Source organism: Suillus fuscotomentosus, assembly GCF_016647785.1.
Source record: "Suillus fuscotomentosus strain FC203 chromosome Unknown F5891scaffold_83, whole genome shotgun sequence".
Lineage (NCBI taxonomy): Eukaryota > Fungi > Basidiomycota > Agaricomycetes > Boletales > Suillaceae > Suillus > Suillus fuscotomentosus.
This window is the reverse complement of record NW_024539595.1, coordinates 101,225-171,826: the sequence shown is the minus strand read 5'-3', so window position 1 is coordinate 171,826 and position 70,602 is coordinate 101,225. Positions and strand designations below refer to the sequence as shown.

The 70,602-nt window shown below is 45.7% G+C and overlaps 14 protein-coding genes across 14 annotated transcripts in view; 8 read left to right on the top strand and 6 right to left on the bottom strand.

Annotated features, from left to right (window-relative positions):
* F5891DRAFT_1195511 (uncharacterized protein) overlaps positions 1-1,808 on the bottom strand; it is a gene marked incomplete at both ends in the record, with an annotated part of 2,419 nt that extends 611 nt beyond the window's left edge. The window contains 6 exons of the mRNA XM_041368142.1: positions 1-124; positions 177-245; positions 297-325; positions 376-1,296; positions 1,339-1,390; positions 1,443-1,808. The exon at positions 1-124 is cut by the window's left edge and continues 611 nt beyond it. Coding sequence (XP_041219803.1) covers positions 1-124; positions 177-245; positions 297-325; positions 376-1,296; positions 1,339-1,390; positions 1,443-1,808 — 1,561 coding nt within the window. The remainder of the gene's footprint in view (positions 125-176; positions 246-296; positions 326-375; positions 1,297-1,338; positions 1,391-1,442) is intronic.
* A 5,012-nt stretch (positions 1,809-6,820) lies between these two features.
* On the bottom strand, positions 6,821-8,710 carry F5891DRAFT_1195508 (uncharacterized protein; the record flags this gene model as incomplete). The annotated part of the gene is made up of 7 exons (XM_041368141.1): positions 6,821-6,982; positions 7,036-7,899; positions 8,094-8,267; positions 8,316-8,384; positions 8,433-8,516; positions 8,565-8,603; positions 8,660-8,710. The coding sequence occupies 7 exons, from the start codon at positions 8,708-8,710 to the stop codon at positions 6,821-6,823; spliced, it is 1,443 nt and encodes a 480-aa protein (XP_041219802.1).
* A 551-nt stretch (positions 8,711-9,261) lies between these two features.
* F5891DRAFT_1195507 (uncharacterized protein) lies at positions 9,262-9,959 on the top strand (the record flags this gene model as incomplete). Its single annotated transcript, XM_041368140.1, has 4 exons — positions 9,262-9,342; positions 9,393-9,683; positions 9,738-9,864; positions 9,916-9,959. 4 exons carry the CDS (start codon positions 9,262-9,264, stop codon positions 9,957-9,959), a joined length of 543 nt encoding a protein of 180 aa, XP_041219801.1.
* Positions 9,960-10,765: 806 nt separating this feature from the next.
* F5891DRAFT_929485 (uncharacterized protein) lies at positions 10,766-11,351 on the bottom strand (the record flags this gene model as incomplete). The annotated part of the gene is made up of 2 exons (XM_041373927.1): positions 10,766-10,876; positions 10,926-11,351. Coding segments are annotated over 2 exons (537 nt in total), but the record flags the coding sequence as incomplete, so codon positions are not given.
* Positions 11,352-13,467: 2,116 nt separating this feature from the next.
* On the top strand, positions 13,468-14,870 carry F5891DRAFT_1195505 (WD40-repeat-containing domain protein; the record flags this gene model as incomplete). The annotated part of the gene is made up of 6 exons (XM_041368139.1): positions 13,468-13,588; positions 13,637-14,096; positions 14,147-14,206; positions 14,261-14,525; positions 14,571-14,771; positions 14,820-14,870. The coding sequence occupies 6 exons, from the start codon at positions 13,468-13,470 to the stop codon at positions 14,868-14,870; spliced, it is 1,158 nt and encodes a 385-aa protein (XP_041219799.1).
* Positions 14,871-15,889: 1,019 nt separating this feature from the next.
* Positions 15,890-19,558, top strand: F5891DRAFT_985223 (uncharacterized protein; the record flags this gene model as incomplete). Its single annotated transcript, XM_041377560.1, has 11 exons — positions 15,890-15,959; positions 16,007-16,314; positions 16,363-16,526; positions 16,560-16,648; positions 16,696-16,961; positions 17,085-17,451; positions 17,503-17,573; positions 17,620-18,054; positions 18,100-18,255; positions 18,890-19,070; positions 19,119-19,558. The coding sequence occupies 11 exons, from the start codon at positions 15,890-15,892 to the stop codon at positions 19,556-19,558; spliced, it is 2,547 nt and encodes an 848-aa protein (XP_041219798.1).
* Positions 19,559-31,815: 12,257 nt separating this feature from the next.
* Positions 31,816-32,447, top strand: F5891DRAFT_961837 (uncharacterized protein; the record flags this gene model as incomplete). The annotated part of the gene is made up of 2 exons (XM_041375849.1): positions 31,816-32,302; positions 32,350-32,447. Coding segments are annotated over 2 exons (585 nt in total), but the record flags the coding sequence as incomplete, so codon positions are not given.
* Positions 32,448-32,786: 339 nt separating this feature from the next.
* On the top strand, positions 32,787-33,600 carry F5891DRAFT_1195499 (uncharacterized protein; the record flags this gene model as incomplete). Its single annotated transcript, XM_041368138.1, has 4 exons — positions 32,787-33,002; positions 33,057-33,103; positions 33,169-33,352; positions 33,400-33,600. The coding sequence occupies 4 exons, from the start codon at positions 32,787-32,789 to the stop codon at positions 33,598-33,600; spliced, it is 648 nt and encodes a 215-aa protein (XP_041219796.1).
* Positions 33,601-39,104: 5,504 nt separating this feature from the next.
* Positions 39,105-39,552, bottom strand: F5891DRAFT_961870 (uncharacterized protein; the record flags this gene model as incomplete). Its single annotated transcript, XM_041375852.1, has 3 exons — positions 39,105-39,186; positions 39,244-39,362; positions 39,415-39,552. 3 exons carry the CDS (start codon positions 39,550-39,552, stop codon positions 39,105-39,107), a joined length of 339 nt encoding a protein of 112 aa, XP_041219795.1.
* A 1,572-nt stretch (positions 39,553-41,124) lies between these two features.
* F5891DRAFT_961900 (uncharacterized protein) lies at positions 41,125-41,499 on the bottom strand (the record flags this gene model as incomplete). Its single annotated transcript, XM_041375856.1, has 1 exon — positions 41,125-41,499. A coding segment is annotated over one exon (375 nt), but the record flags the coding sequence as incomplete, so codon positions are not given.
* A 913-nt stretch (positions 41,500-42,412) lies between these two features.
* Positions 42,413-46,647, top strand: F5891DRAFT_1131025 (uncharacterized protein; the record flags this gene model as incomplete). The annotated part of the gene is made up of 18 exons (XM_041364611.1): positions 42,413-42,701; positions 42,745-42,836; positions 42,885-42,977; positions 43,011-43,118; positions 43,168-43,467; positions 43,521-43,629; positions 43,682-43,782; positions 43,920-43,948; positions 44,000-44,216; positions 44,266-44,364; positions 44,399-44,555; positions 44,602-44,660; positions 44,681-44,776; positions 45,339-45,420; positions 45,471-45,682; positions 46,060-46,191; positions 46,228-46,384; positions 46,436-46,647. The coding sequence occupies 18 exons, from the start codon at positions 42,413-42,415 to the stop codon at positions 46,645-46,647; spliced, it is 2,544 nt and encodes an 847-aa protein (XP_041219793.1).
* A 913-nt stretch (positions 46,648-47,560) lies between these two features.
* On the top strand, positions 47,561-48,855 carry F5891DRAFT_1195493 (uncharacterized protein; the record flags this gene model as incomplete). Its single annotated transcript, XM_041368137.1, has 6 exons — positions 47,561-47,758; positions 47,811-47,930; positions 47,988-48,071; positions 48,122-48,253; positions 48,302-48,409; positions 48,466-48,855. The coding sequence occupies 6 exons, from the start codon at positions 47,561-47,563 to the stop codon at positions 48,853-48,855; spliced, it is 1,032 nt and encodes a 343-aa protein (XP_041219792.1).
* Positions 48,856-49,668: 813 nt separating this feature from the next.
* Positions 49,669-51,890, bottom strand: F5891DRAFT_985214 (uncharacterized protein; the record flags this gene model as incomplete). The annotated part of the gene is made up of 4 exons (XM_041377559.1): positions 49,669-49,831; positions 50,028-50,289; positions 50,608-51,451; positions 51,777-51,890. The coding sequence occupies 4 exons, from the start codon at positions 51,888-51,890 to the stop codon at positions 49,669-49,671; spliced, it is 1,383 nt and encodes a 460-aa protein (XP_041219791.1).
* A 16,043-nt stretch (positions 51,891-67,933) lies between these two features.
* F5891DRAFT_1195487 (uncharacterized protein) lies at positions 67,934-69,034 on the top strand (the record flags this gene model as incomplete). Its single annotated transcript, XM_041368136.1, has 1 exon — positions 67,934-69,034. One exon carries the CDS (start codon positions 67,934-67,936, stop codon positions 69,032-69,034), a length of 1,101 nt encoding a protein of 366 aa, XP_041219790.1.
* Between the last annotated feature and the right edge of the window lie 1,568 nt (positions 69,035-70,602).

The window sequence follows — 70,602 nt, the reverse complement described above, 5'->3', positions numbered from 1 at the left end:
ACGTCTCCTTGTACATAAGAGCCATCCACAGAACAACATAAAAGCTTGACTCAAGATCATCCTTGACTGAGTGTATCGCATATTTATGTTCAATGAGGTATGCAGACATGAATTGCCAGGTTCCCTAAGTAATAGCAAAATTAGCACATTATATAAAGTGCATGGAATAAATATACTGTGCGTGTTGTTTGCTGGGGACCCTGAATATTGATTAACTTTGCCAAGTCCCAATCGATGAGGTAGCCCTGCCCTTTGTAGATGACAACATTTCTGACACTGAGGTCTCAATGTAGCACCTTTGCAAGTTCGAATGCTTCCTTGTGAGCTGTGTTGATAGATTATGAATAAGACATGTGCGAAGTGAAAAACACGTACCAATCAGTGCATCACGCACAGCCAGAATAAGTTGACGAGAACTCTCAAAGTCAGTCAGTTTTTCGCCCACGATATTGAGAGCCAGACGGTGGAGAATGTGCGGAGTGAGAGGCAAGTGGGGAGTTGCCCACTTAGTGCATCCGAACTTGGCAGTTTGAGTAGATTGCTGAGCGATAGAGGGGGGTATGTCATGATATGCGATGCAGTTTGTGATATTGGAAACATTGTGCGAATGCAATAATTTATAGGTCTCGCCTTCTGATAAAACATTGGGTAACGATACCTGCCAAGAGTCCTTGAACATTATGACCTTCTTGTTGAGAAGGTCGAATGCTGGACACGCACGGGTCCAGCAGCCAACAGGCGAGTAAGATCTTGTAAGAGGTTGAGGAATGATTAATGTAAGTGAGCCGGGGCCCTCGACACTAGGGATATCAAGTTTGAACATACGAGTGGTACTGGGAATATTAAGCTGTGACCTTGCGAGGTCAGCCTCCTCGTCGCCAGCAAGTGTTACAGAAGTGTCGACACCACACATTTCAGGTGATGCTTGTGCGTAACGATGAAAGAAGTCAGCCAAATATGGCTCGTTATTGTAGTCGATGGTGCTGGTGACAATAGCGCCCTCCCTATCCCATCTGATGATGCGAGCGTGATCATGTACGATCAGGAGAGAGAATGTGTGGGTACGGAACTGGGTGCCGAGCTGAGCTGCAGCATAGCTAGTTATTTGTCCCAGAGTGTCCATACCCCGATTCATCTTGGATACAATGCTATCAACCCCAGAAGGGTTGCAAAATGCATCGTGGGAGTAAGACCATTTGAATTTGACAATAATTTCTGTTGTAGAAACATTGCAATTGTGCGATGAAGGTGCACATCCATCAGGATACACGCAGATGTCTGGCTTGATATTGAATACTGTTGAATTTATTTTTGAGCAGTTTCATATGTCTGGGTGACTGTGGGTGTCGACAAACGACAATTGAGGCGCGAAAGGTTTAATGGCGTTAATCTAGGGTTAGGTTGTCAATAATCTCACTATCGTATACGAGAGATATACTCACAAAAGGTATATAGGCATGTTCCTCATTTCTAACAGAGAGCATATCGCTGAATGCTCCAACAGCAGAAGTGAGGGACGAGGGATCATAATCGGGAATTTGACAAGTAGGAAGGAATTCCTGGAGAAAGTCTTCAACTGGCATTGGGCCAACAAAATAACCTTTCATCTCTTTACCCATGGCCTGAATAGTTTCGTGCCGGCATCGTGTAAGAGTCGTAAAGGGTAGCATGGTGGAGCTCTCCCGTTTGATAGGAGTATTGATGACATCATCGGGAACTAGATAGGGGCCTTCCGCAATGGGAAGCGCTGCTGTTTCTGCGGTAGGGGTGCATTTGGCAGGCACTGCAAGGTCGGGCACAATGTTCATGATGAAAATGCTGTGTACAGGGTATGTATATGACGTCGATATGTATATGACGTTGGTATAATTGATAAGTATTGTGGGTATGTGGGTATATGTACAGACAGACACTAACGGCAAAACCCGGACCGTGGTGATATATTCGGAGAAGAGAGAGAAGGGAAAAAGAAAACACATGATCACAGTTGGTGCCTTTTATAGTGAATGAGACTCAGTCTGGATTTTCCCGGACCCAGAACACCGCGAGTATCAGGCCACCGACACCTTCTGCATTTTGAATAAAGATTGATAGTATCTGGTTCAGTCCTATTAATTCATTGTGAGACATGACATGTGAAAAAAGGGTAAGGGACATACCGAAGACAAAGACACAGCAACAATGTGCTGTGGAGAAAAATTCCATCATGCAAAATGCATCACTACCCACTCAGGCTTGACAGTTTCGAGGCGTTCAGCAAGCATTGAGGAATATAAATGAGACGGGAAGTAAGGATAGTGACGGAAAGGGTCAGAATGAGAGTGCAGAGGGAGGTAATGCTGTACAGCGAAGCCCACTACTCGCTCCATCTCAAAAATGTACTTGATGATACCTGGTGTTGGTTGCATGTTCCTGATACCACCAGGATAATAGAGGATGAGACTATTGCCCACATGGGTGGAGTCATGGGTATAGATAGATCCCTCGTGAAGCGTGCGAGTATGCAAGACTGCCCGCCGAGCTTGAATGAGTTGGCGGAGGTCGGCTGGGATAACTTGTGGTGTAGGGGAGTGATCTTTAGAAACAGAAATAGGATTAGCATCGACTAAGGGAGATACGACGGCGGACTGGTGGGGGTACGCCTCACACCAGGGCATCCGCGCGCCCAGAGATGCGATAGGGGACACTGGGGGTCCCCTCGACTAGCTAGTATTGTCCTCCTTAGAGTACTTCTCTCCATAGGACATTAAATCTAAATTAAAAAAAAAAAAAAAAAAAGGGAGATACGAATCTGTCGAATAGAGACTTCACCTCCCTAAACACGGGAGGACAAGAAGGTCGAGTGAGCCAATATTTGAGTTTCACAGCCTTGATGTATGAGTGAAGGAGAATCGATTCTTGCTGACCTGTATAAGCCAGCGTAAGGAGTCCATTATTAACAAAAGTGAGAACTGTACCAAAAATGTGATTGTTGGGCAACTGCTGCAGCTGCCCAATAAGACGCTCATATGGGAAGCACCACCATGACCTCACAGGACCGAAGAGCTGCAGATAGTCCCAGACATGCAACGCCATATTGCCATTCGTGCAATGGGGTGCATGTGGAAGTAATACCTGCAAGTCTCTCATCCAGTCGACAATGTAACCTCGGTATGCTTCTGCTCGAGCTGTTGTCATAGACCATTGACACACAATGTGAATGGCAGATACAAGTGCCATCATATGATCGAGGATGGCACGACGATTGACTGCAATTTCTGAGGTGCGGTGAGTAGATCCCTCGCCCCACAAGCTGACCAGAGCTATGGGTAAATATAATGTCATTAGTGTGCGCCATTCATCAGCCTTCAGGGTTCCAGCTTTGGTTTCTCCGAAGTTATATGGAACTGATCTTAAGGAGGATGGCGTGTCCATCGTCCTAATGACATCAGTGATACGTCGCATGACTTCTGGGGTAGTGATGCGCAATTTTGATAGCTCAGGAGCGAAAGGTTGGGTCCGACGCTACACAGGGATGACTTAAGAGGGTACAATAACACCAGTAAAGTAAAATACCTACCCAACTGATAAGCGATCTGACCCAATGGGGTTTGAAGACCTTTTTGCCAGGGTGTACAGTGGCTCAAAAAAATGTCCCAATGTTTGTAGGTTTTCATGTAATTGTGTTATTGCGAGCCAGGGTGTGAGAATCTGACTAGAATTATAGAGATTATGTATAATTGATTCAAACTCAAAAAAGTGTCCCAATGAGTCACCTAATTAAAATAGCCATATCTTCGCACGGCGTCAATGGATTTTCACGCTATAGGGGACATAATTGTAGCCGAGAAGCGGAGCGTTTTGGGACCTCCCTTTGACTTAGTCAGATTCTCACACCCTGGCTCGCAATAACACAATTACATGAAAACCTACAAACATTGGGACACTTTTTTGAGCCACTGTAAGACGTCTGGCGTGATGCCCAATCCTATTGACATAAACTGAAGTGATGCGACCGTCTTGTTCAGCAGCTTTCTCTCTAACTGTGTGAGGTGATCCTCGATAAGCTGTAGGTCATTGCCCTCAAGGTTGGGGACCGCCTCAGTAATGAGACTCTGAATTTATTTCACAACTCTGATGTCCTTTTCTTGGAATTCTTGAGGTTTGTTGAGGTCAACGTCAAGGAAAGGATAAGTGAAAGCAGGGATAACATCAGGCTTGCGATGTGCGGAATCAGATGTGAGACCTAAAAATTCACGAAAATGAGCATGCACGAGACCCTCCAGCAGGCAATGCATGGCGTCAACGACGATTTGACGAGAGGGATCCCAGTATGACAACCTCCAGAGTGTCGACCAGCGCACCCTGTGTGATGCGAACAACTTGTTGCGCTCAGCTGAAGTTCCGGCATTCTTCCAAAGCTCAGCATAGTGGCACAGGTCACATACTAGACAGGCTATGGCACTACGTGTAACTCGGCCGTGAGCGTTGAGTGCTGTGCGGGAATATTGTATCCTGTGCTCCCAACTTTTAACCATGTCATCAACTACAGGATCGAGGAAGAAATTCAACTTGTCTCCTGAAGGTTCTGAGGGTCCAGGAATGATACCAGCTAAGTACATATTCTCGTGTTTGTACCAGATATCAAGGGGGAGGTTCAAACATGCGCATGAGATGATGCTGGTAGATGTTGATGCATTTCGCTGACGATTGCCTTCAACGTTGAAAAAATCAACATTGAGCATGAAAGTGTATCGGCCTTCATCGCCTCTGTCGATAAATAGGGACTGGCCGGACGGACTCTTGAAAGTGCGAAAGAAGCTTGCATCCCAAACATCTTTGACGATATGAGGTGTAGTCCCGATGGATGCTAGTAAATCATCACAAGGCTTATCCATTAAGGCCTCTAGGTCAGGACGAGATAGCAATCCAGTGAGGTAGTCATGAAAGTGATGGTAAATGAATGTTTTTATTGGCGCGAACTGGCTGTCGGCAGAGCGATGCAATAACGGTTCGCCACAAGTATCACCTTCTGGTATGGGTTTGTTGAGACAATTCATAGGATATCACGGGTGATTTGAGCCGAGGTCAGCTGTCGGTTTGTAAGTACAATTGCATGCTGTACAGACTGCATAAGTAGTGGTCTGGCCGTCGAGTTTGAAGTGTGAAAGTGCGGCTTCCATAGATCGCAGGATCTGTGCAAGAGTGTTTTGACGACGAGACTCAGAATGAGGATTCTGTGTCTCCATCACTAGACTCAAAATCAAGGAGAGAACTCCCATGAAGAACTCCCTGTGTCTGCGCCCGACGCCAAAAATGACAACAGAGACTGCCCCCAGAAAGAGGGATAGTTGAGCAATCTCGTCACAATAGTCGACTTGCAAATCGTAATGATGAGCTTCATAGAACATTAGTCAGAGAAACATATGGAGGAATGAATGGCACTCACCAGAATCAAACTCGAACGGTTGAGATGATACAGGAAATTCATCTTCCTTGTTGACGATGAGCCTATGCATTTCATCACATGAAGCTTCTAGCCGACTTCTGCGAGAAACGATGGAGGAGACCTTATGCTTGACTTTTCTGAGGGTCATAGTTATCTCAGCTAGCTCATCTCGTATGAGACGTAGCACATCACAAGAAGTTGTGGAGAAAATTTGAGTGCGAGCTCTAGCCATCTGTGACTCGACAATGTTCAAAGTTACTTGAGCCCTCAACTGGCGCCGCATTTCAGCAGCCTGGAGAGCACGAGCAATGTGTCTAAGAAACAACCACATTAGAAAGCTTGAAGTAATGCGATATATGATACAATGCTTACTGCGTATCCTGCAGAGTGAGTCCAGGTTCCAGATTGGTCGTAGCATCCAGAGAGTAGCCTTTTCCCTTGGCCCGTTGAACTTCTGATTGGGAAACCCAAAGTTTGCTATGACTATCTGGATCGGCCTCATTGTCGCTCAGGGTGATCGCGAATAGTTCAGCGGCAAGGTCATCCACCGGTGTCGATGTTGTGCGTAAATGTGCTGGGTGAGCCAAATGTTGAGAGGAAGAAGCTTCACAGGATGAGGAAGCGATGTTGGCAGCTTGCAACAGATGTACATGCTTCATCGTGATGGGGAGTTCTTTGCCGCCAGGATTACTAGGCACTCCATCATCTCCAACCTCACAGCATCGGGTACATTTGCAAAGGAATATTCAGCTAGGCATCTAACAAACTTCAGAACAGGACAACTGGCTTCATAGATTCTGACCTTATGAGATTTATGAGAATGACGATAGGAAAAGTAGTTAGCACTGATCGTTAAGTCGGCGGAGGCACTTACAGGGGAGCCGAATCTGAAATTTGAATTGTGGCACACTGCTCGCACATAACAGACTAACTTTCATTTTTAAAATACTGTGTTGGGCGTGTTGGCAAGCACCAAATCTCTGATGGAAATCTCTAATGTAATGAAATGCTCAACGTAAATTACATAGTAAGTAAGTAGTTACAAAAGTGTATGAGCTTGTAACTTGGTACTATCTGGAACATAAGGGAAAGAAAAGAAGTCAGTAATGAAAGAACATGCCTGATATAGCAAATGACTACATAATCAAGCTCTACCAGAATTTGGCACCCAGCGCCCGCTGGGAATTTTTTGGCGGGCACTGCCGGCCAGTGTAGCATTGGTCAATTGCAAAGTAGATTCAAGACGGTGCGCGGATGCAATTGACATGTGGATGGAATAGGGCATACATCGGTATACATCTTTGTAAGTATCGTACACTGCGCAAATACAGCCTTCGGGTATTTTATTCTGAGAGGATGGACAAATTAGATAGGCGCATAACAAACCATGAATTAGAGGGAAACTTCGGGACACAGTTTCACAGACAATTCGACATCAGCAGCAGTAAATCTGCACATAATGTGAATAAGATGCTCAGCAGTGAGGTTGGAGCAACCTCGCATACTGACATGTTTGACTAGTGGAAAGGCTTCAATCCATGAAGCAGATAGCTCCTGAGCTGCGATCAGTATTGAGGTGTTGAAATAGTGCTTTAACAAACACATACCAATGCATCTCCTACCAAAGCGGGGCACGAGCCTGCAGCGTCCGAGGAGATTGCCAAGTGTTCAACATGAACTACTGACTGAGTACCTGGGCAAATCATTGCCGAATAAGAAAAACCCTGCACAGGCAGGGAAAGATTGAGGTATCCAATGCTATTGCAATAGCTGACACATTGTAAGATGGTGGTAAGATAGTCAAGTGAAGCGTCCTGAGACTGCAATGAGAGACCGAGGTAGGTGAGGGTGGGTGGTTTAAGGTGACTCTGAAGGACTGCGAGGACATGGGACAAAGGCCCATCTAGCATAGATACCGACAATAATGTCAAAGAAGCGGTGATTCGATGGGCCCTCCAGAGACAACCAGGTCGTGGAATGATACCAAGGCTGTCAACGCCAGGATGACGTGCCAGAAAATGAATGAGAGTGGATGGTGCGCAATTGGCGTCAACTTGGAGTTTGACGAGCATTGGGATGACCAAGTGCCGCAGCAGTTTGTCCCAGTGTGAAGGACTGAGTTTGATAGAACTGAGTCGGAGTTTTTCTAAATAAGAAGAGCGGATGGTCTGGATTGTGAAAGGAAGAAGCTTGGGGGAGAAAAATGCCTGTGATGATCCATAAAAGGTTTTGAGGTGGCTCTCGCTCACATGCCCCTGAATTCGGGTGAGTCCAGTGACAGACAATGAGCCAACGCGACTGTAGAATCCCATGCACATCAGATCTTCACAGCCGAAGGCACGGATGGTCTCGAGGACTGAAGCAATATGAGGGAAAATTGAGCAAGTAAGAATGTCAAAATTCCAGAAAAGTGTTATGTATCGTATGGATTTATGAGGGACAGACTGGAGAAAGTGCGAAAATGCAGAGAGCTGCGTCATACATCAGGATCTAACCAACATAACATCATACGCGGAGGACGAAAGGTATCCATACATATCCAAGTAAGCAAAACGTCAAAGTTGTGCGAGTCTACACAAATGTGAAACATGTCCTGCGGTGACGTTGGGAAGCTCCGATTGATGAAGAAGAGGGGACCAGCGATTTATTTGAACAGAGAACACACTTGAGTAACACATCGCAGATCTTGCACTCCTAGAAGAGCGACGATGGCAATGAGGATTTCAGCGGGTAGGGACCATATGAATACTGGGGCTCTACAAGGCTCATAAAGTTTGACATGTTTGATTGAAAAGGGATCTAGTATAGCATCCGCTTTATGCTTCAAGAAAATATCAGACTAGGGTCGAGATCAGGAGAGCCAAATATATATGAGGTCTTTGCGTACCACCTCCCTGTACAAGCGCTTGGCTGATAGGCTCATAAAGTCAGTGTTGCGCCAAATTATCGCTTTGGGCTAAAACTTGGTCAAATACCGATGCATATATTAGAAATTGTGATGTACCATAGTAGCAACAACTTGGCTTATGTCGCCAGTAGAATAAGATTGCAGGATATGTTTCAGCGGTGCCTTTGCTAGAGTGATGTCCTACAAATTGGCAGTTAGTGGGTGCCTATGCGAATATGGAGGCCTCACCATGCCAGAGAGGGTGGTTGTCGACAAAGTGTCCCAGGACTGTACATGAGAAATATGTAAGTCACAACCAAACAGAATGAATATACAGAGCGGACCTCATGGAAATCAGATTTCCTACCAGAGATGTGACTTGTCGAGTTTCCCATTGTAAAATAGGCTAGACGGATTTGAGACGACTTGCTTTAAGTTGCTCAAAGTGATTGTTCTGAGGAAGCTTATTGTTTGGTTGCGACTATTGTGATACACGAGTTTTAAGATTGATCACTTAATTACGGAGGGGAAAAACCAGAGGGATAAACCAGAGTTTCTCACCCGCAGAGGGGATGAACCAGAAACGCTTCATCCTAAGGGAATACAAAGCTATGAGATGAAATTCTAGATGGCCCAGATGCAAATCATGGGACCTGATTTAAGACTTACATAAATTTCTCAATCCCACAACTCACTCATGCCCAGGAAATCTACTAAGGTCCGTAGCAAACACCTCAAACCATATGTTCGGCCCTTGCCACATGTTGAGGGGTCAAGCAATGAAATGGATACAATCACAGCACCTCTGATGAGGAGGTTTGCAATCTATCTCAATGAGTATGATGTTCATCTGGAACAGGTAATGAAAACAGCGTGTTCATAATGAAGCAACTACTCAACTGATGCTCCCCAGTGAAACACACAGATCATGTGGATGGGGTCTGCCATGTCCATTGATGAACCCAGCGAGACATTTGGAAGTGCGCAAGATGTTTCAATCCAAAGCCTTGTCGTAGCGGGCGACGAGGTTAGCAACATAATCCCGGAGACAAGCTCCCAGACTTACCTGTATTCAAGGCATTTCAAATGCAGATCTCAATGGCCAACGTTGCCAATGATATCAATAGCAGCAGTCAGGCTGTAGGGCATTTGTCTTCGAAGAAAACAGAACTTATTCGCGGCCTACAGAAGGCAACAAACAAATTTCTCCATCGTCATTGTAAAGGGGGGCATCCAACTACTGACCTATTACGCGAGCGCATCCATGCAGCACTCGAGAGTGCATTATTGGGCATGGAAGTGGACGACATCATGTCGAAACAGCACTCTAAGGGTGCAGAGAACCTCAAAACAAACGACATACAAGATGTACGGTGGTGAATTCATTTCACAGTAATCTATATTGATCATGTTCATCATAAGCTTCGCACCGACAACAAATTCATCTCACCTGTAGCACAACAGATTTGGAACAGCATGAAATGCAGATCATTTTCCCCCGGAACTGTTCCAAGCATGGAACTAGAACCTCTGTTAATTTGTGGGCAAGGTGCGTTCATGAACCTAACATAGTGTGATGGTCTAACAATGAACCATACAGAAGGCACCCTTGCTAGAATGCCAGGAGGATATCCAACAAAGTGAGACATTGACAAATTGATATCTGAGAATAGAATGTACTAGATTTTACGAGAGTGTATGTCCCATCCAGAATGAGTTCACAGATTACGATGCCGAGCAAGGGCACAATTGAACTACCTCTCATTTTTGTTATACACTCTTCTGATATTCAATCAATATCCAATCTATCTACAACATTCAAATTCAAATCAGAAAGAAATGTAGGAGATGAAAGGACATGCCTAATATAGTGAATGACTACAAAATCAGACTCCGCTGATCGCATCAGCACCCGCTTGTCGTAATTGTGGACTTGCCGAATCAAGCTGTCAGTGATGTGAGCGTCAAAAAATACCATGGAGGCAATGCGGGGTACTGTACAGAATTGTATACAAGTAGAAGTACAAAGGGATACAAGGGGATACATACAAGGAGGGGGTACATACAAGGAGGCATACAAGGAGGCACCATAACACACTACAAAGTACAAGGGGGCGTGACCATTAGCAGGAAACGATGATTTCCATCCTCTGTAGCTTCTTGTCAGATACTGTGAACGAAGGAGGTTGGTCATTCAACCATGATGAATTGTATAATGCCCTTGGTAAGCCTTGGATTGGTGGGTGAGAAGACTCCCGGAGTGTAGTGTGAAAATGCTTTGCAGGTTTGCTTCCACGAGGAGTGGAGTTCGCAGCACCCACTAACCGCTGTTGATTGATGATACACATCTCATTATCAATGTCTGCCCTCCACAGCATCTTCTTCAGCCAAAATACCTGAACTTCGCCTTCTTCATGCTCACTCTCATCAGAGCTCATGCCATCTTTGCCGAGAGTCTCCACAAGAGATTGTAGATATGCCCATACCACCTGGTCGTCCTTTCCAGTTGCTATCCTGTCACTCAGCAGGGCGGACATGACTTTCTTGCGAGTTTCAAACTTCTGAAAAGCAGCTCAACATCCTTCAAGGCACAACAAAGATATGACTAACCGTTGCCCTGCAAGTGAGGACCCTAGTGAGCTGCAATCGCTCATTGGTCTGATCCACGAGTCGATCCTCTACTTCCTGCATAGTCTCACGAGTGCCATCACTGAGCATACGAGGCTGGGCCTTTCTCCAGGAATGGTGGCACTGATTAAATTTCTTTGTGATATCGTTTATGATGGACTGATGAGACCTTGAGGCCAAATGGTCCTTCTCAAACATGCCAGTGTACTGGGAACAGAGAATATCAATTACTTTGTGGTTCCACTGGGAGATGTGTGTCGTCGTCATATCCCAGTGCAATTCAAGAGGATCAGGCCCCGGGCCCAGTCCATGCGTGAAAGACGATATGGCTTCACACAACGCAGTCACATGAAGCATGTACTCATCATCTTTCACAATATGGAATGCTGTGTAAAATAGCTCCCTAACATTGGCCTGGCCTTTCATCAGCAATGTCAATTATGTCAGGAAATAATGTACCTTATTATTTCAGCGCTGGGTATCAGTGAAATACTCGACAGGGGGCTTATGGGTTTTGCGCTTCAATTGAGCTGCCTTCAGAGACGTTGTCTGCGATGGAATCTGCAGAACCTTTGTGAAAGCCTCAACAAGCATGCCGACGGTGGCATCCTGAATCGGTACATCAGCTAATAGTGAAGTCAAGGGAGGTGCAGCATCACCCCCAATGCTAGTCTAAGGTCCCTCGTTTCCATCAGAATCTAAACTTGGGTCAGGAATCTGAGTCATGGGTGATGTTAGACAATAAACAGAGATGCATAGAGACATGAGCTTACTGTCAAAAACCCGACAATATTCGTACATGTGGCGACAGGTCTTTTACCTACAAGATGGCGCCATGAAGGGCGAGAGGGGGGGGATCTTGTGATGTTTGCTTGTCGCATTTGGCTCTGTAGATATATCAGGAAAATTCCCCATATGAATATGTTGATACGCACATCCAATGAAGCTATCTTGCTGCTGTACTCAAAAGAGAAGCGGGCTAACTTGGCTTCTTTCTCGGCCAACAACTTCTCTCTAGCCACCCTAGCCTCGTATTGGAGAAAAACATCTTTTTCAGCTAATAATGTGTCTCGTTCTGTGCACACCTCCTGTTGTGCCTCATGTAGACCCAACACCATCCGATTCTGTCACACAAAGTCAGAATGTCTGCATCATCGGGACAGAACCCTACCTGGAGTTCGGCAAGTTCTTTATGATGATTTTCATTCAGTATTATGAGGGCATTGGCTTTGTCACGCTCAAGAAATCCCTGGTGTTCTCGATACTGGGTTATGGTGGATTGCAAATCCAATTCTTGCGAGTTAGCATTGATCTGAAAGTTGGTCAAGTAAAAACACGTGAGATGTTTGATGAGTGTACCTGGATTTGTCGCATTCAGAGCAAAAGATTGTGCTTGGAGAACTGTAACTCACACACAAACTACTGGTTGGTTGTTACAACTCTATTAATAATGCACAATAAGAATATTCAAGTCATATTACAGGTTGCAACACTTTAGTAATTCATTAGCATGTATCAGCCAATTCGAATCGTTCTTCAATTATCGCCAAACAAGTTACATCATGTGTTCGTATTTTTATTTCACATGCTTTTGTTGTTGCTTCGCAGACATATTTTTCAGCTGCATCTGAATTACATCTCCAATTGGCCAACAGCCTTCATAGTCATTGAGCTCTGAGAAGTGAGATAGGGCCTCAAACGAAGTTAGCATCAAACAGATGTAAAAAATGCTAGATATACCTCTGTCTGAATTGCAATCATCGCGGCAGGAGTTTGAGATGCCTTGCTCTTGCTAGTGTCACAATGTTTCTGAATCGAAACGTGAACGCACTCCTAATGACATTATTTCAAAGGGATCTCATTACTCGAATGCCATCTTACCTTGACTGCCTTGAAGCGGCCGGCATCCCACTTTAGTGCATTTTCCAGATTGTATCCACCACAGCCAGGACACCCTGCTTCACTGTCTGGTTTGGGAATTTTGAATTCACAGAAAGCTATGGATGACAGGGAAGAACCTATTGTCAGCTGGCTGATCTGCTCTGCAGAAAATGAGACAGCCTTGGTGACTTTTGGGGTAGGCGGGCTAGAAGGGATGGATGTTACCGCATGAGATGATGTGGTAGCGAACACACACGAAGGAGTTAGAGTCCGCCCTGTGAGTTTAAGTTTACGAGGGAATGATACAATCTCTTCTTGCAAAGATATCGAGATTAACGTTGTCACTGGACAAAACATTTCTGTGTGGTACATCAATAATGGGAGGGCCTGAGGGGGGCCTTCAGGCTCAAAAAAGGAGCGACAGGCACGGAAGATGAAGGCATAACTGACTTTATACCCAACCTAAGCAACAAGACATTTTTAAATGAGTGGTTTAGCGTGGGTGTAGACTGGATGCCTACAGGATAACGTTGTTAGGCAGAATGTCGTGATTGATTGTCGTCCAGGTTTTCATGGACCTTATTGTGTAAGTCAATAATATTAAAGTACTTCAAGACATCTACGACTTACATTGACACCCCCAATGTTTTTATTCCCCACCAACCATTCGAATGATTATTGCCTCGAAGGGCGCCTTGTCGGACACAAGAACGCCATCAATTGCTTGGTGGTCTCTCGCAATGGCAGTATGCTGGCAAGCGAGGGTGAGTTCAATATGATGATGAAATGCAACTTGACTCATCAAGCACCAGGCTGCGACGGAATGAGGATTTGGGACCTCAAAAGGCGAATTCAGCTCCTGATTCCACCTCAAACCCCAGCAGTTCGAAATCCAGCTGATTCGGTGACTTGCGCATGTTGGATTACCCGCCATGAGGCAATGTGCGAGACATTATGTTATGGGATGGGACTTGGTTTCATAGGCATTTGGCAGCAGCAGGGGGAAGGTTTGCACGACTTTGATGCAAAAGTGTTGAGGAGGATCAGAACGGGTAAGGAGATAATGTGTCTTACATATGACCATACTGGGGAGGATACTCGAATTGCAAGCGGAACGCGCGACCGATGTGTTCAAGTGTGGACGTTTGACTTCAAAGGACCGTTGATACCAATTTTCAGCGTTGAGCTCGCTACTACCATCCCGTGCACGATTAATTTTAACTGTGCTGCCAATAGAAACATATTAGTCTTTGGCATGTATGACGGTGAGATGTAGGGATTTATATGCACCTGATTACTCTGAATCTAATATCCTATTCCAGACACACACTCAGGGGCACAGATGGGGTCATCATCGCTACAAACAACGCTGGGCCATTGATGTGAGCGATATTTACATCAATCATCGATGTTCACTTACCATATTACTATAGCAGGTATGCTTCTGTGGATACAGCTCAAACATTGTTCCTGATGGACAACATCATGAATAGATTCAGCTTACATCGCTTAGATGATGCAGTGTGCATCCGTACCTATAATACCAACCCAGTCAAGACATTCCCGAAGCAAGTCGCTTTTGGGGGAAAGGCTACCCTGGTAGTTGGGGGTAGTGACACAGGAGTTGTTTATATTTTTGACAAAAATGAAGGAACATTGAAACAAGTCTTGCAACATGCCAACATGGGCCAAGTACAAACTGTAACGGTGCGCTATTTACATTAAACAAATAATCTGATCTGACAGGCAGACTGTAAGACATATGACGGTACACACCACAGCCTAATCTTCGGGGCAATGTCTATGAACAACATGGAACCGACCATCTCCATTTGGAGTCGCAAACAGGACACTGTTGCAAAGTCGGCTGACCATCCTCTATCAGCGCTTAAGAACTTTGTGCGGGGAATAGCCCAGCTAGCTATCGCAATGGCACTGATAGCATATGTTAGCATCATCATAAAGCACAAGATAAGCTGACCTACTAAACTGCAGGTCCTCGGGCAATACAACACATTCTCATTGGCAACGCTGGAAAATGCCTAGCAAGAATATTCTAAGTTCGGGGATCGACCGCAGGACTTGACGGATGATGTTCATTTTTTACTAGAGAAATATATTGAGGATCAGAGAAGGGGCGAAGGCCATGAGAGGGCGTGAAGCTCGGTAAAGACCAGCAAACATGACGAACACGTAAAGTCCATCATATTAGGGAGCGAGAAGTTGCAGGAGGACATGCAGGCTGTGATTCTTCTCGGAAGTTAGATAGATTCTATAGTGATAAAACTATGTACATGATTCATGGAATGGATCCATTCACATCAATAACGATAGTCATCGATTGGTGAACACCAAAGATCAAGTCTCAGCATCTGTGCATGCAACAGGTATGCCCTTGCTATTATAATTAACAGTACTGTATGTGAATATTCTATCAGTCAAAGTTAAAGTCAAAGCTTATTCTAAATTTAGCAGTGCTCAAGGCGCAGGTCATCCGTCAAGTCATCCTGATAGTCACAGTACAACAAATGCAAGTCAGAAAGAGGCGCAAATGTTGAAAGACATGGGTTGATATACAGAATGACTATGAAATTCAATCTCAGCCTGAATTCACACTCAGTGCCACAGCCGGCTGTAGCCAGGCTGGGTTTGAATCTGTAGTCGTTCTGTATATCAAGGCATTCTGTTCTAACAAAATTTCCTTTCTGGACTTGACTGTGACCATTCGAATCAATAATGTATTAATTCTATAAATTACTGTAACATATCGTGTACGCTATTACGGGCATGTAGGGTTGACAGGACTTTTGTTGTTCGAGGGTCTTAGCATGAAATTGAAACATTGAAGGTCCACATTGAATATTATCTCCACCGCATATTTGATAAGCATTCCAAAAAGTCATTCACTATAAATACGGTTCCTGCGCATTAACATCTCTTCTTTCCGACGTCCCCACTACTCTGGTAGATAGATAGATATTATAGTCATTAGTATACTGAATAGAGTGTATTATGTAAGTGTTTCCATTGCAACAGAACTTCAATTAATTAATGTCAACTACAGAATGTCCAAATGCATGGCATCTGAGTCTCATGATGATGAGCCTGCCCCGAAACACGTCAGGAATCAGAAAGGTGAGTCGTTGCATCATATTGTCTGTTTTATCTTACACAGATCACAGGAGCAAGACCGCCATCACCACTGGCAGATCACGGCGCATGGCGCATTCTGGAACAGTATCTGACCACCACAGACATGACCTGCCCTCAGATGGAGGCAGCCTTTGCTTCATACTTGGGCGATCGATACAATGCGGACGATTGGCAAGAAGTTCGTGATGCATTGTTCTCCGGCAATGGTGATGACAGCGTTGCCTTGGCAAATCTTGTTGCCTTGAAGGCCAGGCATGTATCCCAGGGCGCCTCCAGTCCATCTGCACCCATGTCTGCCACAAAGGCAGCCGCTCGTTTGAGCGCACACATCCGAAGGGTACGAAATATATTCATTTTTGACTTCTATATTAAATAATAAATGTAGCCCAAAAATCCTTTTATCGACGATGAAGCAGATGATGATGATGATGACGACAACGACGAGGAGCAGCAGGAAGAGGAGGAAAACTCTCAGGAGGAGGATGGGGATGGCTCTTCTGTGGGGTCATTAAACGTTGCACGCTTGCCAAGACCTTCGGCCAAGGATAAGTTATCTGTAGCGATTGATCGCATCTTCGACAGGTACGACAGGAAAGCGCCAAACACATGTCGTCGAGCAGCCTCATCCTCCGGCACGGTCCAAAGCAGGATGTACCTTCTCCATGTTCACAGTAAGTGTATATTTCAATAAACTAGCATGTCACTGAATGTATTGCAGGATCTGCCACACAACGTGTCGCTGAACATCTCAGGAGCAAGGGATTCACTGTTACCATATCACCTTGGATCCCAAGTCAACTCTACGCTATTTCAGATAGCCCTAAAATGATTGCAACATCGCTTGAATTGCTCTCTTCCTCTGTGAAAGATTATACTTACATCTCGGAGGAAGAACAAGCAGCGGTTGAATGTTCGCGCTTCACACTTCCCAATCCCAGGTGGGTGAAAATCACTCAGGGGAAGTATAAGGGCGACATTGGTTATGTCTTTGATTCCAAACAATTGAATGACTTTGTCACATTGTTAATTCCCCCACATGACTTCCCTTATGATATGCCTGACAGATCCGTGGCGCTTCTTGACTGAGCTCGCCTCCCGAATGACAAGACAGTGTCCGATATCCTTCAGGATGACAAAGTTGTAGGATGGTCTTATAAAGGAGAGCGGTACTACATGGGGCTTTTACTGAAAAACTTTCGTTGCGACAGCCTAGAGCTAGTCGCCTCCCCTCATACTAACAATATTCGACTACATCTGCAATCTGGGTGGGATGTACCTTTCTTCAAGAAAACACTGGTGGCCTTTTCACTCCAATTCCTGCGTGCAGGTGACTCAGCCAGGCCTATCACAGGAGAAGTCCGTTCAGAAATTGGCACTGTCGTCTCAACAGACCATGTATCTGGCTCCGCATGCTTAGAGTTCACCCTGGATGAACACCGACAAGAACTGGAATTTCGACTCCAGGACATCGAGCGTGTCTTTTGGGTCGGCGACACGGTTTGAGTCGTAGTGGGCGCTTACACAGGTCTGGAAGGGTACATCATTAAAAAGTCTGAGGACTTGTTTCACATGTGTCAAGAGGCCACCAATGAAGAGGTACGAGTAAATAGAACATCCTGTAAACCTGTCTGACATTGCATAGGTGGAAGTATTGAAGTACTACTTAGATCGACATCCCTTAACTCACGTGCTTCAATCCCGGCTGCTGACGCAGCCAGATTTCAACCCTCTCCCCCAGCCAGAATCTCTTCAAATTGGAGACAAAATAGAAGTGTGTGTGGGAGATAACATGGGGAAATGCGGGATTGTAGTGTGGTTTCCTATGGGAGCAACCACATTGTGGTTCCGGGCTGGAGGCAATATCAAGGACCAGCTGATCAACGTCCCTGCAGCCCTTGTACGGCGGATTTGTCCCCCCAAGACTCTCCAATTTACCAAGGAAAAGGGTTACGATGTTAAGCCTGGAGATGTTGTGACTGTCACCTGTGGGCCAGAGTTCCGGACAAAAGGGGTTGTGCAAACCGTGGACTTTCCAAACGCATGCCTAACTCTGATATCCGAGGGCGATTACTCACTCGTAAGTGTCATTCCCCTCAAATGGAACGTCTCTGAGTTATGACAGGTCAACGTCCCTATCGAATTCATCATGAAAGTATCGAATGCGAACCTGGATTCGTTCAACAACATCATCGGGCAAGAAGTCTTCATTATTGGAGGTTCACGAAAAGGTTATCGAGCCACACTATACCAACTTTCTCAGGATACTTGCTCCATTTCGGTGCATGGGCAAGCACGTATCTGTCACGAGTTCCAAATACAAACCACTATTCATTCCTTAATTCTACTAAGAATATGTTTACCATTGAAGAAGTTCCTATTATTGCGTCTATTGTAGAATTACCAGAGTCACGTGATCTATCAGACAATGCCGAAGATGTTGACGTCATGCCTCGCGACACTCTTGGAATGTTCCAGAGTCTTACTGCGGTTGCGACACATGTTATGACATCATAGTTCTATATAGAATCGTACGATACCTTTAATTATTCCAATTGGTTAGTTAGTTCATACTCAGTTTCGATCTCAGTTTCAATATGTGTATATAGGTAGCTCATCGTAGTCAGTAGTTCTTTAGTTCAAACCTCTTGTATCTCCAAGTGAGCAATACCAAGACGTACCTGCTGCCTACCTCCTCTGCGTGATTATTCTTTGTTTGAGTCCTAGTCTCTGCCCAGCGTTAATTCGTTATTGGGTTGTGACAGTATCACAGTCAAACACGAGGAGGTTGTTACTAGGTAACTACACTGCATATTGATTTTTTGATCTTTATTCATGACTGTTTAAGGTACGGAATGAGGTTAAATGGTTTGATACTTGAAGGACCGGACATGATCTCTTTCTGCGATGTGCAGAGGAGATCGTACCTAATGCCGCCATGTCGAAGCAAGACCCCTCCACCTGACCCCGTAGTCCCATCCAATTCCAGTATGGACCCCGTCTGGCCCAACTGGACGTACAACCCCTGGGTTGCTAACAATGCAGAAGATATCGAGGATGCCATTGCAGACAGAGAGGAGAAGTCCCGCAACAACAGTGAGTTTCCAATGCAGAATTCTTACCGTTTGGCTTATTTTATTATAGGCCCGTTACCTTGGTTGATGAAGAAAGAGTTTGCGTTAAAGTTGACTCAGTACCATGTGGTGCTTAAAGTATCACCGAGTTTCATGGGAGGCAGACTGCATAATCGCTTTGTATCGACAACTTGTCCTGACCCGTTCCACGGTGATAACAGACCCGCACCTGATGGCTGCGTCGTGGTATTTTGCACCTCCAACAGTGCCGGAGCTGCGCTTCAGTACTACCATATTCCTGTCAATGATCTGAGTCCAGCTCCACCGCGCAAAAAAAAAACAAAAAATAACAAAAAGTGTCTCATCCTCGACAGCGATTCTCATGGTGAGATCCTAACTGTTGCAAAGTGCAACATGAAGAAGAATACTGTTGAGATTGCGATAACTGCTAGGACTAGCTTCGCTTTGCAATTCGATCAGATATGCCTTGTGGAGGAAAGTAGATTCTGATAGATATATATACCTCGTACTCACAAACTCCTGTACTCTAAACTTGTACTCTACAAGATTATATCCTATACCCAACATGAATGCCCAACAAGTGCCCACGTCATTTTTCCCGTACTAAAAGTCCACATTTTACTTTCCCATTTTGTCTTGCTGAAAAATTTGTTTGTGCCGCAATTGGAAAATGACCAACATTGCATGTTATTTTTGGATGCATTTTCCCGCGCTGAAAACTTCATAATCTACGTCGCTCAAAATGGTGCATTAAATGTAGAATTTCACGCAGGATTTTAGTACTCATTCAAATTTTTCATCTTTACTGTCTCAAAATGTACAATAAAAATGCCAACTTTATCATTGACATTTTGAAACAAATCTTGCATAGTAAAAAACTCCCAAACCGCCGGTGTGTGATCTGTTATTTCTCCCAATGCCGCGGTCAACTCGATCGTGCTCATCTCAGGGCATCAGGGAGCATCAAAATCCTTCAAAAGGCCACATCGCCTTTGCTCGTATATGACATGGCCCAGCTGACCTGATTGGTTATCGATGCCAGCACTTTTGTTTCAATGTGTCTTTATCCTTCTCCATTCCATCAAGTACCTTTCTTTACCCCTCCCAGTGCATGACAAACTCAGGACTCGGACAAACACCCTAAAGGCCCAAGGGTACATTTGGAGATCCTCACAGTTGGTGTCACCGTGGTTCGAACAGCTTGCAGAATTGCTCTTCATTTGCCAGGTTCACACCGTATCTTGGTTGAATTACACAACACACACACTTACCGCGTACCCTTGACAGTTCTGCGCCATCTTCTTCGCCCCTCCCTGCGCATGGAAGGCACCCCCCAAAAAAATCATGCTTAGTCCACTTGGAACTCGTTTTAGATGTATGGAGCACCCCCAATACCTACTGCTACCCGCAGTGCTTCTTTCAGCAGCACCTGATATCAAGCATTCATGGGAGTTGCAGTGTCCTCACCTGCAGTGATATATTTTCATCCGTTCAAGACATCATGACAGGTGGCATCACTATATGTTAAACAGATCTCAGGGTTCCTCTTCCAAGTTTTATTCTCTAGGTCCGTACCTTGACCTAGTTGCATGCCCGTTTGGATGCTATTAATGTTCTCCCAGATGATATCAATATTTGGCAGGGTCTAAAATTGGAGTTGCAGCATCACCACCTGGGGTCTTCATGCAAAACACAAAGATATTTTTGCAGGGGGGCAGTGGTGTGTTTCACAGAGATCGCAGAGTTGCTCATCACCAGCACTCCACAGGTCTGTACCTTGGCTTGGCCGTTCGGACACTGTTAACCCTTTGCGGGACATGGTTAACTTAGTATCTGGATATGACGATAATGACAGGACCTTACAGTGCCTGTGAGAGTCTTCCATATACCGACACTAAGCACAACCCTAAAAACATGACCATTCTCCTTTGTTTTTCACTTACCTGATGAAGCAAGGGTAGGCAGGACCTTAGTTGGTCACATACTTGACACAGTTCATGCACTCCTCCCTACTTCTGCTCTTAACCATCAGTTGACTTCCGTCCATAGTAGAAGCATGATGATCTACTATTAATGACGGGACTGGGTGACGCCTGCTAATGTTCATCTTCTCTTTCCTTGCTCATTTTTTCTCAACTCCAGATACTCACTCGTCCCTGAGCTTGCAGCACGACAACTATCGGGGAATACAGCAACGCTCAAGAATCCAGTAGCAATGTTGCAAATTTTGAGGCCTCGTCTTTCAATGGTCTCGGCTTCGTCGTAATAGAATGAAGTGATACCATTGAAGAACAGGTTCTCTTTTGCGGATACAATGTCATGTGTACTGTATTTGGACGTCCCTATACTCCCAGGGCCAAACTGTGCAACCCGCTCTAGTATTGAAGGTCGTCACGCAGGCAGTCCCCGATGTGTCTAGGTCATGTCACCTCTAGACCATCCGTAAAGCTCAACAAGACCTCCAATCATGTACAATAGACGAGCCCCTTCAGTGACAAATTCCGTATTATATGGGCCACCCGACCTCCATAATATCCCGTATGAGACGGGCCAGCGGATCATGGGCCCATGTTGTGTATATTCTCGATGATGACGGATGGGCCAGGACACATATTATTTCCGATGGAGATGGGTGGGCCCATGTATGCCAATGATATATATATCCTTGATGTTGACAGATGGGCTGGGGGAATATGATCATTCATGGAGATGGGTGGGCCCATCTGGGTAATATGTAGAGTAGGATATTATAGACAGCTGGGCTGAAGAGAGATGTAAGGCAAATATTGTTATATAGACGGGCGGGCTGACGGGGGTGTATTACATATATGGGTGGGCCGAGGTAGGGGAATATTACATAGACGGGTGGGCTGACGTGGGGTGTATTACATATACAAGTGGGCTGACATGAAAAGTATTACATATATGGGTGGGCTGACAAAAGGGATATCAAATAGACAGGTGGGCCGAGGGTGCGATAAAATATTTATTACATAGACAGGTGGGCCGAGGTGGGGTATAATTATATAGATGGGTGGGCCGATGTAGGATGTATTATATAGAAGGGTGGGCCAACATAGGATGTATTACATAGACGGGTGGGCCGAGGTGGGGGATAATGCATAGATGGGTGGGCTGACGTGGGGGAATTGTACATAGATGGGTACATATATGGGTGAGCCTAGATATGTTCCATCAAGACATACAGCTGATGTAGCCACCAGCGAATCAAACATGTAGGATACATGTACACTATGAGTGCATATACCTACCGTCGACCACCAAATCTAAACCCCTAAGCACAAAAACATGAATCGACCATGTGTGGCATTGACCAATAATCAAGGACTGAAGTGGAAAAACCCCACACCTGAACCCTGGTGTGCAACATATCCTATTTATAAGCATGGACACCAGAAGCAAAACACTCACAAAAATATATATGTCAAATTTTCAGTGCCAAACCCCAAACTGAGATGTACCAACCCCTGAATCCCGAAACCCAAGACTGCCAGGTCTCGGGTTTCGGGGTTCGGGGGTCCTGGAACTCGGAACTCGGGAAATTTGGGGAGATCAATAAAATTTGATTTACAATCGAGTTTATTGACAAACACATTGACTTACCCATGTTTGAAATATATTTTGTTTATACATACCGAGTTCTGAGTTCCGAGTTCCGGACCCCGAAACCCGAGACCCAGCAGTCTCAGGGTTCGGGGGTCCAGAACTCGGAACTTGTGAAAATTTGGGGAGATCAATAAACTTTGATTTACAATCGAGTTTATCGACAAACACATTGACTTACCCATGTTTGAAATATATTTTGTTTACACATACCAAGTTCCGAGTTCTGGACCCCCGAACCCCGAGACTGCCAGGTCTCAGGGTTCAGGGTTCGGGGGTCTGGAACTCAGAACTCAGTATGTGTAAACAAAATATATTTCAAACATGGGTAAGTCAATGTGTTTGTCAATAAACTCGATTGTAAATCAAATTTTATTGATCTCCCCAAATTTCCCGAGTTCCGAGTTCCGGGACTCCTGAACCCCGAAACCCGAGACCCAGCAGTCTCGGGATTCGGGATTCGGGGGTTGGTACATCTCAGTTTGGGGTTTGGGGGTTAGTTAAATGTTTACAGATATATGTAGGTTGATTTAAACATTGTCTGAGAGATGTTGTTCGTCTCAAATGTCAAATCCTGAGTTCCGAATTTTGGGACTCAGCACCCGGCACCCGGGACTCAGGGTTTGGCACTGAGAATTTGACATTCGGGTGTTCGGGTTTCGGGTGATATCTACCTCAATCTATAGTTTCGAGTTCTGGATATCGGGAATGATCATTAAATCATTCAATTGTGGTATAGGTAACATGCATTGAAAAAGATTTATGTACATCTATCACTGAGCAATTATGTAGCCATTTCAACCTCCTCACCAGGAAGATCAACCTTTCCCTCAACATCCATCTCCTCATCAGAGGAAGCATATTCTGGTAGGAGATTACCTGGTTCATTAGGGACCACAATATCACCAGAGGATTCTGGCAAGAGGTTGCCTGGTTCATCTGGGAGCACAATTTCGCCAGAGGATTGTGGACCCTCAGGCTGAACTTGGGTGGGCTCAACCATGGGACCTACCATAGCAGATCCATGCTCAGGCATCACGGGTGTGAATTCCATCACTGAAATGTCCAAATCAATGAGGTTGGAAAGTGCGGATGGGAGGGGTGACATGGACGGGGGGACCTCCTTGATCAAGCAACATTAATCCATCGGCCGGTGTGTCTGGACGTGAAAATGAAGGGTGCCGGTCGATCATTGTGCGCCGGAGGCTCTCATGGAGGCGTTGCAGGGTATCAATCTTAGTGTCCTGCTCCTGCACCCGAGCCTCAAGAATCACAATGCAAGCTGCACCATCCCGAATTGCGATTGCCATGGAATGGAGATCCAGCATGGGAACATCGAGTGCTGCACGAGGCACTGCGACGCTGGAAGACCTGACTGCTAAGTAAAAAATTAGGTCAGCCTGTCATCAAGGGTTTGGGTGACTTACCAGCTGGTGCAGGTGCAGGGACAGGTGCAGGTGCAGGTGCAGGTGCAGGTGTCTTCTTGATGGTGATGGTCTTGCTGTGACCACATGACTGCACCTGGGGTGTAGTTGCAGCAGGGATGGCCGGAGGTTGGGACGGGCCACGACATTGACTACGAGTTCGGGCCCTTGACTGGGAGGGAGACAGAGCATTGGATGGAGCAGGGGCAGGTGTCTTGGAACACGTCCAGCCGGTGGTAGACTTCCCTCGGATCTGTTTGGGTGGGGATCCCAGAGATGCAGGGTTGCATTTGATCTTCTTGGTGGAGCAGCGGATGCAAGACAAGCAGGGGAGACTGGTCCTCTTGTCCAAACGAGTCGCACAGGGCCAATTCTCCCTGACACAATAATGGCAGGGGTTGTTCTGTGGTATCCGTCAGTAGATGGATGAAGGGGAATTAATTGGAGTACTCACTGGGCCGGGAATGGTGATATCAAATGTAATATTGGCTGGTGGGTCACCATCTGAAGCATTGGAAGTATCTTCAGAGGGCTCCTCAACTTCCGGACGACTGCCAGAGGTTGCCTGACGGATTGTTAATATACAGATGAGTTTCTGGAGAGCTTCTAAGACTAACCCGAGCCTCCGGACGACTTCCCTGAGCCTCCGGACGACCGATGGGAGATTTCTAATGTAATGGGAATGAGTGACAATTATACATGGGAGGTCCGGACAAGTCCGACCAACTCACCGTGACCTCCATACGACTGCCGGCAGTCAGCTGTGGACACATGAGCATATATTTAAGGTCCAAACGGATAAATCAGACTTACTGAAGCAGGCCCAAATGATTGCTTCTTGGGGGAACCAGGTGACTGAGGCGACTGGGGCTTCCTTACAACAATGGTGGAGCGCTGGGGAAGGACAACCTCTGGCACTCCACGCGAAATCAGCTGCAACAAATTGAGAGCATGTCACAAATAAGCCAGAACACATACCTGAACAATTGGGTCTTCATCATCTTCCGACTCCACAAACAGCTTTGACTTCGGGAGTTGAGTTGAGTTGACACGCTTGTGTGCCTTCATCGCCGACTTTGGAGGTTGGGAGGAGTGTCCGGAAATCATCGGAGACTTCCTTTTGTTGCTCCCCCCAACTTCCGGCTCCAGGTCGACAGAGGTGGCCTTACCTTTTCCTTTGTCCCGGACCTCAGGGGTCGTCTTGCCGGAAGGTCCGGCGATGACCGGTGTCTTCTTAGATAGATGATCTATAGATAAACACCTATAAAACCAAATATCTCCACGGTCATTGATTCAGACAAATACCAATGACTGATAATGTGGTCGTTCGTGGGTGGCTTGTCTTTGCTCCTAAGGTATAGTCAGCAATGTATAGCTCTGCACAACAGTCAGCAGTCAATCCAACAGTATGGGTATGAAGCACAATGATAACAGAAACAGAACTCGATTGGTCAGCGATCAACAACAACAACAACCAAACAACAGAAAAAATATCAAGAGACACAGTCACTCTAACAGTATAGAGATGACACAATACAAACAGACACTCCTCCTAACACTTCACACAGCAACAATGATTCGTACACAAACTTAGTGCAGCAAGTTGTGCGGAGTTACAATGATAATCCCCCTCAAGAACAAAACAGGTGAGACTACTGTCAGACCTAGTCAGAGCTACCGTAGCATTCTTAGCCTAATATCGAACCTGCTGCCAAGGAACTCACAATGAGTATTCAAACAGACTCAGGAACGGGCAGCCTTGGACTTCAATACCAAGTCCCCTTTTCAATAGCTAAAGCCTAACTCGCAAATGACCACTTTGGCCCAGTATAACACACAGATGTCTGAGGTCAGCGATTCACTGTCAACACCTAAAGTCTCCCCACAAGACTATCCTAAGTCTTCAGTGGACAAAAGAGACAACACCAAACTTCTGGGTAAGAATGAGACTGAAACTTTGATACTTGAGAGAAAGTTGATAGGAAGGAACAACAACACAATCAGACCGCTACAACAGAAACACTAACACTGTCACATTCACAGAGACTGTTAGCAACAACGATCACAACACACAGAGACAGCGATCAAAAGAGATGGTCAGCACACAGTCACCAACACACCACACTCAAACTTGAGAGACAGAGAGAGTGAAACAGAGAAACAGAGATGTTAGTTTCACAGTCACAAATCTCAGACACGTTTCCAGAGAGACAGATAAAAAGAAAAACAATCACAGAGACAATCTCAGAGAGAGACACAGACACAGACACAGACACAGACACAGAGACACAGAATAAAACAAAAAGAGAAAAACACAAATAAAAAAAAACACTAGTCTTGCTAGTTGTCAGACACAGTGAGCTCAAGGTATGTGCTAGATGTTCAACACAGTGAGCTCAGATATGTTGTGCTGGTTGTTGAGCACAGTGAGCTCCAACCTTGAACCACACTTGCTGAATGCTGGTTCACACTTCACTCACAATTTTATTCTGAGAGGGTAAAAGTGGCACTTGGGCATGCATTTATTGGGCAAGAAACAGCTCCTTATATAGACAAATTGGTGGCTATACTACTAGTTTCTCATACTTAAAGTTGTAACTTTACTGTGATAGTACCAAGTCACACAATATCTTTGAGTCAAAAAGTAAATATTCATAACTCTCGTTGGTATAATGATGAGTCAGCAAGAGCTGTGTATAGCCCATGGGTCAGGTGTCCCTTGATGACTCAGCTAGACAAAGAGTGAGAAAGTGATTACATATTGTGTACATATGTTTGTGCAATCTGTGGCTGATGAATTGATTGGTAGCATAATGACATAAGATGCATATTTAAGGATTTGTAAGCTTTCCCACAGGGTAACCTTATGCAAACATATTTTTCATAGTCACCTGATATGTGTGAGAATCTTTCTGAGTCATCCTCATGGCTGACTAAGCAAAACTCATTGCAAAATTAAATGTACAAAAATATTCAGTCCACTCGCATATAATCTCGTAAAATGAAAAAAAGTGAAAAATATTCCCTCAGCCTTAGTCTGACTTCAGATCACAGGAAAAATGATTTCATAGGGCATAGGGCTCATAGGAGAGTATTAGTCATCCATGCACCGAACCAGTTTGGTGCAGGTCACCGGAGGTGAGGGAATGATGAGGGTGGGGGAAGGGACAGGTGCAGGTGAAGGGACAGGTGGAGATGGAAGGTTGACAGTCAGTGGATCAGTGGAAACATTAGGGACAACAGGGATATCACAGGAATTGTCACCCAACGCCTCCCAGGCACGGACTTGCTTGTGCCAGGCATGTCTAGCCACCCGGGGGTCATCATGGCCAATGCTGAACCAGTTGGGCAATGCCCGGGGAGTCATGGAACACACCCTCATCAGCTCCTTGGAGCAGGACACCACAATTCCAGGGATGTATTCCCCTTTCTCATAGGCCCGGATGATGTCAGCCTGCCTGGACATTAGAAACATTAATGTTACACTAATGTGATGAGTTCAACATACCAAAAGAGTGGTGACTTGCATTGTCAGAGCAAGGTGGACGTCCACTGAGCTGGCCGGGATGTGCCGGGCGCCGGCAATGATGCCCACAAGTTGAGCAGTGGATGCCTTGAGGTCGGCCAAGGAAGATTGAACTTGAGTAGACATTTGGATTGAGTTGAGAGATGTGAGAATGTTGAAAGCAGGGTGAAATCTGTTATCACTAGAATGAAGTTTCAAAGAAACAATATAATTGAAGGATGATGTTGAAAATCGTTCATTGTTTGTGTTTGTTTGGTCATGATTCAACTTTCAGCAATCGCCGGCCATCTGTTGAACTTCGACGTTATCAGTTATCAATCAGTTCATTAGTTCATCAGCTCATCAGATATCATGAGTTCTCAACCTGGGGTCAGATTTCATGACCCTCTGGTCACTGAATTCACTTCAATGGATGTGGATGAGTCCTCCTAGTCCTGGATGTCCCTTGGTATGTTTTGTTTTTTCTTATTTCAGTCAATTGATCTGACATGGTTTAGATCCATTAGATGATATATACCTTGGGCCGGATGATGAGTTAGACTCTGATTCTGGGTCGTCCGGTGGTTTGGATGTGTTGAATGTGATTCCCGGTATGTTTTCCAATTCAAATGGACATATTCTGCATGTGCAAATTCATGACATACTTCCAGATCCATCATCTCTGGCTCTGGCAGATGGACTGGCCCTGTACGATGACCCGGACTTGTATCTTGGTCCGGAGGATACCTTGATTTCGTCTGATGCTCTGGATGTACCCGACTTTCACTGTTTCTTTTGCCTTCTCCAACTCGTCATGGTCCAATTCAGCCATGACTCTCTTTACCGCTACCTGATAATATTTGAACATACCAGGATCTCCTGGCTTTACCCCGGACTCGTCCTCAATCCTCTTCAGCACCTCTTTGCATTTCTGCTGGTAGACCACCATCCTGGGCATCCATTTCCTCCCATACTTGATCATGTCCTTCCTTTCCTTCTTTTTCTTGTTGTTGAACAACCAAGTCTTGTACACCTAAGAGTTGATGAAAGAATGTGATGTTGAAAATTTAGTTTTCCACACAACAAAGAAGCCTCACCTGCTTCCTCTTTTTCCATTGTTTTTGGTCCAACTTAGGAGCAAACAACCTGGCCGCCCTTGCTATGGCAGTGAAAATCGCTCGCTTCTCACTCCTTTTGGCAGCAGTCCACTCAGGAAGGTAGTTCTTCAACTCCAAAATCTCATTGTCCGTGAGCTTCTGAGACTGTGGTTGACGCATCCTGTGTCTTCCAGAAGTCGTGTTGGTGGAATGACATGTTCTTGCCATAGTGAATCAGAATGCAGAAATGGCTAAGGATTTGCAAGATGGAAGTATTAATGAATTGTGCGAAGTTGAACTTTGAGCAAAGCCTAATGATGGGTTAATCGGCCCATATTGGATGTGAAGCCATTAATGGAAATGAATTTGTAATGCGCCAACAGGACTGCACCGCATCATATTGCAATAACAATTCATTACACCTGAGCTGATGCCTTGCTTGCAACATTAATAAACAAGATGAAGATAGGTAGATGCACCCCAGTGCAAAAATCTCACAGGGTGGAAGCAAGGGGCAGCAAAGGTAGGAAGACTTGGGTCAAGGTCCCACTTGCAAGCACGAGGCGACATGCCTATAGGTCCATGCCTAACTCTCCCCCAGAATCACCAACAATTCAGCCTGTTGAGGCACCACCTCCTTGGGAAGACTTTCCTGACAATACTTATGAGCAGGATCAAGGCTCATTTGAGCCTTTGCAACTCCCAAAAACCATGGCAAGTTCATGTACAATGTTGGAGTGTCATTCAAACTATGGCTAAGCATTCAAAAATACAGAGTCAAAATGACTACCTCAGGCAATGGCTGCCAAGGCAGGAATCATATCTACATCACCTCCTCAATCGAGAAGCTCCACCAGAAGACAGGAGATGCATCGTCTGCAAACAGGATGGGGTATACAAATGTCAAGATTGTCTTGGCGAGCCACTCTATTGCATGGGCTGTTGCAGGAGTCAACATTGTAGCAATCCTTTCCACTGGATCAGTCAATGGAATGGGCGATTCTTTGAGCGGAGTTGTCTAGCTCATGTGGGACTCATTATATACCTTGGCCATGATAGCAAACAATGTCTGGCAGTCACTGATCGGTGGAATTTGTTTGAAGAAGATGAACCCGAAGACCTGCTCGAGCCTGAAGATCTGCCATTTGTGTCCAGACCCGAGTTCCAGCCAAAGGAAAACACCATGGTCATCGTCGACAAGTCCGGAGTTCATCGCCTGGAGGTTTGATGCTATGAATGTCAGAATGCCATGAGTCTGGACATTCAAATGTTTCGACACAGATTTTTCCCTGCATCTCTTAACAGGCCAAAGACTGTGTTCACCTTCAGAGTGCTCAATGATTTTCTACTGGACAGCCTTGAATGCGGCACCTCCGCGATGAACTATTACAGCAAGCTCCGGTAAATGACCTCCAGCATGTTTCCACACCTTGTTCCAGTAATGCCTTACTCTCTTCATCTACTGGTCATCATATTGACAAAGCACATTGCAAGGACCAATACAGAGAGCTCATGAGGGTCGCTCGACAGTGGAGGCAGTTGAAGACAATGAAATGGCATGGCTTCGGCCATCGTTCTGATAACCCGAGCATAGGAGAGCTCACATTATTTTGCCCGGCATGTCCTCAGCCTGGGATTAATGTGCTGGTTGTCAGAGGATGAATCTCTTGATGAGTGAGTCCTATTCTCAACCGCTGTGGTCTCCATAATAATACTAGTGATCCAAGCTGGAAATACACCCGGTCATTTGTGATGGACGGAAATTTCAAAGCCGAACATCTGCATCCCATTAAGCCATTCGATGAAGTTTGGCTGTCTGATGGGCTTGGATTCATGGTAGGAAAGGACAGGTATAAAATGCATCTGGCAGAGGCTGCTGACACAGTGGAAAAATCAAGCTGCAACAATCACCAGGCAGTAAATCAAGCTAATGCTGCTCGGCACAAGCTGGAGTCCACCGGTATCGGGGGAGTTGCCTGTGCCAGACACGGTTGCTTTGTCCCTCACTCCATGGTGGATTTTCAGAAAGGCGAAAGGCAAGCCACATCCACCATTCCCCATTCATGAGTTAACCATGGGTCACTTGCAGACAAATGAACATGGACTACGCCCTTTGCGAGGCTTCCCGGCACAACATGGAAGGCATCACCAGGGCTGTCACCTTCTATGATATTAATTGTCAATACAACAAACACTTTTGGGTTCAGGTGGATCGAAGTTGATTTCTAGAAATGGCACCACAACTAACCATCATTCCCGGAATTGGGTTGTGGCACGTTCATGGCCATCAGGACAGCTGCTATGTCCGATATGCTTCTAACTTTATTGAAGGCATTGGTCGGATCAATGGAGAGATAATGGAGATGCTATGGGCATGGCTCAATCTGATCTCCCCTGCTGCTCAGGGAATGTCATCTCCCCACCGAAAGGAATGCCTTGATTATCAGATGAATGACTCCAATTTCTGCAAGATGATTCGCATGAAAAGGACTCTATGCCGGAAATACCAACTGGCTAGGAATGGCATCTCAGAAAGTGGAAAGGCATTCGACAGACTCGATGAAGCAGCACCCTCACATTTGAAGACAGAATGGTTAGCCAGGGAGAGGATAGTTCAGTCAAGCAGATTGAATGATCCTTCAGCCATGGATGAATATGAGATCAATATCAAAAAAGGTACATTGAGCTCCATTGTCTCCATTGAGGTCTGAATTAATATTGCACTCAGCACCTAGCAAAAAGGAGATCGAGCTTAGATTGTTAGAGGAGGGTAACGCCCGCAATGCAGCACCCTCTCGCAGATCTGTGGCAACATGGATATCAACAGGGTTAGCAATTGAAGAGGCTCAGATTGCATTGCTCATCGAGGTCTGAAGGATCGGAAGAAGATCCACTGAGACACAGAGATTAGACATTGCCCGTCAACAGGATCAGCTCCAAGGCCAGATAGATGGATTTGCTCGGTCTGCTCTAACACATCTCGGGGAGGGATTTGATGCAGATGATGAACCTGAGGACTTGGACGTAGACATTCTAGATGATCTCGATGATGACCCGGCAGATTTCACAGAGACATCTCATACATGGACAAACTCTCCCAAGCTCACTATAATCCCATTGCCATCGAACCTGGGGGTTGATAGATGCAGACGATGCATGGCAGAGGATCTGATTCCCCTGGAGATGTCACTTTGTGAAGGGCAGGCCAATGATGCCCTTCACAATCTCCGCATTTACCTTTGCAACAAGGCCATCCTGTTCCAAACAACTGTTAGGCAGGCCAAATCCCAGGCCCTGAAAACTCGAGCTTGGTCCCAGGTGACGTCGGTGCAGCAGGCAGTCTCCCTCCATGCCAGCATATATACAAAGACAAGGAAGCAAATGATGAAACTTGAGCCAGGGCAAGACCAGCTTCAGAAATACAAACCCCTGCTTCGCGAGCAACTCAAAATCAGCACAGCAGTGGGCGACCCAAATGTCCGAGGTCAACGAAATGAATCTTTGGCTTGGTTTTGGTCTGTTGAAGTCGACCTTGGGGGTCCCGATCAATCGTGGAATGAGGAATGTGAGTTTCTGCTTGCATGTCATATCCAGCGGTTACCTGACTGGACCCATGCCAAGTTTACTGAGTCCATTGGCTGAGGGCAAAGGCACCACGGGATCAATGGAAGGAAGAAATGCTATTGGTCAAATTGGAGATGGATTGGACATGTAAGTTCTTTTTGTGAAAAACAACCCAATGGGGCGACCACATGCAGGAATCATTGGAGAAATGACTTCCAGGTCACAGATGCTATGCCGGAAGGCAATCCCAAATGTATTCATTGCTCGCACAGGATGCGCAGGCAGCTTTTCAAGACCTACAAAATGTGTTGATAGAGGCTGGAGATGAATGAACATTGTTTTCTCATGAAGTCTCTTTTTCCACATACACAATTGAGGCCCGGGAATTGTCCGGGTCAGCCCATGTCGGAGTTTGAATTTCGTATCCATCCATCAGTGATTCTTATCTTCACATCTTCACCATCTTTCACTTGTATTGCCAGCGTCATAGTCCTGTATTAGCCATGTCTGCAACTCCTGCATCCACTTCTGGCACTCTGAATGCCGAAAGCCATTACCGACCCCTGAAGCTGAGCCTTGCAACTATTTCCTGCACATTGGCAATGGCTGGATCGCGCGTCTGTGCATGCATCTCTCAATATCGGACGGAAGCTGCCAACAATGGTATATCTTCTGACCGGATCAAGTATTTTAAAGCTGGGCTGCAATGGGAGATGAATGTATGTTACCACTGCCCTGATGACTTTGTTGGTCAATGCTAAGAATTTGAGCAGACTTTTGTCACACCACTCCTGCAGTACTCCGCTTCACAGAATATTGTGTTGGTGGTTCCGGTCCCTGTCGCTTATATCCTTAAGTTGTATCCCATGCTAACCTGGAACACAGTTCCGGACGACATTTTTCATTCCACCTCCTTTCATTTCATGATGAGCCAATTGCAGGACATCTGTCCCAGATTGTGTTCGCATATACATGTCCATGGTGGATGGGAAACACCACAATCCCTGATCAACCATGGCAGTGGGATGAAATAATGGCTTCCTGCGTCTCTCACTACCAGTATTGGGCTGTAAGATCTTAGCTGAATTACCTTGATTGATGACTTATCTGTTTCAGCTTAATGTTGAGGATGATGCTTTGGTTCTTCCAGAGAAGTTGAAAAACACTTTGACTCCACCACTTATGGGACTGAGGTTCATTAAAGAACACATGGAAGCATTGATGGAGGAGCAAGATCAGGGCATCAAAGCCAAGATGGGAGAGGTGAAGATGTACACTGACATGTTAGAGAAATTGAGGAAAGGCAAAGGAGTGTAGTCCCATTCAGTCTTCATTGTATACAAGATGTAACATATTCTATGCATTCAAAAATCTTACATCCGAGTCCCGGACGCCCAGGTCCCAAGTCCCAAATTTCGGAGGTCGGAGTTTGGCGACCCAGAGCTCGGCAACTGTGTTGGGTGTCAGGGTATCCAGAGCATTGGAGATAGCATGTGTCAGTATTTTGAGTTTCATGGTTCATGTTTCGTGGTTATGGAATCGGGCGTCAGGGACTCGGTATTGAGAACAGTGTCGAGTCCCAGGTCACGAGCTCCAAGTCCCAAGTGCCGAACTCCGGGTCCCGAGTCCCGAATTTCGGAGGTTGGGGTTTGGCGACCTGGAGCTCGGCAACTGTGTTGGGTGTCAGGGTATCCAGAGCATTGGAGATAGCATGTGTCAGTATTTTGCATTTCATGGTTTATGTTTCGTGATTATGGAATCGGGCGTCAGGGACTCGGTATTGAGAACAGTGTCGAGTCCCAGGTCACGAGCTCCGAGTTCCGAGTGCCGAACCCTGGGTCCTGAGTCCCGAATTTCGGAGGTCAGGGTTCGGCGGCCCGGAGCTCGGCAACTGTATTTAAAGCATTGGAGATAGCATTTGTCAGTATTTTCCATTTCATGGTTCATGTTTCGTGGTTATGGAATCGGGCGTCAGGGACTCGGTATTCAGAACAGTGTCGAGTCCGGAGTCCACAATGTCAGGGCTCAGGGTTTTGTCAAATGTGTATGGCAATAACAAATGTTAATTCGAGCGTATTTATACATCTTCCCCCAGTCTCAAATATCACATGCTGAGGTCTGGGTGTTGGGACTCAGTAACCTGGCACCTGGGACTCCCATATGTCAAGTCACGAGTTCCAATTATCGAATACCGAGGCTTGCATCCAAATTATTCAGTCCCACATATCACTTTGCAAATGCTCAAAATTGAGTATTGAGGTCCGGATAACTATTGGTACATGGTATTCATTTGTTGGAATGTATATAGGTCACAATGCTTGCTCTTTGTTTGATCTTTCACACGCTGTATGGACCATCCACACTAGCCCATCCACATGATGGAACACCAGCGTAAATGTGAACAGCATCCCTCATATACCATGCCCAAGCAATCTGATCCCCTTCCACATCATAAACTCCATGTCTCACAATCCTTCCGGAAAACACAATCATACAGCCGGAATTGTACTTGAACTCCAGCTGAAGGCTTGGCATTGTCATCCGAGCATTAGAATAGTTCCCCACGGTGGTGAGAATGTCGAAGCATTCAGCAATGGACATGTGGTCTTGATGATGGGGGGTTTCCCGATTGGAAATGATGGAGAGGGTGTTAAACACAGATGCCCAGTACTACAGGGCCTCCGGCATCTGTGGTAGATCCTTGCTTACTGCTATATTTCCAAGGTTTGACAAGGTTCTCAATCCTGCCCAGTACTGCTCAGGATGCATGACTCTGAGTGCCGCAGACGCGATGGCTGCTGGCCTTGCAATGGCTTTGAGAATATTCTCACAGGAAGGTCCCTTCAATGATGCAGATACCTCCGGATCTGACACATTCTTTGAGATTGGTGAGTATGACTGCCGGAATCACCATCCCATCAGATCCTACCTCATGTCCCTGTTGAAACCATGCCGGAGATAGATTGATGCATCTGGGAGTTGGTCCAACATCTTCCAAGCCCCGGTTGAACAATGTTTGATTAGTTCGCCAATTGCCATCAGCCCTTACACTTTTTTCCAGGCTTGGAGTGAGCAAATTGGTGGCCTCCCTGATTTCCTTCTGTAGGTTCCATTAATATTCAATATCCATTGAGTAACAATGTATATTACACACCTGGGTGGTGTCGGTCAGGGCGTCTGGGAGGTACCATGCAATGATGGCACCGGATGCATTGAGAATTGTGGCAGGTTCGTTGACCAACCTTTTGCCTTCATGGCCAGGAGGACACCTCTCAAGCAACCTCGCCTCTCTATGTTCATTATGCCTGGTGTCCTTCGGGGAGATCAATTTGCTATATCTTGCAATATCCATCTGCATCTAAACTGTCATGCAGGAATTTGAATGATAAAATGAATTTTCTGAATCTGCACGAAGACCCACTGAGATTTTTATATGCCTTTATGAGTACATCAGCCAAGCGATCGCACGCCATCACCAGATCAGTGTCTAGGTTGGGGGAAGGTATGACTGGGCCTCCTCCAGTCTTCTCTGCCTTGAATTCCTGTTTGGTATATCCCCATGCTTCATAAGTCACAGTCAGGGCCCAAGTGCACCAGATGTTTATGCTATCAGGAGGGGAAGGGGAAGAACCGTTCATGCTGGATGTTAATCTTGGGAAATCAGACGCTGAATGCTGGATGTCCGGACTTTGGTGTTATAGGGGGTGGAGATAGAAAGGATCAGATAAAGGAGCCTGGGATAATTTTGGCTGTCAAAGCTGTATTATTATCCATTGCTCAATGAAATACTACCTGTTTGGAAGTGTGCTGGTCATCAGATATTCATTTGTCGATTCATGGGTCCCAGAACTTGGAAGTCGGTACGGTTGACCCATATTTGGGTGGTCGGAATTTGGCGTCTCATAGGGCAACACAAGCTTCGCACAGCCATGTCAGGAGATCACCTGCTGCTCCGGGAACTCGGTAACTTTGATTTATTACCTCATCTGAGTACGGTTGACTCACATTTTGGTGGTCGGAACTTGGCTTCTCGTAGGGCAACACAAGCTTTGCACCCCAGATTCCACATTCTGCAAGACAACCTAAGCACCATCAAAGGCCATGTCAAAAGAGCACCTGCTGCTCTCTTCAGAAACATCTCAACTTCGGTTGGCCATTTAACACGGAAAGTATTAACCAAATTATGTGTTGGGTTCCGGGTCCCGGAACTCGGTACAGTTGATTCAAATTCTGGTGGTCGGAACTTGGCTTCTCATAGGGCAACACAAGCCTCGCACCCCAGATTCCACATTCTGCAAGACAACCTGTGCACCATCAAAAAGTATTAATTAAATTATGTGTTGAGTTCTGGGTCCCGGAACTTGGAACTCGGAACTTGGTACAGTTGACTCAAATTCTGGTGGTCAGAACTTGGCGTCTCGTAGGGCAACACAAGCTTTGCACCGCCATGTCAGGAGATCACCTGATGCTCTGGGAACTTGGTAACTTTGATTTATTACCTCCTCTGATTTGGTTGATGTACAACTACCTCAGCTCCATCATGTCTACAATTATGATACACATGGGCCCACTCATCTATATTTTATACCACCCTCGGCCCACCCATCTAATACAACATCCCATACAACACCCTCGGCCCACCGGTCTAATTAATATGCATCTGGGCCCACCCGTATAATACAATATTTTATAATACCCTCGGCCCACCTGTCTAATACAATATTTTATGATACCCTTGGCCCACCCATCTAATTTAATATGTGTCTGGGCCCACCCATGAATGTGATAACAAGTACCTACCCATCTATCTCATACACATCTACCTTAATACACCCATCTGCATAATATCCAACTACCTCGGCCCACCCGTCTACCTAATATTCATGTACATCGGCCCACTCATCTATTCTATATATTCCCTGCATGGGCCCACCCACCTCCATCAGGAATAATTTGCCTCCCGGCCCATCCGTCATAGTCGAGGATATTGTTATCCTGGGCCCATGGTCCACTGGCCCGTATCATACGGGATATTATGCATGTCCGTTCCCTCATATTATACGGAGATAGGTCACTGTAATATGTGGTATGCTTATTCAATCACTTGATACATATGATGTCCAAGCTAAGGTAAGGTCTGGTCTCTACTATTTAATGGTAAAGCTAATGGTTTGCTTTGTGCAGGTTGGATGGATGACTTCCGACAACGCAAGCAACAACAATACAGCAATGCAGGAAGTTGCTCGCAAAATTGATCCAGAAGATGTCCGATGGATACCTGCCACACACCGCATTAGATGCCAGGAACACATCCTGAACCTCGTGGCATGACACTTTGTAGAGAAGGCCTGCAAAGAGGAGAACGTACCCAAGCTTAAGTTATTGCAGTGGATTAGAACTCATTGGGCTTCCTTATACAAATGTCTCGACCGCATGCTACTCTTATGTCGGGTACATTTTTTTTCTATTCAGTGTTCGTGAATCTGACATTTATATTTTAACCAGGCTGTCAACCATTTCACCAATCTCGCTGACGAAAGCAAAGAGGTGCCGAATCTTCACAACAAGTCTTACAATGATTTCAAGCTCGGCCGGAGTGACTGGAGACACCTCAGACTCATTCATCAAGTCCTGAAGGAGCCAGCTACCGCCCAGCAAACTTTCTCCTCCGCAAATTACCTATCTCCCGCCTCATATGAAAAACTTCACTTCCCTCCCATCTTTCCCTCCTATTGTACCTACTACCTCCTTCCCTCTTCACCGCCTCGTATGAAAAACTTCACTTCCCTCCCATCTTTCTGTGCCCGCCTCTGATATACTGATATAACTACAGTCCTTGACCCCAACTATAAGCTTGCTTATGTTGAAGAACAGTGGGACAGTCAAGACGTTGCAGATGGGAGGGCTCACCTCGAGACTGTCGTAAGTATTTGTTCAGACTCATCATTGTACTTTGGCTTACATTCTTCTACAGTTTGACGAGTACTATAAACCACCAACTCGGACGCCTGTCAATGAACCTGCTCCGCCAACAAGACCCTTGCTGGAAAACCAGTACGGCGATGCATGGATGCGTGAGGCCATTAAGGCGCGTCAAGCTGCAGACCAACTTGCTCGCAATCCTCGTCAAGAACTCACTGCATATCTGTCTTCACCACTAGAGGAAGCCAACGACATTGTTGCCTGGTGGAGGCTTCATTCTTTACAATTCCCTATGCTAGCATGTATTGCATGCAATTATTTGCCCATCCAGGGCAGCTCCGTCCCCTCCAAACAGGCTTTCTCAAGTGGAGGGATCACCTCCACCGTGCGACACAATGCGCTCGCATCATCCAAGTTTGGCTCATTACAGTTGTTAAAGGCGGAGTATAGGAATGGCCATGTTTCCGTGACAGTCGAGGCAGAAGCTGTGTAGTTGGATGTGTAGCTATGAGTACCTACCTATGTTTTTTTTTTGCTCATTGTAAATAAAATTGGTTCGGTTCACGTTCAAACCTGAAATTAACCGGACCTGACCATTCTGAACCGTTCGCCAAGGTCCAGTTCGAGGTTTGTTGAGTCTGGTAGAACCGGACCTAGGTCCAGTTCTCGGTTCTCGTCAAACTGCCTCTGAACCGGACCAAACCAGACCATGGCAGCACTAATCACCATGTGTTCTACAATAATTCCAAGAATTCTCAAGCACCTGTTCAGACTCAGCTTGCTGTCACACTTTATTGAATGGGTCGTTATGGAAATGGAGGATCTCTATAGGACATTGCAAGTCATGCAGGGATTGCGGAGGGTACAGTTGAGTTATATACAGAGCGATGCTTTACTGACTAGTTGCCATCAGTATCATCATTGACACCTTCACCAGTGGTATGAAGGCGTGTGGCTAGTTCCTTGTATTTCTTAGTCAAGCTACAAGCATGGTACAAGATTACAGGAAAATATATTATAGGAGACTTAGACACTTACTGCTCGTACTTGCGCTTGACATGGTCCCCAGTAACAGTGGGATTAAGGCCATGGAACTGCGGGAATATCACAGCAGCCATGCACTGATATACAGTGGCCTTGCTGTCGCCCGAAGTATTCTGCCAATTTTGAGCTATCTCTGAGACATGCTAACATGGTTAATCAGCATACCTCACGCTTCTTCCGTTTGCCCAACAATACAACTCTGTTTTCTGGCAATTCTATCTTGGCCAGTAACTTCCAGATCAAGTCGTTGGTCCAGGTAATTTCAGGTATAGCGATCCCGCTGTCCTTCTTCTTTCTTCCCATGTGAACGATGACAAATGAGTAAGGTAGAACACAATCAACATTGTGGAGAAGGTCAGATTATCTAAGATGGTTGAATCATGTGTGCATGTGCGAGGGGGGTCATGTGCGGTGTGTGAAGTATGCACCTAACTTTGAGTGTCCCTAATGCTGTGTATATGAAGCACTCACCGTGGGTGAGACTATGACAACTATGACACTTCAAATGCCACTTTCAGTCAAGTGCGTGATACCATACTAGTACTATGTCAAGACATTTTATGTAGGTACTTCTAATCAACTGTGTGGAGAAACTATACGAGCGGGAGGTTTTATGACATGCTAGACAAAGGTACAAGTCTCAGTATTCGTTTCGAATCTCTATTAACAAATTTTTGTACCTAGACAAAGGTATGACTACATGTATGTCAGCACTTGTACTCAAATGATACAGTGGGACTTTTACTCATGTCTCAGTATTTGTTTCGAATCTGAGACATTTAGATGAAGGCAGTGTCCTCTTATATGGTGAGTCTGCCAGCAATAACTTTGATGAAAAATATATACTTAAAAAGATGAAAAGATTGCTGACATTGACACATCGTCGATGTTCTCCATTTGGAGACGCTCACACTCAATGTGCTCTATTCTTCGGCCATCATGCCCTTCTTCCCTTCAGCTCTCTCTCGGCCTTACTCTTCTTGGACACATCGGCTCTCAACAAACTGGACAGCCGAAGTCATCTCCTATCAATTTCCTGCTAACCTCTGTCTCATAGGTCGCAGGTTGAGAATTGAAATATCAATGGCATACTACCATTTATTCCCTGTGGTACTCTCTACTACTGTACGTGCATGCCATCATGCATCATGATTCATCACATGTTTTTTGTCCAAAATATATCTTCAAGTTTGCGTTTACACTAGATGTATCCTGGTTTTAGTTTGACAGTCCTATGTCGATGTATCATTCTAGCTGCATGGCCTCGAACTGTCATGAAGTGAAATCGTGATTGAGTAGGGTTACACCACCAGTTGCAGGTTTATCTATGACCAATATTGTGAGAAAACTATTTAGAGGACCCAGCTTGTTCCTAGAATCCTGACTGTAATAAGGGTTTTGTAGACAAATAATGAATTTATGCCATAAAGGTTGTAAATCCAGTGTACAGTGGGGAAATATTTCTGATATTTGGTAAGAATCAGTCATATATTGCACGTATATGACACAGAGTTCATTCAAATATCACATGCACTATATGTGGTGTAGCTTGGGGTGAGTTATGTGTGACATGTTTAGAGATGGGATATCTTGTACATATCCCATCAATATGTTCGCTACCTTTGCCCCTGGCTGCCAGTCACATCTGCAGAAGTTCATCCACCATAGCGTCGCAAAATGGATCTTTTGAGAGTGGTTTTCAACACAAGCATCGTTTGTCTGAGTCAAAGCTCATGTCATTGACATTCTGGTATATAACAAAGAGTTCAACATGTACAGTGTATCATAGGCCCAAACATACTAACACATGTAATGATAGATATGGACATGATGGCATACTCAAGCAAATCGGACAACAAACATTTTGCTATGATATCAGGCCAAGGGAATGAGGGGAAGGGGATAGAAGAGCTCTGTGTTTTTACAAAATTCATTCCAGATATACCTCACTACATTGTCCTGGGCCAGAGCTTCCTCATCAACACTACTATCATTCGAATGCTCTAACCACTGTTCGATGAACGATCCCTCCAGTGGAATACGAGGATCCCACATTGGCCACTTGCCCGTTGGGAAGGACGGATAGGCGCCGACGAATGCCAGCCAGAAAACATCACATCCCCACGTCCACAGTGATGATTCTGTGTCAACTTTGGTAGTGAGCCATTCCTGAATTTGTTGGGAGACTGTCTGCCAATTGGCTCGATTGGTATAGTCAAATGAAGGTGGGAGCAGAAGGAATGATATATTGGTTTCGTTGTCACAGGACAAATCCGACTTTGATGCGATGTAAGTAGGCTGATGTTTAGACAAATGACATGTACACTTACATCGTCCGAGTCCCCTGAACAGTGTAATAGTATGCTACCACGGCAGTGCAAGTCTGGCGATGCGACCTCTATGATTGGTGTGGTGAATATTCCATACTCCTCATCAATACTGATATGCGGATAGGCTAGTATCCACTTGTGAGAAAGCCTGGTGGAAAGTTGAAGACAGCATATTCATACCACATCGCTTCTTTCCAACAGTTGTCTTGGAAATGTCCCAGGAAAGCAGACGGTGAGGCATATTGGTTGGAGTGAAGCATAATTTTCTTGATAATGAATCCCAGGATAAATCATTGAAACTTGGGTGAGTGACAGCACTGAATTCATATTCTGAAGTTGACTGAACAATGATCACCATGAACAGCAAGGCGTGACTTGTGAGAGTTTGGACTTAACAAGATTTTCGAATGTGTCCAGTCACATGACCATCATATCTCACTACTGGTCTCGGTAATATCTGCACAGTGCACACTGTCCTCATTGACTCCTCGACAAATTGTTCAGCATGAAAGACGACATTATTAATGGCTATAGTACATTTACTTTTTGTCATCTCCTCGCTCATTTATCTATGCTACATTATATCTACAGTTTTTCAGTTCTGCAATGACACGTCAAATTGTGTCTTTTGCACTGCGTGCCCTAAAAAATGTGGCATCTATCGTGTCATGGAACGCTGGCATGCTGCAAAGCATGCGAAGCAAGATATTCATATTCGTCGTGCTGGAAATCTCAAGAGAAAGCTTTCTGAGTCCAGACAGCCAAGTATCTATGCTGCAATGTCTGTTGACCCTGATCCTTCACCTTCCCCCGCAAGTCATGATGACTTCAGCATGTATTGTATGGATGATTCACCTGTCAACACGCAAGCTGATGGACCGTCCATGGTGCCCGAAACAACACCACATGATATGGATTCCGAATATTCATTAGCCGATCTCTGGAACAAGATCATCGGCAGTCAAACGCTCCAGCTGGATAACGAATTTCCGGACCTGTTTGCTGAACTGCAGGCGTACATTGCCTCAGGACAAATAGCCATCTCGACGCCCATCGTTCCCACCAACAAGGAGCGCGAGCTTATTGATGACAGCGCACCTGACTTTGGGATTGAAATTCCTGGTGAGTGAACTATTCTGCCTGTGCTCTGTAATCTAATACTCAGAGATATTTGCAGATGACCCACTTCTTGAACCAGCAAGCACCAATTACACTGTCTCCCCAGACCAGCCATTATATCCCTGGCCCTCAAAAGCAGTAGGTATTTTTTGCATATGCATATATAATACATCTAACAACATCAAGCATTTCACCACCTCCCTTCTCTTGAGTTCCCTGCGGCTTCTGTTCTCTGAAGCCCAAAAGAAGGCTGTTTTGAATTGGGCCAAAGAACTTGGTGTCTGAAGCCTTCTGTCACTTAGCGCACTGAAGAAGTGTCAGAGTTCCATGCAGGATCTCATCGGTGATCCCACTGAGAAGGTAACATCTCACTCGGGAAATGTATTCTACATCAATAGTGTTGTGAAAGCAATTGCAAAGGTTCGTGGGATAGATATCTGTGCTGTTGTGATATTAACTTAATTGATAGGACTACGCCAATCCCCTCACTCGCCTCACAATGCAAGACTATCAAGAGGATGGCAGAAAGGGAATGTCAGAAGTGTTCAATGGGAAGAAGATGCTGTTTGATCTCCTGTCGCCACCAGCAGTTCAGGTGGACAGGACTGTGTATTTTATGGACAAATTGTTACAGGAGTCATCAGGAGGCTATTTCATCCCCAAACGATTCTTTCTCGCTGCCGCTGATGCCCCTACTGATACTACCGAACCCTGTGAGCAGTCAGAGAAAGTCCTTTATGCATTGGGTCGAGCCATTGAATGGACGGAGGTATGTGGTCTTTATGTCTATGTAATGTGTGCTTGTACTCAAATTTGTATCAGGCTGGGTTCATTGTTAGTGATGGTGAGGAGATCATACCGACATCTATGTTTCTACGATCATTTGGAGACATTGCCGCAACCTGCGGCGAGCTTGACTGTGGCCTTACGCGTATGTTTTGTTCTGATCTAATTGGTGACTACGAGACTAAAGCATGGTTCAGCATCTTCTGTCAAATATGCGTCGCTTTCACCCAATCTGCTGCGAGAGAACTCAAAAGGTCAAATGGTGCATACTGTCCCCTTAATTATCTTCATGGATGATGTTTCGGGCAATATCTCAAAGTGATGGAATAAACATCACACTATATACATGTCCAATGCAAATCTGCCTTGAGAGATGCTTAAAAGGAGTTTTTTGTGTGATTCATTTCGTCGTCTCCTCACGTGCCGCCCATGGAGTTGATGCGAGCAATGAAAGAGTCCATTTCGTATGTCGTCCTACTCATTGTTTGTATTCTAGTATTGCTAAATGTATGTAGTGATGCAGCACAATCTGGTGTCATAGTGTGGGATTGTAAGTACAATGAAGAGGTCATGCTTGTCCCATATGTGCTATTTCTCACTGGAGATAATCCAATGCAAGCTGAAGAATGCAGTCATGCGGGACTTAGCTGCAACCATTTTTGTAGGACGTGTGACATTGGTGGAACAAAAGAATATAAGGAATCGGAAGCTGGCTACAACGGCATCTTTACAGTATGAAATCACCCTCTGTATCTTCCATATCACTTACTGGTGTTTGTAGTCTGGTAATCTACGAACCCCTGAGAAGACAAGTCAAGAAATTCAACAGCAGTTTCAAATGGCCTTCAAATTGGATGCTACAACAAAAATTCAACATTCAGTCTCGTTAACAGGTGTGCGAGATACAGCTTCAGAAATTGGTCGAACTTGGCATGAAGCTTCGAAAATGTACTGTGGGGTGTCAATCATTGCCCAAAAATGAAGTTGAAGCCACCCTTCGAAAAGAATTCAAAGAACTTTTGAAAGGTGAATGGCTTGATGACACTATCAATCCCTTACTCAGAATGAATGGTGAGTTCTTTTTGTTGTCATAGATATCTCATTTAGCTTCCTACAGGCTTAGATATTCATATGGATACCCCAACTGAGATCCTTCATACAATACTCCTGGGTGTTGTCAAGTATTTTGGGGGCAGATGGCATTTCTTCTTGAGAAAGCAAAGTTCTTCCAGATCTTTCAGTACCGGCTCGAGTCCATCGACAAGGATGGCCTGAATGCTCCTTGTCTAAATGTAAACTATATTTGTCACTACAAAAGTAGTTTGATCGGAAAACATTTCAAAAGTTTGGCGCAAGTTATGCTATTTATTATCCATGACCTCGTTCCTCCAACAGTGCTTAATGCCTGGACAGTGATTGGTGAACTCGTTGTATTGGTCTGGCACACAAGATTTACGGACACAGAAGCATATCTCGTGAGTTCAATTTACATTCTATCTAAAGTGCTTGTCTCATATCCTTGTGAGATAGGCAACACTCTCTCGAACAATCAAAGATTTCTTGAATATCACAGCGCAATGTGCACCAAGTATTCTAATAACAAAACCAAAGTTCCATTTCCTTGTCCATCTACTGGCATACATTCGCCATTTTGGCCCTGCGATTGTCTTTTCAACTGAGCGATACAAATCATTCAATCATGTATTCCAGTTATTGTGTATCTACAGCAACTGACAAGCGCCAAGTAGAGACACTTGCAAGATCTTTTCTCACCAAGATACAGTCAAACACATTGCTACCGGTGGATACTGGTATGATTCTACATTCAAGAAATGAGTCTGTGCAGGACAAAAGGTTCTATCTTATCTTGATGAACATCCTGAACAAGCAAGGCTTCTAGGTATACCAAACTCGAGTCACAGTCCTCCGATACCTGGTAAGTCCAATGGCACACATTATCACTATATTGGCACTAATGATTTACAGGTTCGGGAAAAATCGAAACTGCTACTGCCATTGCAACAGGAAAGTCAGTGCGAAACAATGTGGCCCCATGGGAGACCACTTGTTGCGCAAAGATTCTTGGGACTGTTCAGCCTGGAAGTATGTATTTTGCGGGCAAATCAGTTGTGACAAGTGAAGGTGAATACGCATGTTTGAATAGTTATGTTATATTTCGACAGCCAATGGACAAGAAGGTATGCCAGTATGTTTTCCCTTTTATTGTGATGGCTGCTCACTGATTCCAGCTATATATCGGATGTATTCGTGAGATTCTTGTATCATCCCAGGACAGTCATACTGTGGATCATGTCGCACTCCAGCTTTTTACATTCGCAGCTGCTCTGCACCTGACTCTGCACCTGCCGTGCATCAACCTTACTGATGATGAGATGGTTTCAACTGGTGTAGTACATCATATGTTCTATATGCGCACTGATGGCTCAAGACTCAGATCATTTCACAGGATATTATTTGCGCTGTCAATATCCAACATAATTGCCTCAATTCACAGTGCACAGACATTCATCAATGGCCTGTACATCAAGAATGGATAGACACCTCTTGAACAAAGGCCACCCTCGAGCACAAACCAACCCCCAGTTTTTTTCTCAATGTCTACTCTATCCATAACTACGATCACATCCAACGTGTTGTTCCCATTGCACTTTGTGAGACACTGCTCCGGGTTACCAATGTAGCTGAAGTTCGTGCCATTGCCATACACCAACTATGAGACAAGAGAGTGGCAAAGAAAGGTGGAGACAAGCCTCAACTAGCAGGTAGTGGTGATGGTGTGGATGCTCAACCATCTTTGGCGCCACCTTCTGCCTTTGATCATACTCCGACCAAACCACAGAAGCCTACACCCAAAGCCAAGGCAAAAGCAAGCACAGGTGGTACAAGGACGCAAGGGAAAAAGAAGCCAACAAGCTCTGTCACTATTGCAGGCATGTCTGAGGCAGCACCTTCTCAGCATTTGGGGGCATTACAACAACAGCAAATCGCCTTTGCACCACCAATGGGGGCTCCTCTGCAACACTTTTATTCACCTGCACCCCAACCATACTATCCTCCACATCAGTCTTTCCCTCCACCCCTGCCAATTCCTTCTCTTCCCCTCTTACACTCCTCACCTCTACTTCACCAATCACCATCCTAGCTGTATCACCCTCCCCTACAGTCATATTTTCCATTTCAATCATATGCTCCTCTGCTCCAGCAATCTCATGAGACCACCTCCATCCCTGGACCCTCGAGCTCTTCTTGTGTCCCACCACTGCACCAATTTCAACCCCTGGCATCTCCCACACACTATTCACTGCATGGTGTTTCAGGCTGCTTCCCACAGCCTTATCTTCCCCAAGATTCTCAGGTTCGATACCTACAGAGTCAGCATCACCGCCCTCAATTTGATACAGCACATCCCCAACGAATATGAACACCAAAGGTATCCGCAGTACATATTTTCTACTACAATCCAGCAGTGCGCAACTTCTACTTACAATCCAGCAGTGCATGACTTCTACTTATAATCCAGTGCGCAACTTCTACTTACAATCCAGCAGTGTGCAACTTCGACTTACTATCCAGTGCGCAACTTCTACTTACAATCCAGCAGTGTGCGACTTCTACTTACAATCTGGCAGGGCATGATTTTTACTTACAACCACACAGAAACCCCCAAGCCATTCAAATTGGGTTGTATGGAAGAGGCCTGGCTGCGCTCAAATTTGATATGAATTCAGCCTATTATGAATATTCATTTTTGTTGCGCCAAGAAGATTACTATAATGGCAGTGATTATCTCTTCCCTCTTGTCACCCTCCTCCCAGCCCTTTCTCCAGCTTGCACTTATTCCAATTATTGTTTAATACTCTATCTCTACCACTTTCATGGGCTTGAGTGCACTGGATGCATCTTGGGAAAATCTGGGTGACTGAATTGATGCAAGTGAAGAAGTGAGGATTTAATTTCATCAGCCACTGAGCCACCCCAAACCTCACCTTGAGCAGAACAGTGAAGTGCTCCTGCGCAGTGCATCCACGTCCACGTCCCACCATCATGATACTCCAATGCTATCCTGTACAGACCAGTTCAGGTCCAAGAAGCACCCCACATTCAGTAAACAGTCTGTTGACACCACCTGTCACTGTGTCTCGAGGCAGGAGCCATTCGACTTCTGCATCTCGACCTCCTTCAGTGTCCGGATCTGTAGGACATATCAGTCGTGCACGCTCACCACTTTCCCAGACCATGACTGTCAATCAAATGTAAGTGTTCCCTTGATGCTATCATGAATCATCATCTCTGATGCATCTTTAGACCGGAGGAATTGCCTATATGCTCATCAATATCAAGGCCACCTTGATAATGTTGAGCGTGGCGAACAGAAAGTCTCTCCTCGTAGAAATCAAAGAATTAATAGAATCAAAAGATTTCAAGGTATGAGTGTCTAACTGTGATCTACTGCCGACTCCAAATTTATCACACATGACACAGTCAGGTCTTCAGAACCGCCTCACAGCATGTGTGCTATCGCCCAATCTCACTGCATATGTCAATGACACGCTTGAACATGTCATGGTACCTTCAATATTCTTGTGGACAAAAGTACCAGCTGAAAACTACGACAGGAATTTATGAAGAACAACAACGAGATATTCAAGGTCCCGAAGTTCCTGTTTGAAGACATTGAGCTCACCGCACAATTATCAAAACTTGTCAGTGAAGCACTTTTGTGCATCTGTGGCAACGTCAAGACTAAGGTAAGTGTTGCCGAAATACTTCACAGAATAATATTAAGCTTAATCCAGCTGATGTTGTCGATCTTAAAATGCTCAAGTATCATTGACACTGCAAGATCATTAGCCCACAGCTGCCTAGAGGTTGATGCATCACATTGGAATAGATACACATTTTTGGTATGGCCTCCCTCTCCTGACTGTCTAATGTTTTCACTGACAATACTCCATGGCAGTGGTGCTGCTTGCGCATTTTTCTTATCAGAACCGGTAACTACAAGACTATACCTCTGAAGGATCTTTATTCTGCGTCGCTCCTTCCGTCTCTCCACCAGGACCTTCATATCAAAGTCGGTAATGCACTTGGCATCAATGTCGAGTTGGATGACCTCGACCTCGACCCCATGACGCAAGATGGTGCCAATCAAGTCCATGAGAGCAGTGCGGACAGTACGGGAGGCCATGAAGGCACCACAGATAATATGGAAGGTGGAGACAAAGATGATGGAGATGACAACCAAGATGACCTCAAGGGCAATGTGTCCAGCACAACAGAACTTGACCCTGATGACTCAGGATTCGGGGGAAATGGAAAGCGTGCTATTTTCACCTCTACTAAATTTTGAAAGTTTGTGGATGCGTCACTCGAGAGTGTTCGCAAAATGGCAAAGGCAGACGCAGAGGAACTTGATGATGGGATGCCGGTTGAGAATATTATTCAAAAGTAAGTTCCTTGCTACTTCACTCTTCATGCAGCTCATTATTGCAAAGCATCCTGGTTGAATATTTTCAACAAGAACTTGCTGAATTCCCAGGGAGGAGGACCGTTCTGAAACTTCTTTCTAGCACCAATCCCCAGTGGCAGATGAAGATCCAGACTGATTTACTTTGGCAGTGAATCAACTGGCCGCTCGCTCCTGCTGTATATTATTTATATGTACATATCACACTTCATAATCTAGCTCATAATACAATGTCTTTCACTGCTTTTCTGTCTGGCAAGGTGCATATTCAATATCATTGCACACAATATATGATTTATGTCTGGCTAATCTTGACTCGAGATATATACGACCTATTGAGTTCAATATCTATCCAAGGTATGGGATAACATATCTGTGAGAGGTGTAGTATGCGATATATTCGAGATAAATTAACTCAATACTCATAATAGCTCTGGTTTTAAATATACCTAAAGTATCTTCCCCGACTCCCATGGTTAGTGGGAGGAGGGTTTTGTCAGATGCAAATGACCATTTTTTCTGTTAAAAACATGTTGTGGGAAAGTGCTGACCAATATCCTATTTGTCACCTGGCTTGGCATGTAGTCTACACCAAATCCTCTTTGTCCGTCAAATAAACCCTCATGATAACTTATGGTCTTCACCAATGTGACTGCGCAAACTTGAAACTTGCTAAAGTTGAGTCTGTCCTCCCAATTAGCTCCATGTAATTGTGGCATATCCACTCATACTGGTGTTGGTCTGGGTGGTATTCACGGGTCGATCGAACAAAGTGTCCATGCCATCTAAAGTGAGAGACACGATCGATCTTCTTGAAAGTTCATCGAAGGAGCCTTGCTGTCTTTCGTGTATCTGATGTCTGCACCTTGCACATCAATTTTCGTTCATCCTCTAGGTATTCTCCGACTAATTTGACATATGTCTCATTTGTATATTGGAACAAATAGACCATAACTGGGCGTGTTCATTGTAGTTTTCTATGCTAATGTGCCATAATGTAATGCACTGCTTGCTTTTTCAGTCTCGATCAGGATCACCAGATTTCTGGAGCATACCTTGATATCAGGAAATTGGCCATGAGCTGGTCCTGTTTTGTCATATCCATGATGGCATTTGGAGTGTCTCGTGTTTGCTTGACAACTACCACACTCCCATGAAGTGTTTTGCAACTGCCGCTCATGCTACCCATTCTTCTGAGGAGGTAGCTTGGCTGCATCGAAGGCTGACATCTTTCAAAGTACAATGTATACTTTTCATCCATGGTCACATTGGACCCGGGCACTCTACTGAATGTGCGACGAAGGTGGCGCCGCATCACTGTGCATTCATACAGATCCCGCTGTTTCACCCAATAGTTGATGTCGAGGTCATCCAGTGTGGGGTACTATCCACCCCATCTCGGACTGGGATGGGCACGAGGAACAGCCAGTTGCAGCCTGCTCCATAGAATATGCCCTTGATTAGTTGCATAAACTGCTGGTGGAGTTTTGACGTTGGCATCATCTGTCAAGTGCCCATATCCTTGCTCACCGGTTTGCGACATCATATTTCAGGCGGGATGAATTTGACATCATCACCTATTTTGTCATGTCAGTCCTTCTTTCCTCCTGTTTTCATGTTTGAGATGGTACTCACAGTTGCAAGCACCAACACCTTTGAAGTTCTGAGACATTACCTCTACATGATGTGAACATTTTTGATTTGTGTACACCATGTTCAACTGCCATTCAATGTTGACATTGTGGAACATGTTGGTCACGGAATCTTCTGCATTCCAATTGATGGATGACTGCAGGTGTTTCTCCTTGACATGATGCCAGTATGTAGGACACAGATTCCCACAGGCCGTCCCTGTCTCCACCTCAAACTCATCAATCAGTTCACCAGCACACCCCAATTTTGCAGTTTCTGGGACTAAATTTCCAGTGCAGCTTTGGATCGCCAACCCGGCTTCAAACCATTGGGGATAGAAGTAACATACACCTCCGGTGGTCATGAACAGCATATCTGTGGTCATTGGGGCATTGATAATGATATGCAGAACACTCTTCCCTTCATGTGATGCAGACACTGTAATGATTCGCTCATGCCAGGCATATCTGCAAAATCTGCTGATCCTAGGTGCCAGGGCTGGATGAGGCACACTTGAGATGAGAGTAAATCCCAACATGTCCTCCAGAGCTCCATGTAAGGAGTCAAATGCTTTGTATGGGACAATGATGTTGAGATCCCTTCTAATGTAGTCCTCGTCATATTTCACCATGGCCTGTACAGTAGAACCTGTTATCACACCTCCAGCATCCTTCAGGGCTGAGAGGAAACTCGACAAATGATCCCTTGTGAATGGTCCCAACAGCCGCATCAATCTTCCCTGAACCACCTCATGGGCCAACACTCTCATGCACCAACAAGTACGGCTGATTGCGACTATATCCGATATCCTCAGGCTGTCCAGAATGGTTGTAGTCACATTGTGGTTCTGAAATACTATGGTGGAGATGAGTGTAAGCGACACAACTCAACAGGCCTCCTACTTTGCATCCTCCCAGGGACTCTCAGCAGACTGTCGGTCGAGAGTGGGGATATACTACTTGTCATTGTCGGTAGACAAGCGGCTGCAATGTGTCACTGACAAAGAGAATTCAACAATTGGCTTTGGCTGTGTGCTGTGCGATCGGACTAACTGAAACACTTTGGACTTTTCACATGTGAAAAGTTGAAACCTGGGCACGATCATTTAAGAACAGGCCCTCAGTGAGTCTGTCTGCGCCTTCCTTACCTTATGTCAGTTCCAATACACTAACCCATGTTATCCCACTCCTTCGTTTGGCCTCTGTTCTCGCCAGTGAGTTATCATACTTTGCCTGACCACCGCTGACACCCAAATTTACCCTTCTCCTAGAGGTCAATGTGTGCATTTATGACCAAAAAACTGTGTGTTGTCACATGTGTTTTGGACGTCCATGATTGTCCACCTCATGATGTTATTCATCTTGTTGAAACCTACCCACTCTACTATGATGCATTATTGTTACGACAGTGAGTCGTGTATGGACTGGGATGATCTAACAGCGACGATCACGACAGTGATACCTCGTGCTGAGAGTCCAAGAGCGGCTCCTACAGACAAGCAGGGGTTGCGTATGCTAGCAGAGGCGAGCAATGATAGCGGTTACAGGCAGAAGGGGTCTCAAGTCCTTCTGAAGGTACAGATCAGATGTCGAGCAAGTAGCTTTAGCAAGACAAGTGGTTCAAGGTAAAACCCAGTAAGATTAAAGTAAGGAACATCTACTTTAATTGTCGACCTTATATAAGGCTACTTCATTGTATCTAAGCTCAGCTTGAAGCTGGGTTCTAATCTGCTTATCTATTGAGTCAGAGATACCATGCATGAGGCAGGCTTCTATCTAGGATAAGGACCATGAGGCGTCCTTCTATCAGTGCATGAGGCAACCATGAGGCTTGCCTTCTATCTTGATATCATAAATAGGTCTTCTAGACCTATGTCGTCATATGGGGTCCAGACCACTTATCTAAGCCGGCATCTTCTGGGCTTCTCTTCTTCTGTTTTCTATCATCATGGCCTAAAGGCCTGGGTATCGTGTTGTTGCCATGCAAGGTGGCAGAGGGTATATCGATAGCTGGGGGCTCATGCCATGTTACTGTAACAATTATATTTTCCTGAACTACACCCAACCGTTTATGCCTCACATGGTTTCTGCTCATGGTTATGCAGTGCCCTAAGTTCTCACCTTTGCCATTGTCAGACTCACACTCTATTCCCCCCCGAACTGTCTGTCACATTTGAGGATGCCACTTTTTGTGTTGAACTTGTGGGTGAGCAGAGGTTTTTTCACCGTTGAGACTTTGAATGTGAAACATACACCCATTGCACTGTCTTTTGAGTGTTCGGTGTGGATCAGCCTGAAGCCCCCACTGCAGTCTCATCTGCTGTTTTGCAATCACATCATGACCCTCCATGGTTTCTTCACCCTTACACATTCTATGAAGCAAATTTGCACACCCTGTCGCTTTCACTTTTGACGACTACTGCACAAAAGTTCATTTGCAGGATTTCTGATGCTCGCACAAAGAGTGCTGCAATCTCTGTGATACTGTCACATTTCTTGTTGAGATGTGCTGAGTTGTCTTTGCTCTCTAATGATTTGTTGTCGGAGGAATTTGCAGACCTATGTTTGCCCCCTGGGAGTCCCAGGATGCACTGTAGAGACTTGCGTGTCTCAATGCCGAGTATGCGGCCCTTATCCATACATTCCTATATGATCCAGCTCTAATCCAAAGGACCAGTCTCACGCGCACTCGTGCACCTTAGGTACACTCACGTGCACTCAGGCGCACCTTACCTGCGCTCGCGCTATGCACAATTCGCGTGCGTGTTCGTGCGCCTCCTCCTAGGTCTTCGCGCTACCGTCCGTCCATTTGTCTCATGTCCTTACTGATTTGCTGGTGCGTTATTTCTATCTCATTCATTGAACTAACAAAATCTTTGGTCCGATGTCCGCGCTACATATAGAAAGTCTATTTAAACTTAGTTATAACTAGAGTTGATATAGTTACTCGGTTCGCAAGCGTGCCACATAGCAAAATCTCCCTTCTAAAATACAGAGGGATTCTGTTTGGTTCTGGTACTTACTTTCTCCTTATCTGTTACGCACTCAAATAGATCTGTTAGGCAGAGCCCTAAGAGGGGCGTCGTCTGCTAATGTTCGTGACATAACCAGAAGGATCCGGTGTAGCGACTGAGACTGGCGACGTCGAGTTGGCAGATATCAGAGACGCACGTGTCACGTGACTTCTAAGATGGATGTCTTCGAAGTCACTGATGTTCTCAAAGTAAGGACTGTCTTGTCCGAACGATGAGTAGTCGATTGAGATGGACTTAGGCACGATGAGCACCTAAGAAAAGATACTAGAGACTGAAGCTGAGGGGGCTTCAGAGGGAAGTATGTTCGAGGGAAGATTGAGTAGATTCAAGTTAGGGAATCTAGTACAAGGTGACTGACTACTTATACTAAGTGGAAAGGGTTAAGGGCAAGGCTACCGTACTGTAGGTAAGGGCAAAGGGGAAACGGAAAGGGTATAGGTACAATGGCAGCATAGCCTGATTAGTGATGGGAGGTCAAATGCGGAATGAGACTGAGAAATGTTGGAACGAACCAACGGTAAGAGATACAATGCGCAGCACGCATGAGTCGGATAAGAGATCAGGGAAAGCCACATTGGTGGCACGAGTCAGAACGAGTTATAGCCCGAAGGCACATGCACACATTGGTGCGATAGGAGGGAGGCGAGAGATGGGGACGGTCCCAAGGATCCGATCAACGGATAGTCGGTGAAGGAGTACGAGCCGGAGGAAGGTGAGGATGAGGATGAAGGGAAAAATGATAGGGGGCCAAGTAGCTGATGTTACTTGTAACATTATCTCTGGGTACTGGAAAGTGTATAGATCACCTCCCTGCTTGAAATCAGATCATATCCTTCAATCAACTATCATCTGAGCATCCACTCCTCATTAAGGATCCTTTCCCTTAATGCTCTGAGCATGCCATCGCTTTGCGTGCGCGCATTCTCGAACCTCCCACTCACGCGCGCATCTCACGTGCCTTCGCGCAAGTTACCTTCTCGTGCCTGTTAGTGCCCACCTAGCTCATAGAGTTTTCCTCCATTTTTATTCCAAGGAACTTCTCTCAGTGGTTGTCCTTTGGGTTGAGTCGTTGTCTCGTATCCTGGTCTTGCTGTAGAGCACCCATTAGTTTTAAGTGTTTTCACCTATAGCCAAGATTCCTCTCCTACAACTGGAGCCCACTGTGAGGGACACTTCTGAGATAGAGGGTCAGCGCCTCAGACCCAACAGTTGCCACAGAGCTAGAGAAGAAGCCATCACCATGTTCGACAGAGCAGTTGAATCCATTATACCAGGACCCTTATTCGTTCATCACTCGCTCGGTCGTTCGCGCAATATATCAGAACCACCGCGACCAGATCTATCGCTCTTAGCGCGCTTGCCTAGACATCTGATATCGCCAGTCACACCCTCGCCTGAAGAATCATCCGACGACTTCGAAGCAATAGATAACCCAAGAAGCCAACTTCCAGGAACATTTCTCCACATGCCCAATCAACCTCCTTTTAATTCTTCTAACCTGTCAGTGCTAAGTGTGCTAACTGAGCTTAACGACTCTAGTGACACTCCATTTAACGCGCAAGTAGTCTCTGCACGTAAGAACACACTTCCTACAACGGGAATCCCGAAAATCAAGCAAGAAGCCTTAGCAACCCCATGCGCGCCATTCTCAATTCCAGGTGGTACCGTTATAGCTAACCTTCCCTTTGCATACATGCGCCAAGCACCTGTCAATCACAAGATCCCCGCGCCTGCAATTTCCCAACTGCCTGTCATGTCTGCAGTAAGAACCAGAATGCCTGTCCGGGGAACAATGGACATGCCTAAATTCGATGGTACAACCGACAACCTCGCCGACTTTATTGACCTATACGAGCAGCTCGCTGACGAAGTAGGTCTACAAGGACTCAATAGTATCAAGGGTATCATCCGCTACCTTGAACGCGATGACCGAGAATTATGGGGAGGAACGCCTGAAGCACAAGTAAGCGATTACAACACCTTCTTAGATGAGGTGAAGGTAATGTATCCCGGATGGGATGGCAAAAGGCGCTACACGCTTTCAGATCTACAAGCCATCGCGCATGAATACTCAAACAAGATGATGCCCTCGTACCAGGAGTTAAGCAACTACCTTCGAGCCTTCAAGAAAGTCATGCAACCACTATTGGCAGAAGATCACATTGGTAAAGCCGAGCACAATCGCATATTCATGGAAGGGATTCCCAAGGATGCTCAGGCGCTAATACGTATGCACCTCATGATTAAAATTCCAGATCACTACCCACAGGATCTATACCCGTTCATGGACGTCTTTACAGCTGGACATTTCGTACTGCCCACAAATGCACCTGCAGCAAGCGCGACACCTAGCGCGCCTACGGCAGCGTCATTCACTAACCTAGTCACAGCTACCACATCAGCGCAATTGCCCACACAAGGTACAGTAACCAAGTGCAAATATAAGTGCGATGCGCCAACATTCAATGACTGCGCCTTTTGCAGCAGTCTCGAACACTACTACCCTCATTGTGCAGAGAAACAAAGGTATATTGACGCGGGTAAATGTAAGGTTAGCGAAGAGACGTGCAAGCTTGTGTTGCCAAATGGCGAGTGGATTCCGGGCCAGGGATTACTCAAGGAACGACTAGATCGACATCACGCAAGTCGCGCAATGCCGGATACGACTGCTAGCGCAGGCGCGACAGTGAGACTATTCTATCACGTGTCCGACGAGATTGACGCAGTAATTGAAGTAGGCTCGTCTGCGTTTGTGCACACAGTCGCACAAACGGAACTCAATGAGGACAATGAGACGGTGGATCTTATGACTGAAGCGATAGCCTATGTAGCTGTGAGGCGCGACCAGAAGCGCAATGCCAAAGGTAAAAATGTCCGCTTCGATGGTGTCAAAATACTGCGCATCCGAGACCTGCATCTAGGCAAGCCATGGTAGAGGAGGAGATAATCTCTCCCGAAATACAAGCTTCGTCTGACAAAGGTAAAGGAAAAGAGGTTGCGAAAGTAGCACCGTTAAGCATGCCAATAAGCGCACCAACAAGCGCCAAGATGCCTCCTAAAGGTGCTTTGCCTTCATCGACAATATCATCATCATCCACACCATTATCATCATCATCATCATCTCCTTCACAATCTTCAGCATTGCCATCATCATCGCCAGCCCAAGCACCAGCACAGTCATCGTCATATCGTTATGCATTCGCACTTGAGGACAAGGAGGCCAACAAACGTGTTGTCAAGTGCCTTCTCGATTCCAATCTCAATATCCCAGTAAGGGAATTATTAGCTGTATCTCCCAATGTTCGCCAACATTTCTGTAAACTTACGACCAAGAAGCGCGTCACAGTAGGTGCAGTATTGGTGCATGAATTATCAGGGCATCCTGCGACCGACCAATGGCTAAAGCAATATGAGGATGTGCACATGCGAAGCAATGATGGCAAAATCGTCGCGGATCACTTCGCGCCCCTGTGCTATATTCGTGCAAAGACATTGGAAGGGTGCACTCTCACCTGCGTCTTAGATCAAGGCGCGGAAGTAGTAGTCATGCCAAGGGAAGTATGGAAAGAGCTCGGCATACCGCTCAGATTGGACCATAGCCTCAATATGGAATTGGTGAACACGTCACGCGACGCGACACTCGGAGTCATAGAGAATGTCCCGCTTAATTTTGGTGCAGGACCCTTATACTTCCAAGTCCAGGTCATCGAGTGCGCGACCTTTGAAGTTTTACTAGGGCGCCCATTCTTTAAGCTTGCCTCATGTCACACATTTGATCTGCCCGACAGAGAGCAGGATCTTGTACTAACTGATCCTAATGCACGCAAAGAATTGCGCATTCCAACCCTACCTTGGGTCAAGCGACAGCTCGCAAGAGACGCAAAGTGCACAAGTCACGCGCTCAAGGAGGAGGAACAGGGTTTTTAAGTATCAATGATCTGCAGCATTCGTGGGGAGACACCCATATGCATTCATCTTCCCAAGTATTTTCTTTATCGCATCACATTTCGCACTCTCGCATCACACCTAATGCGCTGCGGATAGTGTGTCCCATTCTTCGCTCTTAAGGAGCAACAACACATCGCCCTTAGTTTCTATGCATCAAGTTTCCTCATCCTCTACTCTGCAGTATTCTGCGCATTACGCGCATCTAACATCCACGCAGACTGCTATAGATAAGGCAACTATCGACGCCTTTAATTCCTTTTATTATTATGATCCTGTACTTCACGCGCTGGTCTATAAACCAGTCGCAAAGAAAGTGCGCACGGTACCTACCACTATGCCCACAGAGTATAGGGTAGTGCGCCAATTGCCAGAAGATCCGTTAGCAGGTTTACCTGATTTGCCCACTCACCCCCCAGAATTCTCGCCAGGTGTGCGCGGATAAGCTAGACCTCGACCCAGCAAATTGGCTATGGCCAGAAGAACTCAAATTAGTGCGATGGCTCATGCACGTGCACGAACTCGCATTTGCATGGGATGCCTCAGAGCGTGGGCGCCTCAACAAGACCTACTTTCCGCCATATAATATTCTGACAGTTCCGTACACGCTATGGTCTCAGCGCAATATTCCGATCCCGCCAGCCACCTTAGATGAAGTAGTGCGCATCATCAAGGAAAAGATCTTGTTGGGAGTATATGAACCATCAACAGCTGTGTATTGCTCGCGCTGGTTTTGCATAGTGAAGAAAGATGGAAAATCCTTGCGCCTAGTTCACGACTTGCAACCACTCAATGCGGTAACAATTTGCAACGCCTCACTTCCGCCTTTTGTCGAACTTCTTGCAGAAGTGTTCGCTGGTTACACGGTGTACGCAATATTGGACTTATATTCAGGATATGACCAGCGTGCGCTTCACATAGACTCGCGCGACTTGACGATCTTTGGAACACCTTTGGGTCCTCATCGGCTAACCACTCTTCCTCAAGGACATGCTAACGCTGTGCAGGTTTACCAAGGAGATACCGCATTTATCCTCCAACACGAGATTCCAGAGTTCATGTCGCCATTTGTGGATGATGTCCTGATCAAATCAGTGTGAACGCACTATCAGCGCGAAGACGGTTCATACAAGACAATACCTGAAAATGTAGGAATCTGGCGCTTCATCTGGGAGCATTGCATTGTTGTCAATCGCATCCTACAGCGCCTAGAGAACGTAGGTGCAACCGTATCCGCATCAAAGTTTGTTCTAGCCGCGCCTACAGCAATTATCGTTGGACATAAATGCACGTTTCATGAACAATGCAGCACATTATTTCGTCCTGGAAGGCAACCTATGGCGCAGAGCAGCGCACGGCAAACATCAACTTGTGTTGCCTCCAAAAAAGCACTATCGCGTTCTCAAGGAGGTGCATGATGATTTAGGGCACAAGGGTATCTATACCGTCAGCGCGCGCCTACGGCTACGCTTTTGGTGGCCACGCATCATCGAAGACATCAAATGGTACAGACAAACATGTCACGAATGCCAAGTTCGCCAAATGAGGAGGCTGCATATTCCTCCAATTGTCCCCATACCAGGAGGCCTATTCCGCAAAGCGCACATCGACACGATGAAGATGCCCAGAGCGGGCGGATATGAATACCTCATGCAAGCGCTATGCGCACTAACATCGTATCCAGAATGGCGCATGCTGCGCAAAGAAAATACTAACACGCTAACCGCTTTTATTTTCAAGGAGCTCTTGTGTAGGTGGGGCCCGATCACAGAGATAGTGATGGACAACACGCCTGCATATAGGCTCGCAGTAGATGAACTCGCACACAAATACAGGATTCACCCAATCCGCATCTCACCATATAATTCTCAGGCAAACGGTATAGTTGAAAGATGACACTGCGATGTCTGGGAGGCCATCATTAAAAGCTGCGACAGAGATGATTCTCGCTGGTATCAGGTAGTTCATTCAGTGTTCTGGGCAGAGCGCATCACCATTCATAAAGCGACGGGTTTATCACCTTATTTCATGATGCATGGCATCGAGCCAATATTTCCCTTTGATCTTGCAGAAGCGACGTTCCTCACGCCCTTACCAAGCTGAGGTGCGTTCACCACCACTGACCTTATAGCATGGCGCGCGCGCCAATTGCAGAAGCGCATAGAGGATATCAATGCGATCAGAGATAAAGTAGTCGTGGCGCGCTACAAGTCCATATGTGATTTTGAGAAATGCTTCCGCGTGTCATATCCCGTATTCCGGACCTACATCCGATAATATTCCCACACCTCATCCGGACCTTCGGATATCCTATCCATGTCTGCAGTCCTCTATCCATCCGGATCCCTGCACCTCTGCACATCCACATCCAGATCCCTTTACCTTCGCAGCTAGCCTGCATCGTTCACCCTTGTCCCATTGCCCTAATATTATATCTTGCATATCCACGCATCTCATCCGGACCACATCTGATCCGGTCCGATCCGATCCTATCCAATATACGATAAGCTTCTTGATTCATTTCCTGTGCATATAACGTTAACACAGCCTATCCGGTATTCCTTGTTACCGGTACCTCGGTTATATCTATTACCGGTATGCTTACTGATCTGTTAACCTATGTTCATTTCCGACTCGCGTTTGTCAACCTTTGCATATGCTTCATACATAGCCTCGGACTCTGCTTATTGATCCTTCTGTTATTTCTCTTAGTATATAAACTCGTGTATGTATATGTCTTGTAGTACCTCAGTCTGAATATCATATTAGTCCTCGCACTAGTCTTCACTCTAAGTCCTCATATCAGTTCTAGTCTTCCAACTTAGTTGATATCCATCTCAGGCCTAGGGAGTTTCTCCCTAGGCCGGAGCTCTGCTTATCCGATACTCTGCTTATCCGATACTCTGCTCATCCGCTCATCTGATCCTCTGTAGTTTCTGGAAGTTCATCCGGATCTTTCCCACGGTCCTCCGGACCTATTCTGCTTCGGACTTTGTCCTTGCAGCCTTTCCTCTGTTTACTTCTACTCAGGACAAGTCCCGAGTAGCCATTATACATATCCGTATCAGGACAAAACCTCATTGTAATTTCCGGAAGTTCCTCCGGAACTTTCCCGCACTCATCCGGAAGTTACTTGCACCCATCCGGAAAGTCCTTCCGAAGTTTCCTGCGCCTTCGGACGTCTTCGGACTTTCCTTGGACACCAATCTGAAATTAAGGGCTCATACTCGGGTAAGGGGCGCAGCGCACGAGCTGAAGCCAAGCCCCTCAGAATCAGTCCTATCCTTTGTGCATGGTTTTAACACCGCGCGTCTATCAAATCGCATGACTTCGAACCCGGCGCCTTAGTATTGGTACACAACTCAAAGGTCGAATACGAACTGAGCAAGAAGACAAAGCCACACTATTTGGGACCTATGATCATAGTGCGTTGCACGAAGGGAGGCTCATATATGTTGGCCAAGTTAGATGGTGCAATCTCAAAACTCCGGTTCGCCCTGTTTCGCGTCATCCCTTACTACCCACGTAGTGAGGAGCGCATATTGGTAACCCTAATGACTGGAGTAGACGGCGAGAGCATTGACGAACTAGAAGTGTATGAAACTGTAGAACCCCAAGAAGATGAGCGCGCGCAAGACAATTAGCGCGCGCTGTCTTCTTAGATAGATGATCTATAGATAAACACCTATAAAAACAAATATCTCCACGGTCAGCGATTCAGACAAATACCAATGACTGATAATGTGGTCGTTCGTGGGTGGCTAGTTGTATACTACCCAAAGTATATTCAGCTAAGGATACTTCTGCAAGATCAGTAATACGATGGTCAATCCAATCTATGGACTTTGATAGGAAAACAAACAAACAATGGTCAGCCCGACAGTATGGCAATGACCAAAAGAATATATGGGATTCTTCCTCAAGTTCCCTTTCAAAAACAGTGCTTCATACCAAACTATACTCCAAAGAAATGGTGCAGAATTACAATGATAAACCCCCTCAGCACAAAACAGGTAGGATCAAAGGTCAAGACTAATCAAATGCTTTATTGTAGAACTCTTAGCTCAATATTGAACCTGCTGTCAAGGAACTCTTCTTTGAGTATTCAAACAGACTCAGGAATGGACATCCTTGGGTTTACTACCAAGTCCCCTCTTCAACGGCTAAAGCCTAGCAGGCACAGAATATCTTGGCTCAGTATTGCTACTCAGATGAGTGAGGTCAAGCTTCACTATCAATTCCTAAAGTCTCCCCACTATGCTACTTCTGAGTCTTAGGTGGACGTAGAGACAACATGAATATTTTGGAAATATATATCTGGACAAAGACCACCAAAGGTTGGTGAAAGTAAAAGAAAAGAAAAAGAATAATAGAAATCAGAATATAACTGTGGCTGTACCTTGCTTGCTGGTTGTTGCACACAGTGAGCTCACAGCTGGTCGTTCAGTATGATGAGCTTGCAGTATTACTGTCTCTTGAGAATGTTCCTCTCAGTCTTAAGACAGTTCTTGACACTGGTACTGACACTTATCACACCTTACTCACAACTTAGTGTTGGATGGGCTGAAAAACACCCTACTATCTGCTGCTGTTTCGCTTGTCATTATTTCAAAAACTGGGGTCATTATATACACAATAAATGTGGCTGTGCTACTAGTGTATTCAAGACTCATCAAGAGTCATAATGAGTCATATGGTGAGTCATAGTGAGTCATAGTAAGTATCTAGAGTGAGTCATAGTGAGTCATTGGGTATTTTGCTAAGTCATGTGACCTGTCCAACCCCTCATGACAAATCCAGAAGGAGAGTAAGAAGTGTCACATGATATGAATCCTGTGTGTGGCTGTCTTTGCTTTGCTTTGTTTGAAGGGTGAGAATGACGCGAGCCTAGTATTTAGGGGTTTACTAATGTTTTTCCAGGACAACATATGTGGGAAATATTTTTCACAGTCACCTGACATGTGTGGGATTTTGTCTGAGTCATCACCATGGCTGACTAAGCAAAACTCATCGCAGAATTAAATGTACTAAAATATTCAGGCTGCTGGTATACAGACTTGGAAAATGAAAAGAAAAGCAAAAAATATTCCTTTAGCCTCAGTCCAACTTCAGATAAGAGGGAAAAGGGTTTCATAGTGGTATTTCAGGGTATATGACTCATGAGAGAGTATTGGTCATCCATGCACCAAACCGGTTTGGTGCAGGTCAGCGCAACCATAATTCCCACCCCGTGCATCATCCAATCATATTTGCACATACACGCATTCGACAAAAAAAACATAAAAAAAAAAACACCAGATAATACGAAAACACAAAAATATTCCATTAAGTACATACTCTCAGTCTCACCCCGGGTTTCATCCAGTGATATCTTTCATCTCATTTGTTCATATAATGCACATTGCCTGCACATAAACCCCACAGACTCTAGAAAATGTCAATGCACCACGAAAAACGCTAATACCCCACAAGTACATACTGATCACTACCTTATGTGTATAGCGCACGTATAATCACCTCAATAGACTTTCACTTTCTAACGCGCATGCGGCGCCGTGCACCTTTTTTCTAACTTTCATTCAACTGCGCTGTTAAGACCATGCACAAAGGGTAGGACTGATTCTGAGGGGCTTGGCTTCAGCTCGTGCGCTGCGCCCCTTACCCGAGTATGAGCCCTTAATTTCAGATTGGTGTCCAAGGAAAGTCCGAAGACGTCCGAAGGCGCAGGAAACTTCGGAAGGACTTTCCGGATGGGTGCAAGTAACTTCCGGATGAGTGCGGGAAAGTTCCGGAGGAACTTCCGGAAATTACAATGAGGTTTTGTCCTGATACGGATATGTATAATGGCTACTCGGGACTTGTCCTGAGTAGAAGTAAACAGAGGAAAGGCTGCAAGGACAAAGTCCGAAGCAGAATAGGTCCGGAGGACCGTGGGAAAGATCCGGATGAACTTCCAGAAACTACAGAGGATCAGATGAGCGGATGAGCAGAGTATCGGATAAGCAGAGTATCGGATAAGCAGAGCTCCGGCCTAGGGAGAAACTCCCTAGGCCTGAGATGGATATCAACTAAGTTGGAAGACTAGAACTGATATGAGGACTTAGAGTGAAGACTAGTGCGAGGACTAATATGATATTCAGACTGAGGTACTACAAGACATATACATACACGAGTTTATATACTAAGAGAAATAACAGAAGGATCAATAAGCAGAGTCCGAGGCTATGTATGAAGCATATGCAAAGGTTGACAAACGCGAGTCGGAAATGAACATAGGTTAACAGATCAGTAAGCATACCGGTAATAGATATAACCGAGGTACCGGTAACAAGGAATACCGGATAGGCTGTATTGACGTTATATGCACAGGAAATGAATTATGAAGCTTATCGTATATCAGATAGGAAACGGATCTATACATCGGATTGGACCGGATCGGATATGGTCTGGATGAGATGCGTGGATATATAGGATGTGGCATTAGGGCAATGGGACAAGGATGAGATGCATGGATATATAGGATGTGGCATTAGGGCAACAGGACAAGGATGAATGATGCAGGCTAGCTGCGAAGGAAAAGGGATCTGGACATGGACGTGTGGATGTGGATGTGCAGAGGTGCAGGGATCCGGATGGGTAGAGGACTGGAGACATGGATAGGACATCCGAAGGTCCGGATGAGGCGTGGGAATATTATCGGATGTAGGTCCGGAATACGGGATATGACACACGCGCATGGTGCAACAAGGCAGGGATAGATGATGGAAGGCGCGCAAAGAAGACAAGACAGGCGCACACCCCGCAGAAATTTCAGTAAAGTCTATTGCATTACCTTGACCTCGTCTCGCACTTGTCCCTTACTTACATAACTTATAATTTTAATTTCTTAGCCCAGTGAATCAGATGAGGACATGGACATGGACATGGGACAAGATAACACAGGATCTATTACAAAGGCACATTGGCGCTTAGGAGACAAGAAAAAAACAAAAGAAAGGTGCATCTACTTAAGGGAGTCATTGATCTGCCTCTCCAATTCAGCCCATGTGTTGGACATAGCAAAAAACTTGTTGGAATAGTTGAGGAGGTCCGCCTGTTGGGCGCGCGCATACTGGCGCATCTGGAGAGTGGAAGTGCGCAGATGCGCATTTTCCTCCTTCAAACGTGCGGCCTCCATGCAAGCTTCTTTCAACTCCACCGCTGGATCCTTGGACTTGTCCTTTCCCTTAGGCGCAGAACCAGATGCCAAAGGACCAACGGCGCACACAGGAATATTGCGCGAGGTGCGCACGACCTTTTCCTCCACAGCACACTCTCCAACAATCTCCGCATCCATCTCAGACTCCTCGGATTCTTCTTCATCCTCCACAGCAATGGAGGAAGCGGTCTCCTTTGCAGACTCAGCGATAGGACACTTAGGCATCGGTTTGTGCGGGCATGCCTTAGGCGCATCTGTATTGTTGCGCTTAGCTAATCCACAGCAGTCAGTGGTGCGCACCAATGAAATACAAGAGGCGTGACTTACAGAAAGTGCAGGCGCGCTTGGACACATCACAAGGAGGGCAGCAGCGACCAGGCACGCCTCCGCAGTCTATGTCCTTGGCAATGCAAGTGCCACAGCGCCATGCCTCAACCACAGACATGCGCCCGATGCAAGGCTAGCGCAGCCAAACATGTTAATAGAGTGGCGCACCAGCAGGAAACAGAACACACACCTTCTTACTGGCATCAGTACCAGACACGTCAGTGGCGCGTGCAGCTTGCATGGGAGGTGCCTGTGGAACTGTCACAATCACCCTCACCTTCCAGTCCTTCATGACCACCTCAATCTCCTTGCAACTCTTCCATCCTGCCTTAAGAACTCTGCACTCTTATCATCCATCTCCAGTGCCACCGCCAACACACCTGTGCGAGTAGAACAGCTGTTCAAGATGGCCTAGGAATGTCAGATTACAATAGATCAAGACATGTAAGCACACTCACCAGCACTGAATACCACTCGCGCAACTACGTCTCTTGATCCTCGAGGAGTTCCGGCTTGAGATCAGGCGCAGACACCACACATCCTTCCAAAGAGACCAGAATGGAGGCCCAAGCAGCAAGGAGGCAGTTGGTATCGGATTCCGCGCTAGTGTCGCCCATAGGTGCGTCCTCAGGAGGCCCTTGCGCCACTGGAACAGGCTCAGGGGAAGGAGTGGCATTCAGCATAGCAACATTGAAAGTAGGCATGGTGAGAGATTGATAAGAAAGAAGTCAAGAGATTGCAAGAACACATCCATCTTCTTATGAACATCTCCCCCGATTACATCATCAATGCTCGCGATCATCAAAGGACGACCCTACTCTCGCGATCACCTGATCCCTGTCTATCACCATTTCTCTAAGTCCAAGATTCCGCGCTATAGCACTGAGTGGGGACACTCAGAATGTAAGTCCCCAGGAGATGTAGAGACTCATGTGTCTCAATGCCGAGTATGTGGCCCTTATCCATACATTCCTATATGATCCAGCTCTAATCCAAAGGACCAGTCTCGCGCGCACTCGCGCTCCTTAGGTACACTCGCGTGCACTCAGGCGCGCCTTACCTGCGCTCGCGCTATGCGCAATTCGCGCGCGCATTTGTGCGCCTCCTCCTAGGTCTTCACGCTACCGTCCGTCCATTTGTCCCATGTCCTGACTGATTTGCTGGTGCGTTATTTCTATCTCATTCATTGAACTAACAAAATCTTTGGTCCGATGTCCGCGCTACATATAGAAAGTCTATTTAAACTTAGTTATAATTAGAGTTGATATAGTTACTCGGTTCAGAAGCGTGCCACATAGCAAAATCTCCCTTCATAAATACAGAGGGATTCTTTTTGGTTCTGGTACTTACTTTCTCCTTATCTCTGGGTACTGGAAAGTGTATAGATCACCTCCCTGCTTGAAATCAGATCATATCCTTCAATCAACTATCATCTAAGCATCCACTTCTCATTAAGGATACTTTCCCTTAACGCTCTGAGCGTGCCATCGCTTTGCGCACACGCATTCTCGAACCTCCCACTCACACGTGTTACCTTCTCGCGCCTGTTAGCGCCTGCCTAGCTCATAGAGTTTCCCTCCATTTTTATTCCGAGGAACTTCTCTCAGTGGTTGTCCTTTGGGTCGAGTTGTTGTCTCGTATCCTGGTCTTGCTGTAGAGCACCCATTAGTTTTAAGTGTCTTCACCTATAGCCAAGATTCCTCTCCTACAGCGCTGTTCAATTATCTCTGCTCATTTCTGTGACTTGTATGGTGAAGATGTCGCGCACATGCTATGTATGCCTCCACCTATCATACCCTCTCCCATAGGTGGTTCTCCTCTGACAATATCTTGTGCATTGGTGATGCCATGGATTTCACTCCCCTTGGAAGAACTCTGCTGTAGGCTCTGTGCCCTGAACAACACTGTCATCTCATCTTGTGTTCATCACCTGCCCGCCTCTGTATATGCATTGGTGGACACACGTTCTCACTGAAAGTTGTGCAATGGTGTTGTGAATGTGCTGCATCAACGTGCTTAGGATCTCTTCCATGCACGTGCTCCCTTGTTGGCCAACATCTCACTGGCCATTCTGCCCTTTACAGATCTGAGCATGCTGAGTGATGACTTGCTCGTTTCACATATCTTACGCACAGAATTTGGTGTGTCTGTCTTTGATGCTGTCTCGGTTTTGGTAAACAAAGAGAGTGAATGTGGCAAATTACATCGTGCTGCTCTCAAACTTGAGGGGATTGCACAGACTCATGCTGGCCATGTGAAACGTGAACTTGAATGGCCCACCATTGTGAACAAAGATGTCGCCCACTGCTGCCTCCATGATTATCATACTGCTTCACAGTGGTCAGAACCTCCCATATGTGCTGTTTGTGGGAGGTACCATGATGCATGTAGCTCTGTTTCTCTCTCCGATGATTTGGGTGACTACAACTTGGACCTCATCCATCTCATCAATCCATTTATTGTCCAGCGCTGCATCATTCAAAGTCTGTCATCATGTTTCTCATTCGGGCACAGCCTCATTGACAGATTGATGTTGGAGAAGTCTGGTGTACAGTTTGAGGAATCTGGTACTGCGAAGAGCTTCAACATGTGCTCCGACTGCAGTTCCTCGTTAGTGAACTGCAAGGTGCCACGGCTAGCTCTTGCCAACCATCTCTTTCGAGGATGTTTGCCTGATCAGTTTGCAGACCTGACCTGGGTCTAGGAAAGTATGTGCGTTGTATTGCATTACAGCTCATGTCACCCGCCTGTTTCAGTCTGCAGATCCAACACAGCCTAAGGTATTTCATGGCAATATGTGTGCACATGAGATGAATGTGGTGTCTATGGCCACCGTGCTGCCTCACACTCCTGTGGATGTGAACGGCTTTCCCAGCGTCATCTTCATTGGTCCACAGAAATTCGATGCAAAGCACCTAGGTACTCTTTTTCAGGTCTGCAGGCATAAGATATGGAGCTTTTTAGTGTGGTTGCACCATCACAACACCCTGTATGCTAATATCCCCCTAGACTCCTCCCTGATGGATTTGTACCCAGTCGATGGCCCTATGCCTGGTTTGTCAGAGTGCGTTGTTGAAGATAGCGAGCTTAACGCGGACACTGTGTTTGAAGACGAGAGTGCTAGATTCAGTGAACACCCTGCTGCTATGTTTACAGACCCTAGTGATCAGGGGCATGAAGACAGCTCAATAATGGTGGAGAAAATGGGTGTGGCCGATCCTGAAAGCGACAAAGTCAGTGGGCATCATTTTGTAGCCTCTGCGATCCGCAATCTCCTCCCGAAGAATGTGAAAACTGGAGAACCTGACCTGATCCTTCATCACTCGGTGCATGCTGTTCCCAAGTATGACAACCCTTCGTTTTTCCCAGGCCTTTACCCAACTCTCTTCCCATACGGAATTGGTGGATTTAAGATCAAGGCTTGCCCAAGTCCACTTTCCCTCAAAAGGCAAGCAAAGTACTTCTTGTCAATATCTGATCGTGCCTTTCAGTACAATAATAGTTTCATCTTTGTGGTGTTAAATATCTTACAGTGGCGGCAAGCTCATCTTCAAACGTCTTTCACAGTCGGAAAGGCACATTTTGACACCATGGCTTGCAAACTTACTAGTGTGACCCCCACTCTGCTGGAGCGACTAGCACACAAAATTGAGCACAAACATAAGATTGTGAATCCGACCTCTGAGGAGTGTGATGCCCTTCAACTTTTGGATCAGGTCAACACCATGTCTGCCCAAATTCCAGGGTCACAAGCTTCCAAGACCTTTGTGCACAATGAGATATGTAATTACTATGGATATTTTGGCTTGCCACAATTGTTCTTCACATTCAATCCTAGCCCTGCACACAGTCTGATCTTTCAAGTCATGTGTGGGGACAAGACTGTTGATCTCAGCGCACACTTTCCTATTATGCCTGGCGGCTGAGAACGTGCCCTCCGACTTGCACAAGATCCAGTGGCAGCTGCAGATTTCTTTGAGTTTTCTTACAAGGTGTTGTTCCGCTACCTGCTAGGCTGGGACTTTGATAGCAACCGAGCAACTCCCACAGGTGGTATTCTAGGATTCATACATGCCTTTTATGGCACCACAGAATTTACTGAACATGGCTTGTTACATGGTCATTTTCTCATTTGGCTGGATTGTGGTCAGAATCCGTCTGTTATCCATGACCGCTTACATGGATCGTCCAAATACCAGACACATTTTTTTGCATTTTTCGAAGATATCATTCACCATCACCTGCCTGACACTGAGGACATCATTGATCCCAAGTTTTAACCCCGCATACAGCAGCCTCCTAAACCCCCAGAACCTTAGGCATCGTTAGAAGTGGTGAATGCATGGGAATGTGTGTATGTCACTGAAATAAAACGATGTGGAGAAGCTTTGCAGCGTCACCAATGCCATCCGGTGTGTCACAAATATGAGAATAAGGATTGATGTCGTTTCTTGTTCCCACATGAGGTTGTAGAAGCCTCCTCATTTGACCCAGACACCAATTCTGTGTTTCTGATGTGTTGCGATGCCAATGTGAACTACTTCAATCCTTACATCTTGGTGTTTTGCAGACACAACCATGATATCAAATGGATATTGTCTGGCTGAGGGGCCAAGGCTGCCATGTTCTACATTTTGGACTATATAACACAAATGGATGTCAAAACATACAAAATGCTATCATTGCTTTCTCGGGCAGTAGCTTGCATTCCAGCATGCGGTCCTGGGACATCTGTCACAGAGAACACGAGGATTCTGTTGCATAAGTGTTTGTCCCAGTTCAACGGACAGCAACAAGTTCATGCACAACAAGCCATGTGATACATCCGGGGATTTGGCGACGGCATCTCTTCTCATCAAACCATGCCCATGTTATCGTCTCTAGTCGTCGTGTATGTCAAACAACGGTATCCATGGTTAACACGCACCCAAATCAGCAGTGAACATGATTTATTGGCTAGCCAGGACGACGACAACGCTGAGCATGTCCCCATGCGGATTGCTACTGATGGACAGGGTCAACTTCTTGAGGCCAACCAAGTTCACCATTACCTATACCGTGCAGATTCTCTGGCAGACATGAACTTCTATGAATTCTGCCATTGTGTCTGAGTGGAACCAATCAATCGAAGTGCCAAAATCAAAAACATGTTCGAGACCTGCCTTGGTGTCCTGTGTTTGCATCCACTGAAGACAGGGCATCCATCCCACCACTCACATGTTTTAGTTGAACACACGAATGCACAGCGAGGGGATGGGGCTCATGAACTCGTCCCTCGCGTCATCGGAATGTCTATTCCTCGTTGAACAAACTCGAGGATGTGGGACATTTTCGCCCTGTCTCACTTCAAACCCTTTAGTATTTGCACGGAGCTTCTCGTGCAGGATGAAGATCCTATTGTGGCCTGTGCAGCATATGAGTTTTCAGCAGGCAGTAGTGATGTTATGACAAACTGGGAAGCTGTTCATGAGTGCAAGGATGAGCGAGACACTGA